This window comes from Rana temporaria, chromosome 5, assembly GCF_905171775.1.
Source record: "Rana temporaria chromosome 5, aRanTem1.1, whole genome shotgun sequence".
NCBI classification, from domain to species: domain Eukaryota; kingdom Metazoa; phylum Chordata; class Amphibia; order Anura; family Ranidae; genus Rana; species Rana temporaria.
In genome coordinates this window covers 254,832,357-254,904,445 of record NC_053493.1, presented here as the reverse complement: position 1 = coordinate 254,904,445, position 72,089 = coordinate 254,832,357, and the positions used below count along the sequence as shown (strand labels likewise).

The window sequence follows — 72,089 nt, the reverse complement described above, 5'->3', positions numbered from 1 at the left end:
ATTGCCTCCCAGGCCACTCTAACTTATGTTCAAAATGGCCGGCAGCCACTGCCCTCTACCATTTTCTTTTTTATTCTGCACTAGGAAGTCGGGTCGGGGGCAAGGCCACAGTGGCTGACCACTATCTGTTGCATTCCGTGAGTTGTAGAGAAGCGCAGAGGAAACTACAACTCCCTGGGACCGAAATCTTGGAAGCAGGCAGAGGAAGTGTGTGCCAGGGAGTCGGGATGCAGGGCTGGGCGCTGGCTGCCACTTGACCCCAGGACCAGGAGCATTACCCCCCTCAGGAGGCCGTGGCATGCAAGGACCTGCTGAGATCACTGAGGTGAGAGGCCCTGACACGCCTAGCTGAACCCCCACCCCCCCCCCATACACTCCATGTAACCTGCCCCAGTGATCAGGCTGCATTGTTGGGCACTGGAGTTGGCTGCACTGATGGGCACTGGTGAGGCTGCATTAAAAAAACAGGTTGGCCATGGATGGTGAGCTCATTCGGCGGTTCAATGGGCCACTTGACTGGACTTGCCCCCCAGGCCTAAGGCTGCCAGCCCTCCCCTGGGTATACCGTCCCTTCAAAGCGTATTTTCAGGTGACATCTCTGGCTGCATGAAGTGTGAATATCTCCTACCGTGCAGGTTTAGGAGATATTTATAGTAACTACAGGTAAGCCTAAATTGATGAAGAAATTTGTTTCTTTTTTACTTTTATATTGGAAATTTTTTATAGCAGAAAGTAAAAAATTCATTTTTCTTTCAAATGTGTTTTTTGGTTTATAGGGCAACAAATTAAAACAGAGAGGTGATCAAATACCACCAAAAGAAAGCTCTATTTGTGGGGGGGGAACATACATTTTATTTAGGTACAGCGCAGCATAACCACGCAATTGTCAAGTGGTTAAACAATTTGTGTGCCTTTTCAAAATATGGTCAAGTTAAAGGGATAAATTATTAGAAAGAACTCTAATACTATTTACAGCTGTCTCAATTTTCATTTCTGAGCTTTCTGCAGTAAACAAAGTAAGTCAAGCTATGTAATGCCATCTAGTGGAAGATGTCAACTATGCAGAGAAAGCTTCAAGAGAGTCTAAAAAAAAATGAAGGCCTAGCATGAGCACTGAGCAACCAATTGCTTAGAACAAATATTGCTGTTTCTCATATATTACATACACAAAGAAATTAAAGGCCGCAGGAAAGAGGTAAATGAAGAGACAATAAGGCCCAGAGGCTAACTTATTTTAAACTGACCCTACTGCTTCCAGGCACAGTAGGCCCCATTCACATGGGCGATTAGGACCAGTCTGTGAATTCCTGAGGCAATAATTAGTGGATTGTGTATAGAAATATGCTGCGCCGATCCATATATAAAAATAAAAACAGCTAAATCAAAATAGTGCTATATATAAGCATGTGTATAATTATGATCCAAATTCACCATATAAAAGTCTTTTATACAAATGTCAGTGAATACGACTGTGATACACTCCACCAATCATGATTAGGTCCATATAAACAGTTCAATTCAGTGAGAACAGATTGTGTGATAGCAGACACCTCCACCATTCCCCCTTTGCGCACACGCTCACCTTATGAATTTTCCCTCTATCTCTGGCACTTGATTCCATCTTGGTGTAACCTTTGGGAGCCCTGGTACGTGATGTGAACAGGGGCGTAGATAAGGGGGGTTGAAACACCCCCCCCCCCCCAGAGCATCAGTGCAGATTGCAGAAGTAGTTATGTGTGCTTGAATAGTGGCGCTGGCCACGCTGCCATGGCCGCACTAGACACTGACTCACGCACACGCTGTTGTGTGCTGCCTGAGCCTGGCCTGCTGTTACACTGCCCAACCCCTGGGGCCCGCTGGCTCGGGCTGTCGGGCTCTCTTGGCTTGAGCTGAGGGAGGCTCTGTCAGCAGAGAGCTCCACTGACACTCTGAGCCTGACCTGCCCCGCCCCATGTGCTTGGAAACTCGGAGCAGATTAACAGAGTAGAGCACCGACTGCTGAGAGCCCCGCCTGTCAGCCGTTGGGGAGCCCCGCCCCTGGATCACTGGGAGCCCCGCTGAGACCACTGAGAGCGGGAGATGAGGCCGGCTGGCCAGGTAGGTGTTTCTGACAATTTGCACTGCCTGAAGACTCCTGCTATGCTAAACCCTCCCTTACATTATTGTTTACCCCCCTGTATAGCGGTGCATTACTGAAAGGTATCATTTTAAAAATGGCTACTTGATCATCTCCTGTAGTATGTTGCATCCACAGTCTCTGGTTATTTCCGTCTGCAGTCTCTGGTTATTTCCTGTAGTCCAGCAGCAGTCCCTGGTTATCTCCTGTAGTCTGTCTGCAGTCTCTGGTTATCTCCTGTAATCAATCCTTAGTCTCTGGTTATCTTGTGTAGTTTCTCCGCAGTCACTGGTTATCTCCTGTAATCTATCTGCGGTCTCTGGTCATCTCCTGTAATCTATCCACAGTCTCTGCTTATCTCCTGTAATCTATCCGCAGTCTCTGGTTATTTCCTGTAGTCTGTCCGCAGTCTCTCTGGTTATCTTCCGTAATCTATCCACAGTCTCTCTGGTTATCTTCTGTAATCTATCCGCAGTCTCTGATTATTTCCTATAGTCTATCTTCAGTCTCTGGTTATTTCCTGTAGTCTGTCTGCAGTCTCTGGTTATTTCCTGTAATCTATCCACAGTCTTTCTGGTTATCTTCTGTAATCTATCCGCAGTCTCTGGTTATTTCCTGTAGTCTATCTGCAGTCTCTGGTTATTTCCTGTAATCTACCCGCAATCTCTGGTTATTTCCTGTAGTCTGTCTGCAGTCTCTGGTTATTTCCTGTAATCTACCCGCAATCTCTGGTTATTTCCTGTAGTCTGTCCGCAGTCTCTGGTTATCTCTTGTAATCCCTGGTCTCTGGTTATCCTTTTTCATGTGATCAACAAACATGTGTTTGTTTTTTTTGTTTTTTACACAAACATGATCATGTATCTTTATGCAAACATGTAAACCAGTAAAAACCGTTATCTTCAGCAACCGTGTGTTTCAGCAACTGTGTGCTCCAGCAACTGTTTGTTTCAGCCTCTGTGCGTCTTAGCAACTGTGCGTTTTAGAAACTGAGTGTTTCAGTATCTGTGCGTTTTTAGCAAATGTGTGTTTCAGCATTTGTGCATTTTAGCATCAAAATGCCTATTTTCGATGCATCTTTTCTATACTTTAAAGTCTATATTTTACTTTGTATATATAAACTGTTTTTATGGACTTCCTTACTCAAAATGGCTGCTAGTAGCACTCCCTCCCATCGAGACAAGAATGTAGCTGAAAGATGGCGTCTACCCCCTGATGCCCACGCACTGGAGGTATGAAGAAATACAGAAGAGGACAAGCCAGTGCTGTATTCTGGCCTAGGCCGACAAGGCCCAGGCCTAGGGCGGCACTTTGCGGGGGGTGGCCGGCTCAGACTACATTTCCCATGATGCCCCCAGAGATTTCTGATTGGCCCTCTGCTTTGGCCAATCATGGGGAGGGAAACAATGGGCAGAAAGCTGGGCAGCGGCGCGGCAAATTCAATTAGAGCCGCTCTCTCTCTTTTCTCCCTTCGGCTTACAGAAAGGGAGGGGGCGGCGGGGGAGATACAGACAGCCCGCAGCTCTCCTCTCCCTGTCACAGAGCCGCTGCCGAGTTCTCTGGCAAATAGAGCAGCGGAGATGAAGATGACAGGGTGGGTCTTAAAAAGGAAGGGGTGTGGCTTTGACAGGAAGGAGCGGGTCATATTTAAATTAGGGGGTGCGCAAGTTTAGTCAGGCCTAGGGCAGCACAAAACCTAAATACACCACTGCGACGAGCACAACCAAACTTCGGACATCAAGTTTCTACATTCTTATTATCTTATCTTATTTCAGCCAATTAGGATGTGCCTTTTAGACTATCACATTTGCATAGTAGTGACGTATACTCTATTGTTCTTTGTGGAAAGAGCTGAGCACTGGCTTGCAATAAACCAGAGATAAGGAAGTGGTTGAACTGAACAGACGTCCAGTGTGATTACTTCCGACATGCACGCATCTCCACACTTTACAATTAGAAGCAGCAGCAGATATTCAGCTTGAGTTCGATTGCAGCTCTGAACCATCACAGCTGGCTGTGCATTTTAGCAATTGTGCATTTCAGCATCTGTGCATTTTAGCAACTGTGCGTTTTAGCATCTGTGCATTTTAGCAATTGTGCGTTTTAGCAATTGTGTGTTTCAGCAACTGTGCGTTTTAGAAACTGTGTGTTTTTTAGCAACTGTGCGTTTTAGCAACTGTGTGTTTTTTAGCAACTGTGCGTTTTAGCAAGTTTTTAAGCAAGCACCTACTCAACTGCATTTGGTCCTATACTTTAGACCTATAGGATACCAAGCACATATGCACTATATTGGAGATACAACTCCCTAAAATGCACCCACGCTCATGTCCTTCAAACATGTACTTTAACCACTTAAGACCCGGACCAAAATGCAGGTAAAGGACCAGGCCCCTTTTTGCGATTCGGCAATGCGTCGCTTTAACTGACAATTGCGCGGTCGTGCGACTTGACTCACTAAACAAAATTAGCGTCCTTTTTTTCCCTCAAATAGAGCTTTCTTTTGGTGGTATTTGATCACCTCTGCGGTTTTTATTTTTTGCCCTATAAACAAAAATAGAGCAACAAATGCAATATTTTTTACTTTTTGCTATAATAAATATCCCCCAAAAATATATAAAAAAAAAAAATTCCTCAGTTTAGGCCGATACGTATCCTTCTACATATTTCTGGTTAAAAAAATCGCAATAAGCATTTATCGGTTGGTTTGCGCAAAATTTATAGCGTTTACAAAATAGGGGATAGTTGTATTGCATTTTTATAATTTTTTTTTTTTTTTACTACTAATGGCGGCGATCGGCGATTTTTTTCGTTACTGCAAAAAAAAATTTACACATTTTTTTGACACATTTTTGGGACCATTGTCATTTTCACAGCAAAAAATGCATTTAAAATGCATTGTTTATTGTGGAAATTACAGTTGCAGTTTGGGAGTTAACCACAGGGGGCGGTGAAGGGGTTATGTTTCACCTAGTGTGTGTTTACAACTGTAGGGGGGTGTGGCTGTAGGAGTGACGTCATCGATTGTGTCTCCCTATAAAGGGGATGACACGATCGATGCAGCCGCCACAGTGAAGCACGGGGAAGCCGTGTTTACACGCGGCTCTCCCCGTTCTTCAGATCCGGGGACCGATTGCGGGACCCCAGCGGCGATCGGGTCCGCGGGTGCCGCAGTCCCGGAGATTCGGACCGGGTCACGGGCGCGCACCGCGGGAGCGCGCCCGCGACCCACGGCTGGGTAGATGTACAGGACGTGCCGGTACGTCCATCTGCCCAGCCGTGCCATTCTGCCGACATATATTTACAGGTGGCGGTCCTTAAGTGGTTATAAACATGCAATTAAGCAATACATTTGCAGGCACGTATATTATGCTGTGCCCACAAGCAGATAATAACACTTTTAAAGTGAACTGCTAATCATCCAGGGGTGTATCTACTTACAGGAATAAAATATTCAGCATTTCTTTATCTGCACCCAGTTCCGCAAGCAAGTACTCATACACTCATGGGCCACCGTTCTGTCTCCAAGGCCTATCTGACCTGACACCACATGGCAATGGCCGCCCTTCCTCTTCCTGCCTAAATAAAAAAAAAATAGGGTAGACTTGGGGAAGAAACAGCAGCCCGCGTGAGTAAGAGCACATAGCATGATTAAACATCACAATGCTCCCAGTGGCTACCGGGAAAAACAGACAGTTAGATCTTTCTCTTTTTAAAAGAGAAACTGCAAACAAATGCAGACTCGCCATTCCTCACTGCAGGACTCTGTAGATAGCAGGAGTCCAATCTTCACTTATCATGGCGAGATTTGTCATGACAGACCTTCAGGGATTGGGTCCTCCGTGTATATGGAGTCCACTCCCCTGGACCTGTATAGCACCCTGCCAAAGCAACTCTTTGTTATACTTTTCACGTGACCAAGGTGCCGACTCAGAATCCAGCTCTCAAAAGAGAAGCATTACAGGCAGAAACCTCGCTCTTCTTACACGAGGCATGAATACCATCCATTTTGGCTCTTTCAGGCACTTTATATGGATCTGATTGCATAGCACCTTGATCCCGTCAGGGATTTCTTAGCAGAGCTCTTCTTAGCACTTCATTAATCGTGACCAACACCATAGACATTGGTGAAAAAACTAAGGTACTCCCTGGATGGGAGGGGGACTGTCTGTCTTTTGAGTGTACCAGTGTCCATTGACCTATAGGTGGCGTATAACCCACATAGTTATGACTATGGTGCTCTGTGTCCCGTGATGTATGAAAAATAAATAGAAATTACATACCAAAGTCTAAATGAACAATTGCTATGGCACTAACCTACCACTAGATGTCAGCAATAGATAGGAACATAAGTAACAGGATTGCAATTTATAGCAGTAGCAAAAAATAATCCAATAATTGGGATACAACAGAACCCTTGACTGAACACAGTGAAGATCTCATCCCCCCCCCCCCCCCCACTCTCCATCCTGGGAGAGAAATGGATGGGGGAGACAAGTGAGTCCTATACACATGATGGGGCGGAGCACACAGTTACTTTGCTATAAAATTGATGTCTATATAAAAAGCCAAAGTCAACCCAGGAAAAAACATGCTCTCAGCTGCTACTGCAAACTTAAAGGGTCACTAAAGGAAAAGAAAATTTTGATGAAATGACTGTTTACAGGGCAGAGAGACATAATAGTTAACTGATTTCTTTTAAAAATGATTAGAAATAGATAAAAACCAATCATATAATATACCTACAGTTTAGTTTCGTTTTTGCTGTTGTTTCCTGGTTCTCTGATGTACAGAGCCAGAAAGCCAATAGAGGGCAGTGATGCTTTGTCTAAAACCCCTCAGCACCAATCCAGTTTTGTTTTACAAACAGTAATCACACCTCCTTGATTAGTCACCACAGTGAGAAATCTCCCAGTACTGTGGTGATCAGGAAACAGACAACCAGGAAGTGTCCAGAACAGAGAGGAATTACAGCAACATCAAAGCAAAAACGAACAATGAGGACATGAAACCAGGACTGCAGTAAGGTAAAGGAAGCTATTTAGCTAAAAAAAAAATCCTTTAGTGACCCTTTAAATACATACTGATACTGCCGCACAGAAATACTTATGGCAACAGGAGTAATGGCTCAGGCAGTTGGGGGGGGGGTATTAAAAATGCCGGTTGAACTTCCTGCTTATATTTTCCTACCAGGCCTCTTGGCGTCCACTACTGGTAGCTGAGGCATCCAATGTAGTCTCACAATGTTGTCTCATTTGTGAAGTGATAATTAGAGTCCTGCTGTCTACTACTTTTGTTTTTCTCTTCTTTTTTTTGTGGTTTTTATATTTGTTGGTGGTGGCTCTCACTGTTGTACTTTAGAAATGTAAATAAAAATAGATTTTCTTGAAAAAAAAATGCCCGAGCTGCATTTTTGAACCCCCTCCCACCTAACCTCCCATTTAAGCCGCAAAGGCAGTGGATGAGGGTATACACATGCCACAGTTGCGATGCTTTGCTTTCCACTCACGGCAACAGCTAACGCTCCTTACGCATTTGTTGGGCTGTAAATCTGCAGAACGTGACCCATTCACATTGATTGATGCAATGGCCAGCGGTGTTCACGTGCCACAGTTGTGGTGCTTTGCTTTGCACTTGAGGCTCCTGTTTGCATCCAGCTGGAAATAACCCTGCCAAATATGACCCATTCACGCAAATTGTGAAAAGCTGGAAACCCACAGCAGCCATATATAATGGACAAAGGCAGTGGGAGGCAACAAATCACCTCCTCACTTCCTGTCACACGTCTTTGAAATGTGACCTGAATGTGAGTTGCTTTTCAGTGGTGTTTCAGTTGAGTCACAAGACTAAAGTTAGCCTGAAGGGTTAGGAGGTGAGCGAATCATTTGTGTGACCTTTTCTAGTATTAGACTGATCACTGTTCTCTGAACTCCATTTCCTCTAAAGCAGGGATCCGCAAACTACGACCCTCCAGCTGTTGTAGAACTACACATCTAATGAGGCAATGTAAAACTCTGACATTCACAGACTTGACTAGGCATGATGGGAATTGTAGTTCCTGAACAACTGGAGGGCCGTAGTTTGAAGACGCCTGCTCTAAAGCATCAATATAAGGAACCCAACATTTACGAAAGAAGAACAAGTCATGTGTTAATTATAACATTATGGAAACTGTCCGTAAAGGTCAGTTACAGACTGCATTCAAATATAAGAGGTGAAATGAAGTGCAAGCTGAACTGGTAACTGGATCAGGAGATTGAAGTAGCATCTAGTACATTATGTTATGTTACTAATAGAAGTGCAAAATGAGAGCATCTTCAGATAAGCTGAGCTAGTAACCAGATCAGGAAATCAGAGCAGTGTTAGGCAATCTGGGTCTGTAACCGTAGACAAAAAGCTAGCAATATACAAATGGATCTGTATTAGAAAAACATTAACAAAATCATAGCTCCCCACTGTCCCTGATTTGGAGGAAGGCCCTGTACACACGTCCGAGAAACTCGACGGGCAAAACACATCGTTTTGCTCGCCGAGTTCCTTGTGAAGCCGCCGGGGATCTCGGCAAGCCAAAGTTCCCCATTGACTAACGAGGAAATAGAGAACATGTTCTCCATTTGGCTCGACGAGATCCTCGTCTGGTTCCTCGGCAAAGTGTACACACGACCGGGTTTCTCGGCAGAATACGGCTCCCATCGAGTTTCTTGCTGAATTCTGCCGAGAAACTCGGACGTGTACGGTGCCGAACTGTCCCTCTTTTGGAACCCTCTGTTCCTATTTCCGGTTTGGTCTGATGGACGTATCCGTTTAGAAATGCACGATTTATCTATCAATAAGCATTTTACAGTTCTCATCCAATTTCTAAATTGTTGCATTTATAAATTTCAAAAGCCAGTATGAAAGAATAATGGTGGTAATAAAAAAAAGCACTTGGGCTTTACCTGATCATATTTTGTGTAAGGATTTTCAGTGTAACAGGGTGTGGCAGGGGTGTGTCCACAAAAGTGAGTACACCCCTCAAATTTTTGTAAACTTGTTTTATATCTTTTCATGTGACAACACTGAAGAAATTACACTTTGCTACAATGTAAAGTAGTGAGTGTACAGCTTGTATAACAGTGTAAATTTGCTGTCCCCTCAAAATAACTCAACACACAGCCATTAATGTCTAAACCGCTGGCAACAAAAGTGAGTACACTCCTAAAATAAAAATTGGTCCCAAAGTTTCAATATTTTTTGGGGCCACCATTATTTTCCAGCACTGACTTAACCCTCTTGGGCATGGCATTCACCAAAGCTTCACAGGTTGCTACTGGAGTCCTCTTCCACTCCTCCATGACGAAATAACGGAGCTGGTGGATGTTAGAGACTTTGCGCTCCTCCTCCTTCCATTTGGGGATGCCCGACAAATGCTCCATAGGTTTTAGGTCTGGAGACATGCTTGGCCAGTCCATCACCTTTACTCTCAGCTTCTTTAGCAAGGCAGTGGTCGTCTTGGAGGTGTGTTTGGGGTCGTTATCATGTTGGAATACTGCCCTGCAGCCCAGTCTCCAAAGGGAGGGGACCATGCTCTGCTTCAGTATGTCACAGTACATGTTGGCACCCTGCCTTAGGCCAATCATGGCTCTGACAGTACATTTGCGGTATGATTGGCCAAAGCATACAGGTCAGATGCTTGGCATGGTTTGGCCAATCAGCAGCCATCAATGCAATGCTATCTCGCAATCCATTGTGAGGTGCTTCGGCGATGTGCGAACGTCCCGCGAGCTCCACATCGACTAACAAACGAACACCCGATGTTAGAGTTGAACGTACATCAAGCCCATCCCTAATTGCAATAATTGATACAGGATGTTCCACTGACAGCCTAAGAATTCTACTCTTCCACTGCTGTCTAGGCACAGTACAACCCTTGCTCCTCTTATAAAAGGAGTGAATTACGGAAGGGCCTTGAACACTACTCCCAGCTAGATACGCCCATTCAGAAATGGGCGTATCGTCGTTTACGTAAGGCTTTTTTCGGCGTAAAGTTACCCCTGCTATATGAGACGTAGCCAATGTTAACTATGGACGTCGGGACAGCGTCGATTTTTCCGTCGTTTACTTCGTTTGCGTAAGTCGTACGCGAATAGGGCTGTGCGTAAGTTACGTTCACGTCGAAAGCATTGACTATTTGCGATGTGATTTCGAGCATGCGCACTGGGATACGTTCACAGACGGCGCATGCGCTGTTCGTTAGGAAAGTGAATTACGTGGGGTCAAGGCTCATTATAATACAACACGCCCACTGCCTGGGCAATTTGAATTAGGCGGGCTTACGCCGGCCCATTTACACTACGCCGTCGTAACTTAGGACGCAAGTTCGTTGTAAATACGGTACCTGTCTCACTAAGTTACGGCGGCGTAGTGTATCTGAGATACGCTACGCCCGCCTAAAGATAGGCAATTCTATCTGAATCTGGCCCAATATATACAATGTATACAGCATTGAATCTGATTAGCACAGATCAGATTCACACTGTGCCCCTATTAGAGACTAGTGTTGAGCAGAATACGCCATATTCGATTTAGCGATATATCTCGAATATATAGTCGAATATTCGAGATATATTCGCTAAATTCGAATATTCGTGACATTTTATCGAAATGAAATGATTGCGAATTTTCGCTATTGCAAATGCGAAAATAATTGCGAAATTTCGATAACTGCGGTAGGAGCACTCTGATTGGCTCAGAATATTCTTGATATTTTTTCGAAATTTCACAAAATGCGAATGCGATATTTACTGCGCAATTTCGACAAATGCTGTAGGAGCACTCTGATTGGCTCAGAATATTCGTGATATTTTACAATACAAAATAATTGCGAATATTCGGCAAATGCGGAAGGAGCACTCTGATTGGCTCAGAATATTCTTGATATTTTACAATACAAAATAATTGCGAATATTCGGCAAATGCGGAAGGAGCACTCTGATTGGCTCAGAATATTCTTGATATTTTACAATACAAAATAATTGCGAATATTCGGCAAATGCGGAAGGAGCCCTCTGATTGGCTCAGAATATTCTTGATATTTTACAATAGAAAATAAAAAGTGTTTTGCATTGGAGGTGATTCCTTACTCTATCCATCTGTCACAGCCGTTTGTCAATCAAACACCTTGAAGATTGAACACGTTCATGCTGCATGCTTTGGACTTTTTTTCACTTCACATATCAAAGACATTTTTATGAAAGATTATTTTTCTATTATTGGGACTATATTTCTTTATATATTTGTTTCACTGTGTATTTCACAAGTTATTTGCGCTTGCTTATTTTATAATTTGCCCACATGTCTTGTCACTAGACATATTTTTTATTCTTGTAGAGCGACTCCATTTTCTGTCTTGTATTAATTTATGTTGTATAACATTTTTGAGTTGCTGCTGTATTCTCCCCTTTTTTTAAGGTATGCGCAATTTTTTCCTTCTTACAAAAAAAAATAATATCAAACATACAAATATTCATAACAGAAACATACACAAAGCCCCCCCCTTTTGCATCAGAGACAATCAGAGTTCTCCTACCACAGTTATCGAAAATTCGCAATCATTTTCGCATTCGCATTAGCGAAAATTCGCAATTTTTTTTTTTTATATTCGGCAACATAAAAGGATCGCCTCAGCTTAGCTACTCGGCCCAGGGTCTCTAATCATACCAGCAATGCTTTTAGACGTCGATAGGATGTGATCTGTTTTAAAAATAAAATTGAAAAAATGCGAATATTCGGAATTGCGAATATTCACCGCGAAATTCGAAATATATCGCGAATACTCGAATATGCCATATTCGAGCCGAATATTCGCAATACGAATATTCGTGAGCAACACTATTAGAGACACAGGGTGATTTACACATAAGAGGCGTCGGGGAAGCTGGACAAGGAACCTCCAGAACTCTTCAGGGCAAGCTGAGCCGCACAAACCCCCAACCCAAAGTGACTCCTGTCACAATACTCCCAATAGGTGACGTGTCCTGTCAGCTGCAATAATGATGCATCCACCATCAGAGGAGACTGCAGCAGGATGACCTTTAGATTCTTTAGGGTATACAGCTTTGACAACCTGTTTATACAGGCCTTTTTCTCTAAACCTTTCATTTCTTCCTGGATTAACTCCAGTTGCTCACTAACGGGAAATTAGTACTTTCTAACCCCGTGGAGTTTTCTCCTCCTTACCCCAGGCAATTGCATCCTTAATTGCAAAATAATCTATTGGGCAATCGTCAAAGCCTGTGGCCCCTTTAATGCATTCTTCCTCCGACAAGCTTTCCAATTTGGACACCACCTATTGGCTCTGGTTGGAAGTAGGCAATTCAGCCACAGACTAGGGAGTACAGGCTTCGTGTATAGACTCTGATTGTTTAATTAAGGCTGCTACTTTGCAGCAACTATTGGAGCTGGTAACCGGTGATGTTTGTAAACAGGGAGCAATGATAATGAGAGGTGAGATGATAACCTTGAACAAAATTGCCTGGATGTCTGCTCTTAGATGGTGACTTGTCTTGACCTTTAGAGGGCTCCCCTCATCTTGAGGTCCTTACAGGGCTGTAGATATTGGCCATCTTTTTCTCATTCTTCACTACTTACCTAATCCCTACACCTTAAAAACAATGGGTGGTCTGACTGGGCAGCATTCCCCATAGAAATAAAGCAAAGCAGCAGACTGAAATGAAAAACAGCATGACATAGTGATCCCAAAGAAAGCATTGATAAGGATATAGGAAGAGCCAAGGTGAATGCCAAAAAGAGCACAGTGATACCAGAGCAACACTGAGGAGATAGGAAAATCCCAGGTGAATGCCATAAAAAGGGAAGACATACCTGCAAACAATGATCATAGGCATCCAGCATGCATGAGTAGAGAACTCCACCATGCCATAAAACCATTTAAAACTGTCACATTTTGTCGTTAGTGATAATATCAGTGCCGAAGCATGCTCAGATCTCCGTCTTGGAAAAGGGCTAGCCAGGAACTGGCAAAAGAGACCGCATCACTTCCTGCCTTTTATACTCAGAGTGTACTTGCACTGCTACAGCCATTTTGGAAATGTCTAACGCCCACAAAACAGAGAAAAGAAGTGAAAAGCATTTGGAAGCAAAGGGAAAACACTGTCACTTATGTCAAAGCTTGTTTAAAGCTTTCTTTGACAGCCTGCACCACCAGAATGGGGCTCCAACCATATAGCTTATGTAGAGGCTGTACAGTCTGTACAGGAAGGACTTCTACACAGGAGAGGCTGAACTATGCCCCCCAGACCAACAGAATGGGGCTACAATCATATAGCTCATTTAAAGGCTGTACAGGAAGGACTTCCACCCAGGGGAGGTTGAACATTTCCAGAGTAAAACCCTTTTCATCAGAGCAAAACTGATGAAGATGGTTCTTTTTTTTTTTTTTTTTTTTTATAAATCTTCTTTATTGATTTTTATTACATCATTACAAAACATAACAATTTTCATACCTATACATGAAAATGTACATACAATCCCCCTCCCTATTCTAACCAGTCTCAACATATTCTCTTTAACCATCATGAAATTTTTAGCATAAGAGATACCTCGGACTCCCGGGTTCTTAGTCTGCTCTATAGTATTGTCCTCTTGTCTAGATTTGGATTAAACAATATTGTTTCTCTACTGGGAGGTCATATCCTCCATAGTTACTGGAAAAGGCGAGAGAGAGGCCCGGGGAGACATAGAGAGGGAAAAGAGTAATTAAAAAATAATAATAAAAATAAAATAATAAATAATAAAAAATATATATATATATTCCCTCTCATATATACTTTATGGGTTTCCCATAGGACCGATCTGTCTATATTATCCTTATCATTTTCTTGACATGTCCTTCTCAATCTCATCAGCTATCCTGGTGTCCCTCAAGAGAGATTCGTCCATTCTCCAGACTCTCTGTCCCGGGGGGCGCCCCCCTCATGTCAAGGGACATCTCCACTGGAGCATGGTCCGAGAGTGTTATTGACTTGATTTCAATCTCTCTCAGGCCCTCCAGAAGCTGGTGATCAAGGAGAAAATGGTCTATTCTGGAATAGAACCCATGTACTGAAAAGAAGAATGAGAAATCTTTATCTCTCGGGTGAAATATTCTCCAGGCCTCCACCAGATGCATTTGGTGTAGCTTATGCTTAATTGCTCGTAAAAGTTTGCCCTCTGATCTTAATGATACCGGTTGGGTGTCTAGTGTCGGGTCGAAGACAAAGTTCAGGTCACCTGCCAAAACCCTGAACCCTTCTAATCTGTTCAAAATCTTCCTCATGTATCTGACTGGACGGGAGTTGGGACAACAAATGTTAACAAAAGTAAACTTCATATTAAATAGGGAGCCCTTAATAAAAATATATCTTCCATCCGGGTCTATCTCCATGGCATCCAGAGTAAACCGTGTGTTTTTGTCTAAACCTATCGCAGTTCCCTTTGATCTATTGTTTGAGGAGTAACTGTGGAACCACAAAGGGAAGTCCTTTGAATTCAGTCTTGACCTTGTTGTCTCTTTAAAATAGGTTTCTTGGAGGAATACTATATTGGCTGACATACTCTTCATCTCCTGTAGCACCTGGTATCGCTTATTGGGGCTATTAAGTCCCCGTACATTATAGGTTATTATATTTAATCTAGATATATTCTTTTAGAATTTTTGATCTTCGGGCCTATACCATACAATTTCATTAGACAATACCTAGGGGAGGAGGTCCACACTCTGCTTCTCCCCCCACACGACAATTCCTTTCTGCCAACTTCAGAACTCCCGCCTAAACATTCTTTATTACCGGTTGGAGTGATGAAGATGGTTTTGATGAAGAGGGTTTAGCCTCGAAACGTGAAAACCAGTTTGGATCCTGGGTGGTGTCCCTCTGGCGTTGGAACACTCTGGGTCAGATGAATCACTGTGTCATGAGTTAGAGGCTTGATATGCAATTAACTTGCATGGTTTGTGAGTATGTCATTTATTGATTTTTTGATAAAGTACCCATGGGATATTGCACTAGGCTGGTGCGGCCTTGTTTGTTTGTTTATGCAGCTGCTAGTTGGACCCCAGTCATTAGAGGGCAGCAAGGTCCAATTAATCCCTGAGTGGTGCATCAAAAGGAGTGTATGTGAGGAATAGTTCCTACTCCAACACACTAATGCGCAGGAGTTTTCAATTCTTTGTGTTTGCAAATTTTTTTTTACGCCAAGAGCAAAATGGTGACATGGGAGGGATCTCTAGCTTATTGACAGCCCTTGTTCTGTTCCAGTGTGCTGTGTGGAGGGGAGTGTCCCTTCCCTCCAATCAGCTCTCAAAGCTCTCCTCACTGAGCTATGCAGAGTGCAACTTCATCTGCCCCCTTTTTTCTTAACTCTCACACACGCTTTATAATTCAGCACTTTGAACAGATGTAGAGAATTGAGGGCTGCAGATAGACTGGTACAACTTATGTAGGAGGATTTGTTTAATCTTTGTACATCACCTGAGGCGTGTTGCCTTATGAGGGGTTTATGAGTAATCTCTGTTAGCAACTGGGAATATTTGTACATAGATGTGTATATATATATATATATATATATATATATATATATATATATATATATATATCTATGTACAAATACGTATATATATTTAGGATAAGAAATTTGTAGTGTGTATGAAATATTGTTTCTGTAAGGGTTAACTTGGCTGACAGGCTGGGCCTGAGAAAATCTATTTAACAGTTCCCTTTTGATATGCATGAATGCTGGGTTCATTAGCTAGATAAAGGCGTTTATATTCTCCCATGTTAACGAACCAATATTCATTTAAGGGGGAAAGTGCCACAGCTAGTTCCATGTATAGCTAAGTGCCCCATTCAAAGGAAGTTAACGACCTTCGGTTTAATTAATTTATCCTCAAATCTAATTATCACTAAACTCAAGTAGGGAGGGGGCTAGTGAGGGAAATTAAGATATTGCCCATATTTGGAAGAGATACGCCCAGAGGGAGGGGAGAGCTAACAGTTACCAATCATAGTGGCCCTGTTTTAGACAATGGGAGAGGAGCCCATATAAGGAGAGCCCCAATCAGTAGAGATCAGAGATGAGATGACCTAGGCCCAGGAGTCATTATTATAGGTAATTATCAGACCATCTCCGAGCACTTACAGTATACTTGCGTTGTCATATGTTTGTCTGTTTGATATTTGTAGTGTGATGTATATACTTTGTATTTGAAACTAATATTTACTCCCTTGCTTAACTACTTAACCCCCGGACCATATTGCTGGTCAAAGACCAGAGCACTTTTTGCGATTCGGGACTGCGACGCTTTAACTGACAATTGCGCGGTCGTGCGACGTGGCTCCCAAACAAAATTGGCGTCCTTTTTTTCCCACAAATAGAGCTTTCTTTTGGTGGTATTTGATCACCTCTGCGGTTTTTATTTTTTGCGCCATAAACAAAAATAGAGCGACAATTTTGAAAAAAAATAATATTTTTTACATTTTGCTGTAATAAATATCCCCCAAAAATATATAAAAAAAAAATTTTTTCCTTAGTTTAGGCCGATACGTATTCTTCTACATATTTTTCGTAAAAAAAAATCGCAATAAGCTTTTATTGATTGGTTTGCGCAAAAGTTATAGCGTTTACAAAATAGGGGGTATTTTTATGGCATTTTTATTAATATATTTTTTTTACTAGTAATGGCGGTGATCAGCGATTTTTTTTCGTTACTGCGACATTATGGCGGACACTTCGGACACTTTTGACAAATTTTTGGGACCATTGGCATTTTTATAGCGATCAGTGCTATAAAAATGCATTAGATTACTATAAAAATGCCACTGGCAGTGAAGGGGTTAACACTAGGGGGCGGGGAAGGGGTTAAGTATGTCCCTTGTGTGTTCTTACTGTGGGGGGGGGGGGGTGGCCGTACTAGGGGAAACACTGATCTTCTGTTCATACATTGTATGAACAGAAAATCAGCATTTCCCCTGCTGACAGGACCGGGAGCCGGTGGTATTTGATCACTTCTGCGGTTTTTATTTTTTGCGCTATAAACAAAAATAGAGCGACAATTTTGAAAAAAATATTTTTTACTTTTTGCTATAATAAATATCCCCCAAAAATATATAAAAACATTATTTTTTTACTCAGTTTAGGCCGATACGTATTCTTCTACCTATTTTTGGTAAAAAAAAAAATCGCAATAAGCGTTTATCGGTTGGTTTGCGCATAATTTATAGCGTTTACAAAATAGGGGAAAGTTTTATTGCATTTTTATAAAAAAAAATTTTACTACTAATGGCGGCGATCAGCGATTTTTTTCGTGACTGCCACATTATGGCGGACACTTCGGACAATTTTGACACATTTTTGGGACCATTGTCATTTTCACAGCAAAAAATGCATTTAAAATGCATTGTTTATTGTGAAAATGACAGTTGCAGTTTGGGAGTTAACCACAAGGGGGCGCTGATGGGGTTATGTGTTCCCTGAAGTGTGTTTACAACTGTAGGGGGGGTGTGGCTGTAGGTGTGACGTCATTGATTGTGTCCCCTATACAGGGCCGTCTTTACCACAGGGCAAATGGGGAAGCTGCCCAGGGCCCTGTCACTGTTGGGGGCCCAAAGCAACCCCCTTTTTTTTTTTTAGGGGTCCGGAGGTCCCCAGGGCCCCAGATGGCAACCCCCCTTTTTTTATTTATTTTTAAATATTTTTTTTTTTTTTTAATATATATATTTTTTTTATTAAAGGGACAATTTTTTTTAGGGGTCCCCAGGGGCCCGGAGGCCCCCAGGGCCCCAGATGGCAACCCCCCTTTTTTTATTTATTTTTAAATAAAAAAAATATTTTTTTTTTATTTTTTAATTTTTTTTATTAACCACTTCCATACTGGGCACTTACGCCCCTTCCTGCCCAAGCCAATTTTCAGCTTTCAGCACTGTCGCACTTTGAATGACAATTGCGCGGTCGTGCTACACTGTACCCAAACAATTTTTTTATCATTTTGTTCCCACAAATAGAGCTTTCTTTTGGTGGTATTTGATCACCTCTGCGGTTTTTATTTTTTGCGCTATAAACAAAAGAAGAGTGACAATTTAAAAAAAAAACACTATTTTTTACTTTTTTATTTAATAAATATCACAATTTTTTTAAAAAAAAACGTTTTTTTTCCTCAGTTTAGGCCGATATGTATTCTTCTACATATTTTTGGTAAAAAAAATCGCAATGATCATATATTGATTGGTTTGCGCAAAAGTTATAGCGTTTACAAAATAGCTGATAGATTTATGGCATTTTTATTTTATTAATTTTTTTACTAGTATTGGCGGCGATTTGCGATTTTTTTTACTGTCACCGTGACATTGCGGCGAACACATCGGACACTTTTGACACGTTTTTGGCGCCATTCACATTTATACAGCGATTAATGCGATAAATATGCACTAATTACTGTATAAATGTGACTGGCATTCAAGGGGTTAACACTAGGGGGTGAGGGAGGGGTTAATATGTATACCTAAATTGTGTTCTAACTGTGGGGAAAGGGGGGTGACTGGGGGAGGTGACCGATGCTGTGTCCCTATGTACAAGGGACACAGATCCGTCTCCTCTCTCCCTGACAGGACGTGGAGCTCTGTGTTTACACACAGAGCTCCACGTCTTGTCCCTGTAGCCGCCGATTCCGAGTGCCTGGCGGACATCACGACCGCCAGGCACGCGCATCGGCATCTCGGGGACGCGCCGGGCGTGCGCGCGCTGCCGCCGGCGCGCTCGCGCGCCCCCCAGTGGCCGCAAGAATACAGGACGTCAAATGACGTCCTGTTGAATTTTCAGAGTAACCGTGGAGCCGTCATTTGACGATGGCCCGGTACTCTAGTGGTTAAAGGGCCAATTTTTTTTTTAGAGGTCTGGGGGTCCCCAGGGGCCCGTAGTTCCCCAGGGCCCCGGATGATAACCCCCCTTTTTTTATAAAAAAATCTTTTTTTATATATATATTTATTTATTTCTTTTATTTTTTATATATATATATATATATATATATATATATATTATATATATATAATGAATTATTATTATTATTATTATTATTATTAAAGGACCCAGATGTCCCCAGGGCCCCAGATGGCAACCCCCCTTTTTTCATAAAAATGTTTTTTTCATATTATTTTATTTCTTTTTTTTCTTTTTATTTCTTTTTTTTATATATATATTTTTTTTTTATTAAAGGACTCAGAGGTCCCCAGAGCCCCATGTGGCAAACACCCTTTTTTATTATATATTTTTTTATTTTTATTAAAGGGCCCAGAGGTCCCCAGGGCCCTGGATGGCAACCCCCCCCCCTTTTTTTTATAAATGTTTCTTTTTTATATATATTTTTTTATTTTTTATTAAAGGGCCCAGAGGTCCCGGATGGCAACCCCCTTTTTTTTGTAATTTATTTTTATAAAAAAAAATATATATATATTAAAGGGCCCAGAGGTCCCCAGGGCCCCAGATGGCAACCCCTTTTTAAAAAAAAAATTCTAAATTCTTGGCAGCCCCCCCCCGCTTCTCAATTTCAGGCGGCAGCACCCCCCCCCCCCTGGTTCTCTGCTCCAGGGGGCCCATGCCTGAAGCTGTGTAAGTGGCCCCATGATTCCTGATGGCGGCCCTGCCGCCCGTTAAGCCCCTGTGCTGCCCACAAATCAGGCTGAAAATCATCAGCGGCACGTACGTATCAGTGACAGTACTGCTTCCCTTCCCAGTGTTTTAAAATGTACAGCACCCCTGGCTTCCCTTTAGACGTGCACTTCTCCCTTCCTGCCACTGGGTGCTGCTTGTATATAAAAGTGAATTAGAATGTGATTTTATAACATCCCCAGTTTGCTCTTCCCGAGGCTGACTTCTTCATGTCCTGCTCCTCAAGGTATATCACTGTTTGCTAATCTATATTGTAAATAGAAGTTTTCTGTAGAGTGTGCCCAAAGTCTTTATATTATTTGATGATTCACTGCAGGTCTGGTCAGTGTTTTAAAAAGTTCCTCTATTTTACACATGGCATGACATGGGGTCACAGCACCGTCTGTCCATTCTGCTTTAGCACCATGGGACCCCATGCCATGCCATGTGTAAAATAGAGGAACTCTTTAAATCACAGACCAGACCTGCAGTCCAGGCTGAGTAAGGCCTCAGAGCACATGGCATTACTGTCTGTATTTAACTGCTTGATGGGCTTATTTTGGGCCTGGCTGGTTCACATGTATGTGTTTTGGCGGCCCACATTTGTGCAGGCACAGCAGCCCATTCATTTGAATGGGCCGCCATGCCTGCGTTTCCTGCAAAGAAAAGCGCATGCCTCATGTAATCGGCTGCGCACACGGCACGCCTATGCCCATCAAGCACTGAAATACAGCACTGTCTGTCCATTCTGCTGTCTGCTGTGACTTATCTGCAGTTCTCGCACTGTCAAACTTGCTGCATTTTTAGACGTTTAGGTCACGCTTTTAAAAACACAGTGCGTTTGTGTGTGCAAGAACTGCAGGTAAGTAGCATGGTGCAAAAGCAGAATGGATTTCAAGGCAACTGTATTTTTAAATGCTGAATGCACCTTTTTTTCTGCAGGAAACGAAGGCATGGCAGCCCATTCAAATCAATGGGCTGCTGTACCTGCACAAATGAGGACCGCCAAAACATACATGTGAACCAGCCAGGCCCAAAATAAGCTGGAGGGGGGCCCAAAAATGTTTGCCCAGGGCCCAAACCATATTAAAGATGGCCCTGCCCCTATAAAAGGGATGACACGATCGATGCAGCCGCCACAGTGAAGAACGGGGAAGCCGTGTTTACACACGGCTCTCCCCATTCTTCAGCTCCGGGGACCGATCGCGGGTCTCCAGCGGCAATCAGGTCCGCTGGTCCCGTGGTCCCTTCGGACCGGGTCGCGGGAGGACGTACCTGTACGTACATGTGCCCAGCCGTGCCATTCTGCCGACATATATGTGCAGGAGGCGGTCCTTAAGTGGTTAAGGATCCTTTCACACGGGGCGGATCAGTAATGATCTGCCCCGTGAACCTCCGCTTGCTCAGCGGGGATCGCTCCGTTGATCCCCGCTGAGCCGGCGGATGACAGGGCGGTCCCCGCACACTGTGCAGGGACCGCCCTGTCTTTTCTCTGCTCTCCCCTGTGGGGGGATCGGATGAACACGGACCGCCTGTCCGTGTTCACCCGATCTGATCCGCCAAACGGATGGAAAAGTAGGTTTTTCCTCCTTCACACTTTGGCGGATCGGAGCGGGTCGGATGGCAGCGGGCATGTCACCGCTGACATCCGTGGCCCCATAGAGGATCACGGAGCGCCCGTTCAGGTCCGCCAAAAAAACTGGCGGGTGGACCGTTTAGGAAAGAGTATGAAAGAGCCCTAAGTGTCACTGACTAGGACTGTGTAGTAGACATCTCAAGACTGGAAATGCTTAGGATATGGCCCCATAGTGGGTTGATGAGGACCCGCTATGGCTGTAAGACACAGGTTATTACTGTATGCATGTGGTGTGGGATTAGGCTGGATTCTTTAGAGCAGGGGTCTCCAAAATTTCTAAGCAAAGGGCCAGTTTACTGTCCTTCAGGGTTTAGGGGGGCCAGTGGAAGTAGAAAATGCCCCAGGCTTGGTGGTCAGTGGGAGTAAAAAAAATTACACAGCACACGTGTGGTTAGGAGGAGGAGGACTAGTGCCCCATCATTGGTATAAGAGGAATAGTGTCCCATTGTTGGTGTCAAAGAAATAAATAGTGCCCCATCGTTGATGTCAGTGGAAGGAATAGTGCCCAATTGTGGGTGTAAATGGGAGGAATAGTGCCCCATCCCTGGCTTCAGTGGGAGAAATAGTGCCCCAACTTTGGTGTCAGTGGAATGAATAATTGCCTATCATTGGTGTCAGAGGAGGAATTTTTGCTTCAACATTGGTGTCAATGGGAGGAATAATACCCCATTGTTGGTGTCAGAGGGAGGAATAGTGCCTCGTATCTGTGGGAGAAATAGTGTCCCAACTCCCAAGGGCTGGGTAAAGGTAGGCAATGGGCCACATCTGGCCCTTGGGCCGCAATTAAGAGACCACTGCTTTAGAGGTTAGGCAGAAAGGATAATTTTACATTAATTTGCATTTGTCCTCTAAAACAATATTCTACATTTAATTACAGCAGACTAATTCTAGTTCTCCAAATTTTAGTCTCCTTTTTTAATTAGTTTTCCAGAAGACATGGAAAACATATTTTGTATTTCTGAATTTAGAGACTGGAGCATAAGAATTCCTCCAGAGCTAAGAGTGTAAGATAAAGAGCTTACAAAGGCCTTGTCATTTCACACAGGGTTAGGACCTCCTTTCATAATCCCTCGGATTACTTCTCAGCACTCTTCTTGTTAATGTTTGTTTCGGTGGTGAATTCAGGAACGCTTCTCCTACAATTTATTTTTCTGTGTTTTATGGGTGAACATTTACTAAACCATACTCTTCAATGGATTAAAGAGTGAATTTGCATTTCTTCAAATGCTAAACTTAAGTGCTGAAGATCAAGAACAACATGTAGCTTGATAGACTGCAGAGATCTTAACTTTGGAGGCTTCTCGGGGAAAAAGAAGCCCAAATGCCTATCCAAAATAACAAGGTAGGCAATGAAGCATGCATAAACTCCCAGAAAGTCAGAGAAGAATGCTCCGCAGTGGTGGAAGGACTGAATAAGGTACATATTCTTAACTGATTTACCAATACTAGGGTCAAATTTACCATAAGCAATGTGTTGTGGATAGCTGAATTTTTGCAAGCCATATTAAATACAGCTAATAAGGTAAATATCAGTGCATTTTTGTTTGTTTTTTAATTATTTTATTTTTCTTCTTATTCATATCTAAAATCACCTCTATAAATCATTCTGTTTAATGCTGATATATTTGTAGAATACTGTGCAGCCATTTTGCATTCTATTAATTGTGCTTCCCTTACTGCTGAAAGTCATTGCAAGGATATGTACTGCATACTGATGGGGATTCATGGAAGTGGAGAGTGTAGTAGGATAAGAATAGCTATAGTAGGATTATGTGTGTAGGTGTAAGACTGCAGGGAGCATCAGTTTCACTGCATGAAGTTTAAGAATATATTGCAAGCACAGACAAATATTTGCTCTTTTTTGCTTTGATTTTACTGAATGGCAAAATCAATATATCATTATATTATGTGACTGTTGCTATATAAATACATCTATGACTGTGTCATCAACACGTGCTTCATTGTGTTTAATAAAGGGTTGACTTATCTAGCTATACAAGAAAAGAGATGCCAACTTTCCAAAAGTAGCTGTGACAGTGCCACGTTTCGGACCTCAGATCTTGTGTTCCTGGACTATGTCCCGGATCACAGGGGGTTGATTTACTAAAACTGGAGAGTGCAAAATCTGGTGCAGCTCTGCATAGAAACCAATCAACTTCCAGATTTTTTGTCAAAGATTTCCTGAACAAGCTGAAGTTAGAAGCTGATCGGCTACCATGCACAGCTGCACCAGATTTTCCACTCTCCAGTTTTAGTAAATCAACCCCAGTGTCACCCTTTTTTAAAGTGGAACTATACTCACCACTATTCTCTCGTACACTGCTGCGTTCTGGAGCTCTGTGCCAGTCACTGACATCTTCAGCCAGTCGGCTCCTGAGTACCATTCTTTGCCCATTTTCATTGGCTGGTCCGAAATCATGTCACCCCCTCGCATGTGCCTGTGCAGTTTAGTAAAGAAGGTGTACAGGCAGGTAAAGATAGCATGTCTCTTCTGCATTCTAAGTCCTGTCTGTTTACAATTTTTTTTTGTTCACTAAAGTTCCACTTTAAGTTACTGCACATGTGCAGTATCTCAATTGAGCATTCATTATGGTGATTGGGGACTGTAAGGGGGAAGTCCCTGCATAACTAGAGACACGTTTTGGACAGGCCTTTTCAGTAAGTGAACTATACACTTATGCCGCGTACACACGATTGTAAATTCCAACAAGAAAACCATGGATTTTTATCGGACTGAATTTTGGTGTTGCATACACACGATCACACAAATGTTGTCTGAAATTCTGACCGCCAAGAACGCAGTGACGTTCAACACTACAACGAGCCGAGAAAAATTAAGTTCAATGATTCCAAACATGCGTCAAATTGATTTTGAGCATGCATGTTGGATTTGCATACAGACGATCGGAATTTCTGACAAGAACTTTTCCCGTCTGAAAATTTGAGAACCAGCTCTCAGATTTTTGCGGTCGGAAATTCCGACAGAAAATGTCCGATGGAGCCTACACACGGTCGGAATTTCCAATCAAAAGCTCACATAGAACTTTTCTTGTCGGAAATTCCGATCGTGTGTATGCGGAATTAGTATGAAGTATGCAATAAACACTTGATCTGTGCTTTAAAAAGACTTATTTATGAACTCAAGGGATATTCTATTTTTAAAATTTAGATTGGGTCAGCTTGGTTAATTGTAATTGTCAATATATCACACCCGAAGGGCTTCAGGTGAGTCTCAAAATCAGTAGTAGTCTGTGAGGCCTCGTACACACCATCGAACATGTCCGTTGAAAACGGTCCGCGGACCGTTTTCATCGGACATGTCCGCTCGGAGATTTCGGTCTGATGGCTGTACACACCATCAAACCGAAATCCCAGCGGACAGACAGCGCGGTGACGTGGCGGTGACGTTGACGCCGCCACGTCACCAAACCAGGAAGTAAAATACTTCCACGCATGCGTCGAATCCATTCGACGCATGCGGGAAATATCTGTCCGCTGGTTAGGTGTACTAACCAGCGGACATGTCGGACGGACGGGTTTCCAGCCGACAAGTTTTAAAGCATGCTTTAAAACTTGTCTGCAGGAAAAACCTGTCTGCTAGGCTGTGCACACGGTCGGATCGGTCCGCTGAAACTGGTCCGCGGACCAGTTTCAGCAGACATGTTCGATCGTGTGTACAGGGCCTGAAACATACAAGGAAGTGCTTTCCTGTTCCAGCAGTGCTGGAGTGACTTCCCCTCTGGTACAGTGAAGACAAAGAGAAAATGTTATATATTTTTAAATTATTATAAGGCATTCTTTGATTGGACAAGGTGGACAGAGGGGGCCAATGACATTACGATCTATCCTTGTCCAATCACAAAAACACTTTGTATTAATTGAAAAGAATACAAAACGTTTTTAGAATGGAGGAGGTGCCATGCCAAGTGACTCTTCGCCTTGGCTGTACCAGACGGGAAGTGCTCCAAAACCACCAGAGCAGGAAAATGCAACCTTTGGATGTAACATATTGAGAAATAAAGATAACCAAACCGGCCCAATGTATATTTGAAAAAATTATTATTCAAAAAATTCTTCTGTCGGGCTGCCATTGACAATAAAGGACAGGCGGTCATGCAAACCTGATCCAATCCAATCAAGGCGAGCAATGGCCGTCAGGCCTCTATAGATAAACAGTTACACAATGTCACCGTACATCTATAGTCTGTAGAGGAAGAAGAGGAAAGTGTGCTGTAGATACCTCCTGCATTTGCTTATTGTTGGTAAACAAAGATGATCGAGTAAGGTTTTCTAACGCTTTCAGTCACTTCTACCCCTGTAAAGCCTTGGTGCCCATGGTGACCACTGAATAGACATTATTTTGTGAGTCTGGCAAAAAATGGCACAACAAACCAAAAGGTACAAAATGCCAACAGTCTTTTTTGTAGAACAGTGCGAATTTTCTTTGGAACAAATAGTGACTATTGAGAACAGACATTTTCAATAAAATATTGGAGAGGCTGAGCAGGTATATGGCTTAAACTGCCCCTTAGCTTTCATTATTTCATGGCATTTAACAGTAGTTGTTTTAAATTGGTTTATCGCTGTTGTTTTTGCAGCATATTAAAGTGGTTCCAAAGTCTGTTTTCTACCTTAATGCATTCACTGCATTAAAGTAAAAAATGCCTCACTAAATGTCCACCACCCCCTAAACACTTACCTGACTCCTCTCATTGATCCTGCACTGTCCCGACTACAGCAACATTCTTCTCTCTTCCTGGTTTCACAGGAGACACTGAGGGCAGTGGAGTCATAGGCTCCTTTTACTGTCAGGGAAACTCCTGTAAGGTGGAAGTGGGGGGGGGCGTGGCTTACTGGTGCTGTGTGTCTATGGAGTGTCAGGAGTGCACCCTCAAGGGTGCCCTCATAGCACATGGCCTGCTACAGGGGCACCTGCAGGAAGAAGGACAGAATAGCACTGGCAGGGGAATGCCAAATAATTATTAAGGTACCGCTCTGTGTAATATCATTGCACAGAACAGGTAAGTTTAACCTCTTTTTTTTTTTTTTTTTTTTTTAATGGCCTTTAATATAAATGCCTGGAAATGCGTTATACATCATGTAACAGGTGATTTTTTTTTTTTGTTTCATATTTTTTTACCCTTTTATAATCCATGATGGTTTACTGAACTTACATCCAGGAATTGCCTGATTTGTTCATAAGACTGATGACTTATGGTAATTTTGTACTCAGTAAATGCTTTATTTTGCCCTTTTAAAATAAAGTGGCAGAGCATATTTGAACCACTCACCCTTCATGCTGTTCAATTGCATAAGGTTGTCACAGAGTTTAAACCAACTTCGGTAATAGTACCTCGAAGATGGACAGTAGTTTACTAGGAGGTGGCAGGGAGCAGGGTCTTTGCTAAGATATTTTTTCTACAAATTACAAGTTTTTGAAAATGTTACTGTTGATTGACTGTTATTTTCTGCAAGTATAAAAGCTATCATTTTATATTCTCTTTGTTTTTGTGTATGTATTGATGGGAAGGTGGTGGCATGCTACAGACACTTGGCAGTCTCTGTTGGAGGCTCCTCCGACAGTAAACGTCTTCGTGATGAATTGAGACGCACCCGAGAAAGGGCCCAAGAGCTGGCACTAAGCAACAGGAACACAATTACAGCTGCCCTTCGGGATAAACAACTGAGCAAAGAAGACCGCATGGAGTTAGAGAGCCTGTGGGTCCAGTTTTCCAGTTGCTTGGAGCATTTCCACACTGACATGTGTAAGGTGTATGAGCTAGGCCTGTCTGTTCCCCTCTCTGCAAACAATCAGCCAGCGATACAGACTGGTGCTACAGGTAAGAAGAAATGTATAGTGTTAATATATAGAAGGATAAAAATTAAATGTTCTTTAGGGCTAGTTTACACTTGCTTCTAAACATGGCTTTGGACACGCTTTGTTAAAACTCTCTGAACGCCAGTTAAAGCTCCTGTCACTAAATAAAATGGTTAGCTTACAGTCCTGTTTACAACTTGCTTTTGCTTGGTGCTTCGATTAAGATTTGATGGGGCTTTGATGAGCCTTTGGTGGAGCTTTGGTGTGGCTTCATGGGGCTTAATGCGAGCTTTGCCATAGACTTTTATGGAGGCTTTGAAGATGTTTTGAAGCACCACTAAAGTTACATGGGGTATAATTTTTGAAGCGAAGCCGAAGCAAAGCTAAGCAAAAGCAAGGTGTAAACAGGACTGTACGCTAACCATTTTATTTAGTGACAGGAGCTTTGACTGGTGTTCAGAGAGCTGAGAGATAACAAGAAAGGCAGTGAAATAGATATAGCAACAATGGACACCTAGTGACAATAGATCCACCCCAGCAACAATGAACTCCCAACAACCAGCATCAGTAGACCCTCCAGCAGACAGCAACATAAGATCCCTCTCTCAACAGTAGATCCCTCCCAAAAACTATTGACTCCCTGCAACATACGACTCACCCCAAGCAGCAATAGATTCCCCACTAACAACAATAAACCTTCCCAGCAACAATAGACTCCCCTGCAAAAATAGATCCTTTCCAGCAACAATAGATTCCACACCAGCCAGCATCAATAGACCCTCCAGCAGCCACCAAGAAAGACCCCTCCCTCAACAGTAGATCCCTACTAGCAACGATTGACCCCCCCCCAGCAACATAAGACCTACTCCCAACAATAATAGATCCCCCACGAGCAACAGACGACCTCCACAGCAACAACAGAAACCCTTCCTATGAAAAAATAGATCCTGTCCCTCAGAAGTTTGCCCCCCCCCCTCCTCCTTCCTCCACCTCCGGGCCAATTAGGAAGCGCAGTATTTGTAGCTGATCACTTAACAAAAATTTCATAGGGGCCTAGAACTCCTCTTTAACCATTTGCTGGGAAATTACTGTGGCAGGCGCAACACTATAAAGTGCCTCATGCGCTGTGGCATTAGAAGAATGGTGATATCTCTGACTTTTCAGTCCAACAAGACTGTCTATTACTCTGAAAATTCCTCTATTTCCGTTCTATGGAAGCAGTAGGTTTAAAGAGCACACCAAATGCTTAAAAATAACTTCTTTATTAACTTCACTTTTCTTCATAGATAACACTGCTGCTTTGCAGCAGACAGTCCATGTACAAACACGTGTTGAATAAGTATCACAAAATGGTGGTTCAAATATTCAATCTTGTCATTCAATATAAAATGGTGGATATATTTCTTTCTTCAGTATTTATACTCTCTCTCTCTCTCTCTCTCTCTCTCTCTCTCTCTCTCTCTCTCTCTCTCTCTCTCTCTCTCTCTCTCTCTCTCTCTCTAAGTTATCAAAGCATTCTTGGATTTCTCTGAAAGTTATAACTGTGGTTTGCAACTTGGTTTGCAGTGTTGCTTTAGTTCGGTTACCTTGTTAAAGTGGATGGATGGATGTGACTTAGTTCGTTCTAGTGCAGTTAGGGCGGTTAGATGACTTTGTTTGATGGCTTAGTTTGGATGACTTAATGTGGCTGAGTTTGGTGGAACTACAAATGAACACACAACTAGATCAGTATTCAGTTTTGATCACACTATGTACAATAAGAACATATATAACTGTGTAACATACCTATTTAGGCCCTTGCTTCCATAAAACTGAACTCTGTATGTCTGCTCTGCTCTCTTTCTCCATGTGGAATGAATGCAGCACATGTACAGTACTAGGAACCTCCCAGACAGAATGGATGCAAAGGTGTCTGTGATAGGTCAATACTCTGCTCAATGTGAGATTAGCTGTGATTGACCAAGGCTACTGATGAGTCACAAGAGCTTAACTCTATGCTCTCTGGCATGGAATCTACTGTGTAATTTGAGCTTACCTTCACTGTCACACAAATAAACGATTCTAAGGCCGAGTACTCACGAGCAAACATGTCCGTTCGAAATGTCCGACGGGCTGTTTCCGGCGTACAAGGCTGTTTTTTCATTTGGCCCGCTGGCTTGTACACACCAGCGGACGATATTTCCCTGCGGACCTGAACGCGTGCACGTAATCCACGTTTGACGTCACTATAAAGGGAAAGGCCAAAGTCAATGGCGACGCCCTCTGTTCCGCTTTTGCTAGTTACGGCTTTGCTCGTGTTAGTGAAGGTTTGGTTAGAGCTGATTCGCGCTTCTCGGTCTCCAGGCTTTAGCAGGTAGTATTTTCTCGTTCAGTGCGTGTGCTTGTGGGTACGTAGTTGGCATTCGGGTACAGGCGTGCAGTTCGTTCTGCTTAGCAGATTCGTACTGTGCGTTCGTATCTGTGTGTCGTGCGTTCTTTGCAGGTACCGCTGGATTTGATTGTGCTTTCTGTTGGAGTGTGTTCTTGACTGACCAGCCGGCCGGTTTGAAGCCATGATGGAGCAGCAGCGTCAATTTTCGCGAGTTGGTGCTGTTTATGGGATGGCTGCTGGATATGTTCATTATTCCAGTACTTTGGCCAGAAACAGGGGGCGGAGGCGTTTCTGGACCAAGAATTGGTTGCGCCAGCGTGACCAGTTCTCACATATGCCTCTGCTTAGGGAACTCCAGGAGAATAATCCTAATGACTATAGGAATTTTCTCCGCATGACGGACCCCGTATTCAACAGTCTGCTGGAACTTCTGTCCCCCTATATCACGAGGCAGGACACTGTGATGCGCCAAGCCATCACGGCCGAGCAGAGGCTTATTGCCACGTTGCGGTACCTGGCGACTGGGAGGAGCCTGCAGGACCTCAAGTTCTCAACAGGCATCTCTCCGCAGGCGCTTGGGGTCATCATACCGGACACATGTGCTGCCATCATTAAAGTTATGCACGAGGAGTATATGAAGGTAAGTTTCCTCATTTTAACCTCACAATGTGTCTTTAATAATGTGGCAAACTAACTTTTTATTTTATTTCCCAGATATGCTGTGTGTTTAACTAACGTTCCCTTTTCTCCCTATGCATGTTGATATCAGCTTTTACATGTTCTTTTTATTTTGGCCTACCTGCATATTTGGATCTTACCCAATATTAACCTGTCCAGCATGCTATCTTCGGGCCAACCCCCACCTTGCCACTATTTTTTTTTTTTTTTTGTTTTCTAAAAACAGTTTAAACACCCCCCACCCCCCCTTCAAAGTGTTTTTGTCCCCATCAGAGGGCTGGGGAGTCTCTTATTAATTAAGTGGGCCTATATATTTGTGCCCCGAAATTCTCCCTTCATAATTTGAAAATGCTATTTTAAAAATGTAAAGTTGCACAAGGATGCTTGTAGGATTATGTTTGCAATGTTTATGTGCCAAAGTACTAAATCTCTTTTTTTGTTTGTCCCCACAGCTACCCTCCACACCACAGGAATGGCAGTCTGTGGCTTCCCAATTTGCCGAGCGGTGGGATTTTCCTAACTGCGGTGGAGCAATAGATGGGAAACACGTCCGCATTGTGCCCCCACCCCACTCGGGGTCCTACTATTATAATTACAAGGGTTATCATAGTATCGTGTTGATGGCGGTGGTGTCGGCACAGTATGAGTTTCTATATGTGGACGTGGGGAAGAACGGCCGGATGTCAGATGGGGGAGTGTTCGCACGGACTGATTTCTATGATCGTCTCCAAACTGGTGGTCTGGCATTGCCACCAGATGAAGATAATGTGGAAGGACTTCCGTTTGTGTTCCTAGCGGACGAGGCTTTCGGCCTTGGACCTCACCTAATGCGGCCTTTTCCCCAGAGGACCCTCACCTCAGAGAGGAGTGTGTTCAATTTTCGGTTGTCCAGGGCTCGGAGGGTAGTCGAGAATGCCTTTGGGATCCTCAGCAACCGGTTCCGCCTGTTCCTGACATCGATACATTTGGCGGAATATAAATTGAACACCATTATATTTGCCTGCTGCATTTTGCACAATTTTCTACGCAGGCACTCCCAGACGTACCTAGCCTCCATGGGCTCTGAGGCAGGACTACCCTCAGAGAACATTCCTGGCCTGGACACTGGTCGCGCTGGCTTGGCCCCCCAATCTGCTCGTGAGGTACGCGACAAATATGTTGAGTACTTCATGGGTCGGGGGGCCATTGCTATGCCAGATCATATTTCTTTCTAATTCGGCCCCCAAAGAAAGGAATAATCTCACAACTAATAAATAATTAGACCATTGGACTTTATACAGTTGTTTGTCATTACTGCTTTTTCTCTATTTTTCTGTCTTCCAGGTTATCTCCAAAAATAGTGCACTTCTAGTGCCAAATTTACTTACTCAGATGTATTAACTAACCACATTTGCACATTATTCACTCATCTACTAACTGGGTATTCAGTCTAGAAATAAGAAGCCACTCATTTTTCTGCTTTTGATGTCTCATTATTTTTTTTTTATTTTAGTCATTTTTTAACAAGAAATGTTTATTTTTAGGCAGAAAACATTTCCTGCAAATTCTTGAGACAAAATATTGGCTTTTAATTATTTATTTTTTTGTCTTTATTGACAGTGATTAGCAATAATAATGATCGAAACACAATGTAAGAATAATTTCACTGAAACTATACGCAAAAATTTTTTGGCTTTGTATTTGTTTGTGTCTAATTTTTTCAACAAGATTTTAACACAACACAATAATTTTTAGTTTTTTTACTAAAATTAGTAAACTTCTTTCTTTAGGTGAGATTTCTTGTTCGTTTTGTGATCTGAAACTGGAAACATTTACAAACCAAAAAAGATCAACACCAAACAAAAATTAAAAAAAAGAACAGCAGTCAGTCATATGGATGGTGTGCTTTCACACTGGAACACGCCAAAATTTCTAAATGCACACATTCAGTGAAAACTCGCCAAATGTCATTGGTTAAACAGACAAATGGCCACATGTGCTATCTGACATCATGGGTGATCAATGTCTGTGTTTTGTGGGAGCAAACCCTTCCTCTCAACTACTTGAGGATCGAGGAGGGGTTTGTACCCACAAAGCACAGACAATAGATAGTCTGTGATGGCAGATAGCACATATTGGCACACTGTGTGTGCATTTAGAAATTTTGGCGTATTATAAAGTACAAAAATTAAAAAGGGTTTTGTGGGCGGGGGATGGGCGGGGGATGGGCTTCTGTGGTTCAGTCTTTGACACGGCCCATCATGTCAATGATATTTTTGTAATTTTGTTCGATGACTAGCATCCTTTGTCGCATGTTCTCCATTTCCGTGCTACACTCTGAAATGACATTTCGCACATTCTGCTCCATGACTAGCATCCTTTCCCGCATAATGTCCATTTCCGTGCTGCACTCCATTAGTTGCTGTACAATTATAGAAGCACTTGCACGTGAAAAATGGGCTACTCCATCTTCATCCCCTAAAAAGAAACAAATTGGCATTCAAAATATGTAAATAATTTCCAGCCTATCTGCATATGTTTGGCCCTATTAATATAGGGGTGACACTGACCTGATGGCCTGATAATTTCCACATCCCCAATTTCTTCATCTTCTATCACTCCTCCTTCTTCCACCACCTCCCCATCATCTTCTATCACTCCTCCTTCTTCCACCACCTCCCCATCATCTTCGACTCCTCCTTCATCCATCAATCCACCTTCTTGCAATTCGCCAAATTGTTCTTCCGCCACTTGCCCTTCATCTGATATAAATTCTAAGTCCAAAATAACTTCTTCCTCCTCTCTTCCTTCCTCCTTTCTTCCTTCCTCTTCTCCTTCCACATCCTCTTCTCCTTCCACATCCTCCTCTCTTCCTTCCCCAGCCTCCTCTCTTCCTTCCCCAGCCTCCTCCTGCTCAACATGTGGAGGTGTTTGATTTTCCGGGTGTCTGGCCCTCTCTGCCTCCTCCAATTGCTGGCGTCTTCTTTCCCCTATAAGAAATAATAAAAAACAAAAGGTATACTCATCAGCACACAGATATTGTATATCATAAATCGCACACATTGCATAGACGATACATTTATGATGATTTTTGGTTGTTTATTCTTTCAGAAATCCTCCATTTTTGGCGTAGTTCTAGGCCAAGCTCTGATCCTGCCCCTTTTTTGCAAAGAAGTGACACAAATGGATGTCCCCCCAAAACATTAATTCTCGTCGACCCTCCAAATAAATATACTTTGATTATTGAGACACAGGTGCTTTGCATTTCCAGATGTTAAAACATCAGCTTTATTTGCATTTTGGAGAATGAATCTTGTTTGCCTGTCACATTCACTCAATTTAATTTCTGTGATTTTGCTATTCAACAATGTTGGAAAACCAAGTTTGGGGCCAGTCAGCCATGTCCAGGTGTGTTGTTCCTGGAGTAACGTCACATTTTTGCTAAACAATGTCATATTACGCGTGTTTACTATTTCTCTAAATTTGTTTAAGGTTGTTATTTGACATAAACACAATACAGTATCTACACGTGTTCAAAAGTACAAGCAGGCCAAGGAGGCAGATGTGAAAAAATACATGTCAACACATTATTGCAGACATTCCCCCCCCCCTTAAATAATATGGACTTACTTTTACGCAGAATTTTGAGTATCTTCTTCATGTGATGTGGCTCCCTCAATTTTAAATCGGACCAACGCTTCCGTAGTTGCTCCTTTGACCTGGTGACACCAAACATTCTCCTCATTCTCCTTGCCACCTTGTCCATTATGTGTGACTTCCTACGGTTCGGTGTTTTGTAGGGCCCACATTCACCATCATAATCCTTCCTCCTCATGATGTAAACCAACTCCACCATTTCTTCGAACGCCATATTAGTGGCTTTATATCTTTTAGGCCTGGATCGGGACGGTCCTGCCTCTGTCCCTTCACTTGCGCCATGAGAGCTCCGTGCCCGCTCGTGTGACATCGCCATCTTTCCTTCCCACAGAGATTAGGGGCGTGGAAACGAGGAAATGTCCCGTCAGGGGCGGAGATGAGGGCGGGGATTATTGCATATGCGGAGTGTCGCGAATGCCAACAACGTATTGACGTAGGTTACGCGGAGAATATTTGCGCGATTCCAGAACCTACACAGTTAACGCCATATTTACTTTTTCAATTGATTAGGGGCATGGCAAAGGTGACGAGGGCGGCGTTTCATACATACGCGGAGTGGATAAAAGGCGCTTGACGTGATTACGTAGGTTACGTGTTAATTCAGCGAGCGGAAGAAACGAGGATTGTGAGAGAGGCAGGTAAGAAATTTAAACATGGGATCAGCAGCGGGCTCTAAAATGTAGAGCAATGGGATGGGGGTTTGGTCTGTTGGTTGCACAGTTTTATTAAGCTATTATGTCTCTTGGATACCAGAATGTGATTTTCGTACCCAAATGCTTTTGTAGACATCACAAAATAGAGAGGTCAAAAATGCTGTGACTCATTATCAATTATGTAGGGTGTATTCAGATCAGGCCAAGTATTGTTCTGTGTTGGTTGGACAGAGGTCATTAGGAAGTTTCTTTCATGTAATCAATGCTGAGGGGCAGGATATCTACACATGCAATAGTGCCTTGATGAATGCTGTCATTTGTAATAATTGTGTATGGTTGTAGATTTATATTATTTCCTGCAATGTAACCAAAGGGGCGGCATGTATAAAAAAAATGTTAGCTAAAACCAACCAATGGGGCAGAGCTGGCCAGCATTTTCTAAACAAGAGACACTGTGTTTGTATTTCTATATAGGTACTACTTTTTAAACAACATATTCTATCAATGTAAATGCTGAGGCTTTTTTTAATTGTGTTTTTGGTTTCTTTTCATTTTTTCAATCTAGAATAAAAAAAAGTAAATCATAACTTCACAATGGATCTCCTGCAGAGCCAAGACATTATCCAGCATTTGCTGGATAAATTTAGGGAAATGCCCATCCTGTGGGATTCAAAGCAGGACCATTACCACAATAAGGACGTACGAGCGGCAGCACTTGAACAGCTAGCAGCATACATGAGAACATGGGTGCCAGAATGCAGTGCCAACATGGTGAAGGATAAACTTGCCAACCTCAGGGGCACATATAGGAGAGCGTACAAAGCTCACCAAAAGCAGCTAAGATCTGGAGCAGCAGCAAGACCACCAAAGGAACCCAAGCTGTGGTATTACAACCAAATGTCATTTTTGCGGGATCAACTGGAAGGCAGGCCATCAATGTCAAGTCTGAATCCCAACCTTCCCTCCACGCTACCTCCCAGCGGGACTTCCCCAGATCACCACAGCCCTGCAGAGTCGGATGAAGAGGGCCTGGCTGACAGAGAGGCAGATCTGCGCCTCTACGATGATGAGGTATAGTAGTTTCATAACTATTTATGTAATAATCTTAATTATTGTTTGATTCTTGACTTGATATTGGTTAATAAAATACAAGCTGGGAAGTAAAAATCTAAAATTGTGGGCAAACAAATAGGTGTCAGGGATGACAACTGCAGGGGTCAGAGGGTGAGTCTGTTTTCAAGTTTAAATTCAAGGCAAAAAATAAGATTCAAGCATGAAAATGTGAGTGAGTATATTCCTAAATATATTACAACATGTCCCTTTTTTTTACACAGGAAGAAGAGACCAGCCAGGAGGTGGCAGATCCTCTCCTCACTGTCAGCCAGGACGAAGGGGTCAGTGGCAGCCAGGAGGAGGCCGGGCCCAGTGGCGTTCAGCAGCTCCCCAGGACAAGCACCACCAGCCAGGCTCCTCCCCTTTATATTAGGCCACCAGGCCGTAAGAAGAAATTGGGGGCAGTGGAGGAAGCCAGCCTGAAAATGATTCAGGAGGCGAGTGCCATCATGAGGGCCCCCCTCAACCCCACTGAGGCCTACAGTGCCTCCGTGGCACATGACCTGAATCAAGGCACGGAGGAGCAGAGGCAACTGGCAAAGGGCGTGATCAACCAGGCCCTTTGGTGGATGCAGAGGGAGCTGCTGACCCCAGACACTGGGCTATGTGACCCGGCCCGGCTTGCTGAACACCATTCTCCTGCTGCCACATCATCCCCACCTGCAAGGGCCCAGGGAAGACCCGCTGGAAGGCAGCCTGGAAGGAAGGTTGCAAGGAAGAGGAGACGTTGATGCCCTGCCTTCCATTTGATCCCCCACAAATGGCATCTTGTTTGGACTACCACAGCTTGGGTTCCTTTGGTTATGTGCTGCTGCTTCAGATTTTATTTTGTGTGCTTCCTGAGGTTGGCTAGTTTATCCTTCACCATGTTTCAAATGCAAGTTTGCATGTATGTTGCTAGCTGTTCAAGTGCTGCCATTCTGTTTTTGTTCCTTTTTATCATTTGCTAAAATAAAAGCCTTTTTGTTGATTTGAAAAACGTGCCTATTGTTTGTAATACTGTGGGTATTATTTTAGGCATCAAACATTACAAACAAATAAAATGTTTAATCTAAAATATTCACTAACTCATGTGGGGGGGGGGGGGGTCATTTTGTGTGCCAACATGGTAGACAATTTAAACAACCTTCAAAAAAATCCTGTTAAATATACAAACAAAAGCTAAATCAAAACTATTTCCTATTAAAATATTCTAAATGGTGACATAACTATAAACACCTAAAGAAAGTGGGAAAGATAACCATTAAACATTAAAAGCAAAAAATTTGAAATGTGGAGGACCACTAAAAATATGATACGTCGGGCCAATAAAAGTTTGCAAAAATCTTACTACATCACAGCTAACAAATGTCACTTTTCAGTATGGAACAACTCAGTTGAAATAACATGAGCTAAATAACTGATTAGTTATAGCAAGAGAAGAATGAATAAAACGACGGCATCAAGCGTTGGTTATTGTGTGTTTTGCTTCAGTGTTCTATTGCTAGAATTAATCTTTCTATTGACGAATGTGCCATATCCCAAACAAACGTGAGTTTTACCTGAACGAGCGCTCCCGTGGCCTCATTTAGTCTGAGCATGCGCGGGGTTTTTGTACGTTGGTTTTGTGTACTCACCACCAAACATGTACGTTCGGACAGGATTTGAGCGGACGGTTTTAAAACAAGTTTGGAAATAAATGTCTGCTGAAAAACGGCCCGGCGGGCAAATGTACGGTGAAATTCTGTACGCTCGTAACTACACACGACCAAACATGTATGCTGAAACTGGTCCGCGGGCCAGTTTCAGCAAACATGTTTGGTCGTGAGTATGGGGCCTTAAAGGCATATTTTTTCTTTTGCCTCTGTGAACACAACATAGAACTACTATATGACATTCAAGCATAAAATCACAGTGAATAACTTTGCTTTGTCTCTCACATATAAACATGTGCACTACATTTAGGTTCTTAGCAGGTTTTGCTGTATATACATGTAGGTTCTATTAGCTACCTAGGACAGGTTCTAGCTGGCCAGCTACAATTACATATCTGTATGTCATTCTGCTTCAAGTGGTTGTATCAGGGTGATGCCCGCAGCTTCAAGCATCACCCGGTACAGTTTTTTAGAGCCAACAGTCAGATTTCTTGTGATAACTGATGCAGCTAATGAGCTCAATCATTATCCCAAGCAGAGGGAGGAAAAGTCACCCCCCCCCCCCCATCACCTTCCGCTGCTCTGCCTGGGCCCTCCCACCCACTGGAGGCCCAAACAAAGCTGAAAGGTCTCAGGTATATGTAGAAACCCGGTAGCGATGTTGCAACGCCACTTCCTGTTTACTGGAGCCTTAAGCCCCCATTCACACCTAGGCGTTTTGTCGCCTGTAGTGAGACGCCGCAGCAGCCCCGAGACGCTGGAGGGATGAAAACACATTGCCCTCTATGGAGATGGTTCACATCTCCGTGCCGAACGCCGAACGCCGTACGCCTGCCGCCTGAAAAAAAGTCCCGGACCTTTTTTTCAGGCGGCTTTCGGCGTTCGGCATAGGAGATGTGAACCATCTCCATAGAGGGGTGAGTCTGCATTCACAATCGCGGTATTTTGTCGCCGCAAATCGCGGTACAAAATGCTGCAATTTGTCACCGCAATTCGCGGGACAAAACGCCGCGATTTTGTACGCCTAGGTGTGAATGCAGCCTTTAGGCATTAATTTAAAATAAATGTCAGCATTCTAGCACTAGACCTCCTCTGTAACTGTAAACTGGTGAAATGTTTAAAGCGAGTATTTTAAATGATTCTTACTCTAAATTCCTATGCTCTTCCCACTTTGCACCCGAGCAGTCTGGGCCTCTCCTGAGAGCAGACTGATCCTCCTGCAGGACTTCCCCCCCCACCCGGCTTCTTTCCTTTTTTCCCCTTTCTTTCTATCCTGACCCTTATTTCCTTATCTCTTTCCTCCTTTTTGCAACCAGGGATCATGCCTATGGCTGCCCTTGGTCTCCCTTGCTTTAGGGTGACACTGGTCCCCGGATTTAGGGCTACCACCTATTGACAAGCGGTCATCCACGCAACATCAAATTTTTCTGTATGTCTCTACCAAATGTTCACCCCGACCTGTACCGGGGGTATCCAATGGACCTATTCTTCAGGGTCTCTGCTAAAATATATATATATAATGTTTGGGGGTTCTAGGTCATTTTCTAGCAAAAAATACTGATTTAACTTGTAAGCAACAAGTGTCAGAAAAAGTCTTGGTCCTTAAGTGGTTAAACAATACAACTTTAAAAATTATATTTTTCAGGACAGGTAAACATAAAATGTTCCAGATAATATTATTTATTTTTTTCTTTCAATAAGTTTTTATTGAGATTTTCAATAAGGTTACAGCAATTTCATAGCAATAAGCACAACGTATGCATCTAGAGGAAGTTAATAACATTTGGCAGTAATAGCAGAAATTAATAAGAAGATCATAAAAACCGATCCCGGGGGGGGGGGGGGGGGAATCAGGGAATGGAACAGTCTGAAAAGCAGATTAATATGAGAATATATGAGAACCGTCAGACTGATAATGTCAAAATCCTTAAATAAAGGGACCAGTCCCTAGTCTGGTCTGGGACTCTAACCCTCAACACCCCTCTTGGGAACCTGCTGCGCTAAGCGCTAGGTCCCAGACCCCTCCCACCCACCGCCCCCAGCCCACACTTCTCACACCAGTGTGGGCAGGGTGAGTTAAACCACTCATGGGTAATAAAATGAGTTCCCCCAAGAAAGAACATAAAAAATAAAAAACAAATAAAAAGTAATGATATCTTAGAACCATAACCCGACAAAATATGCATAAGTAGGTAATAAGTAAGATTAACATCAACAGGGATAGCTAAAGAGGTAAAGGAGGAAGGACAGAAGAAAAGAAAGAAGTGGGAAAGGGGGTAAGGTGAGGAGGGGGAGTATACTGCTTAACAAGAAACAATCGACCACATAAGTCTATGCAGGTCCAGGGGTAAGGGGAATGCCAACATAGTCAGCCCAAGGAGCCCAAGTCTCACAAAACACTACTGAGGAGTCATTTAGTATACTGGATAATTTTTCTTGGACCATAATCCAGGAGACTTTCTGTTTGACTACCGAAACAAGCGGCCTGGGCTGTTTCCAAGATTTGGCAATTGCGATCTTGGTGCCCAGTAAAATAAAATGTATTAGCTTTTGTGTAGATCTAGAGAGATTTGGAATATGAGCGTTCAGGAGGGCGATTTTGGGGGTTCTAGGGATCCGGCATCCAGTCACTTTGAAAATCATATTAACAATAGATCTCCAAAATGGGCGAATTCTAGGACATTCCCACCATATGTGGGCCATGGTGCCCCGCAGCTGACACCCCCGAAAACAGAGGGGATCCGCATTAGGGAACATGGCGGCCAGTCTGGATGGGGTAAGGTACCATCTGGTGATGACTTTAACACTTGCCTCCATTAAGGAGACTCCTTGAATGCCCCGAAATGATCTGAAGAAAGTTTTGTGCCAAGTCTCCAAGCTAATGTTACATTGAAAGTCAGATTCCCAAGCTAACATATATGATGTTTTATCAGTAGGGTGAGTGAGGGCCGAGTAGATCACCGAGATGCCTCCCCTCCGCCCATCGGCCTGTCCGCACCAAATTTCATAAGCAGTGAAGTCAGGCGGAAGGGGTCTGGACTTCCAGATGCTATGCAAGAACTCCGAAATTTGCCTAAAGTGTTCCCTCTCCGAATCAGGAAGCTTTAGGGTATGAATGCAGTAGTCCTGAGAGATGGGACCACTAGAAGTAAAGTATTGTCCTATCCGATATAGTCCCTTATCCATCCACCACTTAAACTCTGAGGGACGTAGACCAGGTGGAAAATCAGTGTTATTAAATATATGAGCTAAAGGACGGGTAGAAGATGTTAGACAGGTGTTGTGCCTTAGGCGATCCCATAAGGCAAAAGACTGGGACAATATTGGGGAAAGAATAGATGGACGGGATCTGACAGGGGACCAAAGGAGATAATCCAGGGAAGCAGAGGGAATAGCTAGCTGTTCTATATGGACCCAATCCGGTACATTAAGTCTGGAGTATAAGGTGGAAAATTGTGCCATTCTGGCCGAAAGAAAGTATTTATGAAGGTCGGGCAGGCCCAGACCCCCTTTACTTCTATGGCGATACAGTGTGTCCTGTGGTATTCGATGGCCCGAAGGACCCCATACAAACCTAAGTAATTTACTTTGGAAAGATTTTAGGTGATTTCTTATTATTGGGACAGGAAGAGAGCGGAAGAAATAGAGAATTCTAGGGAGCAGGGTCATTTTAATAGAGTTGATTCTTCCTAGCCATGAGAGGTTAAACTTAGACCACCTAGTGAGATCAGCCTCTAATTTTTTAAATAAGGGGGGATAATTAAGGTTGTAAAGAGCCTCCGTCTTAGCTGCAAGGGCAACTCCCAGGTACTGAATTGAGGAATCGCTCCAACTGAAATTAAAAGATTGTTTAAGGTTCTCTACTAATTCAGAGGATAAAGATATATTAAGTGCCTGTGATTTGGAAAAATTAACCGAAAGGCCCGATAATTTGGAAAATTTGTCTAGAATACGGCATAAGTTAGGAAGGGTGGAAATAGGGGAGGTCAAAAACAGCAAAATGTCATCCGCAAAAAGGGCGCATTTGTGAGTTTGATCTCCACATTGGACTCCTAAGATATTGGGATCCTGACGTACAGCAATTGCCAGAGTTTCAATAGCAATGGCGAAAATTAGGGGAGACAGGGGACAGCCCTGTCTAGTGCCCCTACCAATTCTAATGGGTGCGGAGTAATGGCCTTTAATCCTAACCAGCGCTCTAGGGTTCGCATAAAGGGCCCGAATAATTCCCATGAATCGTGTCCCAAAACCCCAAGATTCAAGTATTCTGAAGATATAGGGCCAGGAAACAGAGTCAAAGGCCTTCTGTAGGTCCAGTGACAACAAAAATCCCCTCTGGGGAATCCCTCCCGTCCAATTGGTCCGTAATATCGATACCAGATCTATTGCTCGTCTAATTTGGTCTGGACCTTGTCTGCCGGGTATAAACCCCACTTGGTCCTTGTGGATATACTGCCCAATGAACCCTGCTAATCTATTGGCTAAAACTTTAGTGAGAACCTTGAGATCATTATTAATCAGGGAGATCGGACGATAGTTAGTGATGTCTTCTGGGTTTTTGTCCGGTTTGGGAATTACTGTTATAAAGGCTGTGTTGATCTGGGAATCAAAAGGGTCTCCCCTGGCTTTTGAGTTAAAAAACCTGGTCATGTGCGGTGCCAGAATGTCCGAAAAAGCTTTGTAGTAGGGAATAGATAGGCCATCCGGCCCCGGGGCTGACCCAGTGCGGAGACCCTTGATTACCACCAACACCTCCTCAGTAGTTATAGGAGAGTCCATCAGGTCTCTGTGAGCTGTAGACAGGGTGGGTATAGGGAGTCCTTCCAAGAATTGTGATGTTAAATCGGTAGAAGAGAGGGTGTGGGGTTCGTAAAGACGTGAATAGAAGCCATGGAAAGCATCTAATATCTTGGTTGGGTTGGTAGATGAAGTGTGTCCTCCTATGTTAATTTTAGGCATGGGAAGAAGTTTGGATTTAGGGGTAAGTTTGGACGCAAGAAGGGGGCCAATTCTGTCTGCCTGGGTGTAGAATTTGTGTTTACTCCACCGGATTGATTTTTCAGCCTGGGTTGTAAGAGCGAGATTAAGGGCTAATCTAGCGTTGTCTATCATAGATGAGGGAACTCCGGAGGGGTTCTGTTTGTGCCTGGCCTTAATAGAGAAATATTCAATTTCCAATTTTGCTATTTCAGCAGCCCTGTCCCGTTTTAGTCGCGTGGAGATCTGAATGAGCCTCCCCTGATAAAAGCTTTGTGGGCTGCCCAAAGCGTTTCTTCAGAAACTTCCCCTGTGTCATTAAGGTGAAAGTATTCCACAAGAGCTTCGCCTATTTCAGTGATTCTAGCTGGGTCAGACAGCAAGGACTCATTCAGCCTCCAGAACGTGCGCGAACCCTCCTGGACCCCTAACTTGAGAGATATGATTACCAAGGAGTGGTCAGATAAAACAGAATCCCTGATGGAGGCAGACAGAACGGCCGGGAGAGTGGTAGAGGGAGTAAGGATATGGTCTATACGGGCATATGTGAGATGTGGATGAGAAAAATGAGTGTAATCTCTTTTAGATGGGTTGAGTTCTCTCCAAGTATCGGCTAAGCCATGGTCATGTAAAACTTTAGCAAATTTAAGACTTTCTCTTGTCGGGTGTGTTAGTCCAGACCCAGGCGGTTTAGTTTTGTCTAGCCCCTGATCCAGAGCTGTATTGGAGTCTCCTCCAAAAACTATGGTTCCCTCCAATTCAGGGGATAGAGTGTCGAGCATTGTTTTTAAAAATTTAGCCTGTCCTCTATTAGGGGTATAATAAGATACAAAAGAGAATAATTGAGCCCCTATCTTGCCTTTCACCAACAGAAATCTCCCGTCTGGATCAGTGATATCAGATAATTTGACAAAGGCGCATTTCTTTGAAAATAAAATTGCCACCCCCTTGGTTTTGTTTTCGGCGCTAGCTAAACAGAACTGAGGGAAATGTGTATGAAGAAAAGTAGGACTATATCGGATAGGAAAATGAGTCTCTTGCAGCATGACAATATCAAGATGCAATGATTTGTAGTGGTCCATCACCTTTCTCCGTTTGATCGGAGAGTTTATGCCCTGAACATTATGGGAGGCAATGCGGAGGTTCAAATCTAACGTGCTAGCCATGAAGCAAGTAGTCAGCATCTCGGCTAAGGCGACCCCCACTCACCCTTAGCATTCTCGGGTCCCGGAAGAATCTGGTTCGAAAAGTTATCACAGTCCCAAGGGCTGTACCCCTAAGGGTAGTTCGAAGGAATGAAGAACCTGTAAGCATAACAAATATTAGGCACATTTGTGGATAAATAAGGATTATAGGGAAAGATGAGGGAGGACAGGAAAGGATAGAAGTAATAAGATCTCCCTGAAGTGAAAAACAAAGCGCCGGGGGGGAGAAACCCCGATCGCCGAGAATATCAAAACCATTGTCAGCTCCTCCGAAATCGGAGCGAGCCGTCCACCCCTCGGAAACCATAAGGTGTCCAAAGGCTGGCTGGAGGCGCATAAGGTCCAGGCCGGGACCGGGCGCCCAGAGAAAAAAGTATTGACCTGAAAGATAATTGAACGGTACACGTCAATAAAAAAGACCACTTTTTAGAAAAGAGGTGTTCCCAAGCAGCCACCCCGAGCACCCACCACCCCAAAAGCAGGGCGAGGGGAACCCGTGCCGACCACCAGAGGACACCAATGTCGGAACAGCATCAGTCCACTATAAGCATATAATGACCTAAATGGATAAAATAGAAAAAAGGCAACTTGAGGAACCCGATTGAAAAAAGAAGGGTGAGCCTAGCTGTGTCGCTGAAGTTTAAGGTAGTTGAAAAAGGTAAAAATATAAAAAAATAAAAAAAAGCAACCGGACCATAAGATTTTAGGATAAAACAGAAAAAAGGTTGCAAAAATATCCAAAAAGAAAATCCAATCGGCCTGCTCAGCCTAGCCAATGCCCAACGATGAGGCATACAGGAACAGACAGTTTTAACCGGAAAATCACCAGTTCAGGTAGCTCCATTGTCCCTTGCTTTTTTGTTCTTGTTCTTCTGTCACAGGGGAGATGGAGGGCTGGTAGGGATAGCGCGTTTGCGAGAACTTTGGCCAACATTGGAAGTGTCCATTTCAGCCCCCTGAGTGATTATCTTCAGGAGAAGAAGTAAATTCTCCCCTTCTGGAACGGTGGAAAAGGCATAAGGTTTGCTATTGATTGAAAACTTTACTGCAAACGGGAAAGCCCACTTATATTTGATTGATTTTTGAGTTAAAGCCAGAAGTAAGGGCTTCAGTGACCTTCGTCTCTGAATAGTGGAGGGAGACAGATCAGTATAAAGGTGTACCTGATGTCCCTGGCACATGATGACCTGAGCCGATCTAACCTGCCTCATGACTTCCTCTTTGACTGAATAGTGATGGGGTTTGGCTATGACGTCCCGTGGAGTGCCATCCTTCCTGGGGGGACCTAAAGCCCTATGAGCTCTATCCAGCTCCAATCGCTGAGGGGAGATGTTAGGGAGGAGATTTTTAATCAGGTCCTGCACTGCTTCAGGGACATTGAGGATGGTCTCGGGAAGTCCGCGAATTCTAATATTCGACCTTCTCGATCTGTTTTCAAGGTCGTCTATGCGAATCATTGCCACATCTAATTGGTCTTGAAGTGTTTGTATGTGGCCGTAATTCTGGGATGTAGCAGAAATTGTGTCCTCCATTTTGCATTCAATAGCCTCAATTCTGGAACCCAGAGAGTGAAAGTCAGCCTTTAAGTCACTGGTAATCTTAGCTGCAGTCTGAGAAAGTCCTTTGTCCAATAAAGATGAGAACTTATGAAATAGCTCCTCCATTAGGTCAGGCCGACCCAGAGAAAGTGCGTCATGACTGAGGGGATTCTGCTGCATAGACGCCATAATGCCCTGAGAAGCAGGAGACAAATCCGCCATTATGGGTTTACTTAAACTGCCATTGCAGTCCGGGCCCAGCTGTGAGTAAATCCCCAGTGCTTCAGGGGAGGTTTGTTGGGGGGAGCAGGGTAACACTGACCTGTGTGTCCCCTGATCAATTTGGTTGTGTGATGGGGCCTGAGGCAGTCGCATGGCGGCCATCTTGGATTTACCTCACGATCTCCCAGCGTCCAAAAACGGCCAGAGAGCGCCGATTTTCAGCGGAGCGGAGGGTATCAGCTTGTGCCCGCTAGTCTTCGGAGTCTGTCCGTGGTCTCTGCTAGACCCGTAGGTAGCTGTGTACCGAGCTACAGGCGCCGCGGTGCTAGCCTGGTGCGGAGCTCACGGCTCAGTCAGCCATCGCCGTCGCCCGCGCATGCGCACCTCCTCTGTGAGGTGTTTTATGTGATTATTTATTTTTTATACAGCCAGCAGGTGGAGTGTTAGGCCGCGTACACACGGTCGATCCATCCGATGAGAATAGTCCGACGGACCGTTTTCATCAGTTCACCGCTGAAGCAGACTGATGGCCTGATGTGCGTACACACCATCGTTCCAAAAACCGATCGGGTCAGAACGCGGTCGACTTGATTCTGAGCATGCGCGGGTTTAGAACCGATGCTTTTGCGTAGTAACCATCGGTTTTGACCGATCCGAAGGCGTCCATCGGTCCGATTTTAAAGCAAGTTCTATCATTTTTGTCCGAAGGACAACAGACCGATGGGCCGTACACACGGTCGGTTTGGACCGATGAAACTGGACTTCAGGTTGTTTTCATCAGTTTGGACCGACCGTGTGTACCCGGCCTTAGTCTTTTTTTCACTTATTTTTCATCTTCTTACCCCCTGTTGTAAAAATCCTGTTTACAAACGCAAAATAGCTCAATCTGAAATGTACTTGCAAGCGAATGGATTGTAAGGCCTCATGCACAGCTTTCTGCTGATCTGGGCATCAGGCATTTTGTTCTACAGACAGTAAACTCCTCAGCATGTTATGTTAGGAGTTTTTCAGTTGTAAAATGCTCTAATGCTGAAAAATGTTTCAAAAGGTAGCCTTTGAGCATTTTTGGGCTTCAAGCTTTTGTGGGAGTAGAGTTTTTAAAAAAAATGCTATAATATGTAAAAGCAGCTGAACGCTAAAATACACTAATGCAAAAATGCGGCAAAAATGCGGCAAAATGCGGCAAAACATTTGCTTGTCTAAGCCGCTAACTAAACACATTGAGGAAACCTACATTGTAATGGCTCTCATACACCAGTGCTCCCAATCTTTTACTGACAAAATAGTTACAACTTAAAGGAGTTGTAAAGGATTTTTTTTTCACCTTAATGCATTCTATGCATTAAGGTGAAAAAACATCAGATGATGAAATTCCTTTACAACTCCTTTAACCACTTAAGCCCCGGACCATATTGCTGGTCAAAGACCAGAGCACTTTTTGCGATTCGGCACTGCGTCGCTTTAACTGACAATTGTGCAGTCGTGCAACGTGGCTCCCAAACAAAACTGGCGTCCTTTTTTCGCACAAATAGAGCTTTCTTTTGGTGGTGTTTAAACACCTCTGCAGTTTTTAGTTTTTGCGCTATAAACAAAAATAGATCGTCAATCTTGGAAAAAAATAATATTTTTTACTTTTTACCATAATAAATATCCCCCAAAAATAAGTAAAAAAAACTTTTTTTTCCCTCAGTTTAGGCTGATACGTATTCTTCTACATATTTTACTAAAAAAAAAATCGCAATAAGTGTTTATTGATTGGTTTGCGCAAAAGTTATAGCGTTTACAAAATAGGTGGTAGTTTTACGGTATTTTTATTAATATTTTTTTTACTAGTAATGGCAGCAATCAGCGATTTTTTTTCGGTACTGCGACATTATGGCGGACATTTCAGACACTTTTGACACATGGTCCCAAAGACCATTGGCATTTAAAGAGCGATCAGTGCTATAAAAATGCATTGATTACTATAAAAATGCCACTGGCAGTGAAGGGGTTAACACTAGGGGGCGAGGAAGGGGTTAATTATGTTCCCTGTGTGTGTTCTAACTGTAGGGGGGTGGACTTGCTAGGGGAAATGACTGATCGCTGTGAACAGACGGTCATTTCTCCCCTGACAGGACCGGGAGCTGTTTGTTTACACACACAGCTCCGGGTTCTCGCTCTGTAACGAGCGATCGCGGGTGCCCGGCGGCGATCGCGCCGAGCAGCCAATAGACTTCCAAGTCACTTCCAATTCACTTCCAATTCACTTCCCAGTCACTTCCCAGTCACTTCCAAGTCACTTCCCAATTCACTTCCAAATCACTTCCAAGTCACTTCCCAGTCACTTTCCAGTCACTTTCAAGTCACATTCAAGTCACTTTCAAGTCACTTCCCAGTCACTTCCAAGTCACTTCCAAGTCACTTCCAAGTCACTTCCAAGTCACTTTCAAGTTACTTTCAAGTCACTTCTAAGTCACTTCCCAGTCACTTCCAAGTCACTTTCAAGTTACTTTCAAGTCACTTTCAAGTTACTTCCGAGTCACTTCTAAGTCACTTCCCAAGTCACTTCTAAGTCACTTCCCAAGTCACTTCCAAGTCACTTCCAAGTCACTTTCAAGTCACTTACCAGTCACTTCTAAGTCACTTCCAAGTCACTTTCAAGTTACTTTCAAGTCACTTCTAAGTCACTTCCCAGTCACTTCCAAGTCACTTTCAAGTTACTTTCAAGTCACTTTCAAGTTACTTCCGAGTCACTTCTAAGTCACTTCCCAAGTCACTTCCAAGTCACTTCCAAGTCACTTCTAAGTCACTTCCAAGTCACTTTCAAGTCACTTACCAGTCACTTACCAGTCACTTCCAAGTCACTTTCAAGTTACTTTCAAGTCACTTTCAAGTTACTTCCGAGTCACTTCTAAGTCACTTCCCAAGTCACTTCCAAGTCACTTCCAAGTCACTTCCAAGTCACTTCTAAGTCACTTCCCAAGTCACTTCCAAGTCACTTCCAAGTCACTTTCAAGTCACTTACCAGTCACTTCCAAGTCACTTACCAGTCACTTCCAAGTCACTTCCAAGTCACTTCCCAGTCACTTTCAAGTCACTTCCCAGTCTCTTCCCAGTCACTTCTAAGTCACTTCCCAAGTCACTTCTAAGTCACTTCCAAGTCACTTTTAAGTCACTTCCAAGTCACTTTCCAGTCACTTTCAAGTCACTTCCCAGTCATTTCCAAGTCACTTCCCAGTCACTTCCAAGTCACTTCCCAGTCACTTCCCAGTCACTTTCAAGTCACTTCCCAGTCATTTCCAAGTCACTTCCCAGTCACTTTCAAGTCACTTCACAGTCTCTTCCCAGTCACTTCTAAGTCACTTCCCAAGTCACTTCTAAGTCACTTTCCAAGTCACTTCCCAAGTCACTTTCAAGTCACTTCCCAGTCACTTCCAAGTCACTTCCCAGTCACTTCCAATTCACTTCCCAGTCACTTCTAAGTCACTTCCAAGTCACTTCCAAGTCACTTCCCAGTCACTTCTAAGTCACTTCCAAAGTCACTTCCAAGTCACTTCCCAGTCACTTCCCAGTCACTTCCAAGTCACTTCCAAGTCACTTCCCAGCCACTTCTAAGTCACTTCCAAAGTCACTTCCAAGTCACTTCCCAGTCACTTCTAAGTCACTTCCCAAGTCACTTTCAAGTCACTTCCAAGTCACTTCCCAGTCACTTCCGAGTCACTTCCGAGTCACTTCCCAGTCACTTCCGAGTCACTTCCCAGTCACTTCCGAGTCACTTCCGAGTCACTTCCAGGTCACTTTCAAGTCACTTCCAAGTCACTTCCCAGTCACTTTCAAGTCACTTCTAAGTCACTTCCAAGTCACTTCCCAGTCACTTCTAAGTCACTTCCAAAGTCACTTCCAAGTCACTTCCCAGTCACTTCCAAGTCACTTCCAAGTCACTTCCCAGTCACTTCTAAGTCACTTCCAAAGTCACTTCCAAGTCACTTCCCAGTCACTTCTAAGTCACTTCCCAAGTCACTTTCAAGTCACTTCCAAGTCACTTCCCAGTCACTTCCGAGTCACTTCCGAGTCACTTCCGAGTCACTTCCGAGTCACTTCCGAGTCACTTCCCAGTCACTTCCGAGTCACTTCCGAGTCACTTCCAGGTCACTTTCAAGTCACTTCCAAGTCACTTCCCAGTCACTTTCAAGTCACTTCTAAGTCACTTCCAAGTCACTTCCAAATCACTTCCAAATCACTTCTAAGTCACTTCCAAGTCACTTCCAAGTCACTTCCGAGTCACTTCCGAGTCACTTCCAAGTCACTTCCCAGTCACTTTCAAGTCACTTCCCAGTCACTTTCAAGTCACTTCCCAGTCACTTTCAAGTCACTTCCCAGTCACTTCCCAGTCACTTCCCAGTCACTTTCAAGTCACTTCTAAGTCACTTCTAAGTCACTTCCCAGTCACTTCCAAGTCACTTCCAAGTCACTTCCCAGTCACTTTCAAGTCACTTCCCAGTCACTTCCAAGTCACTTCCGAGTCACTTCCAAGTCACTTCCCAGTCACTTTCAAGTCACTTTCACGTCACTTCCCAGTCACTTTCAAGTCACTTTCAAGTCACTTTCCAAGTCACTTCCAAGTCACTTCTAAGTCACTTCCAAGTCACTTCCAAGTCACTTCCCAGTCACTTCTAAGTCACTTCCAAAGTCACTTCCAAGTCACTTCCCAGTCACTTCCCAGTCACTTCCAAGTCACTTCCAAGTCACTTCCCAGTCACTTCTAAGTCACTTCCAAAGTCACTTCCAAGTCACTTCCCAGTCACTTCTAAGTCACTTCCCAAGTCACTTTCAAGTCACTTCCAAGTCACTTCCCAGTCACTTCCGAGTCACTTCCGAGTCACTTCCCAGTCACTTCCGAGTCACTTCCCAGTCACTTCCGAGTCACTTCCGAGTCACTTCCAGGTCACTTTCAAGTCACTTCCAAGTCACTTCCCAGTCACTTTCAAGTCACTTCTAAGTCACTTCCAAGTCACTTCCCAGTCACTTCTAAGTCACTTCCAAAGTCACTTCCAAGTCACTTCCCAGTCACTTCCAAGTCACTTCCAAGTCACTTCCCAGTCACTTCTAAGTCACTTCCAAAGTCACTTCCAAGTCACTTCCCAGTCACTTCTAAGTCACTTCCCAAGTCACTTTCAAGTCACTTCCAAGTCACTTCCCAGTCACTTCCGAGTCACTTCCGAGTCACTTCCGAGTCACTTCCGAGTCACTTCCGAGTCACTTCCCAGTCACTTCCGAGTCACTTCCGAGTCACTTCCAGGTCACTTTCAAGTCACTTCCAAGTCACTTCCCAGTCACTTTCAAGTCACTTCTAAGTCACTTCCAAGTCACTTCCAAATCACTTCTAAGTCACTTCCAAGTCACTTCCAAGTCACTTCCGAGTCACTTCCGAGTCACTTCCAAGTCACTTCCCAGTCACTTTCAAGTCACTTCCCAGTCACTTTCAAGTCACTTCCCAGTCACTTTCAAGTCACTTCCCAGTCACTTCCCAGTCACTTCCCAGTCACTTTCAAGTCACTTCTAAGTCACTTCTAAGTCACTTCCCAGTCACTTCCAAGTCACTTCCAAGTCACTTCCCAGTCACTTTCAAGTCACTTCCCAGTCACTTCCAAGTCACTTCCGAGTCACTTCCAAGTCACTTCCCAGTCACTTTCAAGTCACTTTCACGTCACTTCCCAGTCACTTTCAAGTCACTTTCAAGTCACTTTCCAAGTCACTTCCAAGTCACTTCCCAGTCACTTCCGAGTCACTTCCCAGTCACTTTCGAGTCACTTCTAAGTCACTTCCCAGTCACTTTCAAGTCACTTCCCAGTCACTTTCAAGTCACTTCTAAGTCACTTACATTGTAAGTGCATTTCTCCCCTGACAGTTTACACACACAGCTCCCGGTTCTCGCTCTGTAACAAGCGATCGCGGGTGCCCAGTGGCGATCACGCCGAGCAGCCAATAGACAATAGACCTGAGAGCCGCGCTGTGGACGTCTTTCGTCTATAGCGCGGATCTCAAGTGGTTAAGCACAAATTTGTGATAATTTTATGGAGAGGACTAAGAAGATATAACCATGCCAATGCTGCAGCAGAAAACATATAGCACAGTGGGGAAGGTTTGTGGTCCAGGATGATAGGACAGTCAAAATTAAAAGCACGCTAACAGTGTAGCGCAAGCCGGCTGGGACTCTTTCCATGCTGCCCCCCTGCAAAGTGCTGCCCTAGGCCTGGGCCTTGTTGGCCTAGGCCAGGATACAGCATTGCCGTACACACGGTTGGAATTTCCGACAAGAAAAGTCCAATGTGAGCTTTTGGTTGGAAATTCCGACCGTGTGTAGGCTCCATCGGACTTTTCCTGTCGGGATTTCCGCCAACAAAAATTTGAGAGCTGGTTCTCAAATTTTCAGACCAAGAAAATGTCAATAGGAATCCCGACACGCAGTGCAAAGTGGATTTGCCTTTTCGTAAATAACCCCAAATGTGTTTTTGGATAACATGTGAATCTAGGCTTTTTGTAACGCATCAAATTCGCAAACAAAATCGCATCAGTGTGAACTGGCACTGAGTGGTGAATTAGTTCCACTCCAGACCAGCTCGATTCTCAATAGTTTAAAGTGTTACTAAACCCACAACAGTAAAATCAGTCTGTATATGCAGTAAAGCATGCTTGTTATACTCAATGTGGAACCTAAGGGGTTAATCCTCTGCATTGTGTAAAAAGGCTGTTTGATCCTGTCTTATCTGATCCTCCCCTTCTTTTACTGTGCCCAATCCATCTTCTGATAGAACAGAGCCTTGGAGGCACTCTGCACATGCTCAGTTTGGTGTATATTGCTCGAGAGACATATGTTTTGGGGATGGTGCATATGATTAGCACATGGCCAATCAGCACTGTCCAGACAGAAGGTTAGGGGTCATGCAGCCTCATAGGACAGTCAGAGGAAAATGAAAACTCCTCCTACAAGCTTTAACCAGTGCTCAGCCGGACACTGATAGAAGTCACAAGACTGCTATCTATTGCTGATGTGAAAATGTATTTAGCAGTTTATATTTAGTAAAATAATTGCATTTCCATGTTCTGCGTACTGTGGGAGACAAGATATAGTGAATGCAGGGTCCTGGGATTAGTAGCACTTTAACCCCTTCCCGACCCCCGCATGTATATATATGTCGGCAGAATGGCACGTACAGGCACATTGGCGTACCTGTACGTCCCTGCTTTCTAGCGGGTGGGGGGTCCGATCGGGACCCCCCCGCTACATGCGGCGATCGGAATCCCTCGGAGAGCGATCCGGGACGACGGCGCGGCTATTCGTTTATAGCCGCTCCGTCGCGATCGCTCCCCGGAGCTGAAGAACAGGGAGAGCTGTATGTAAACACGGCTTCCCCGTGCTTCACTGTGGCGCTGCATCGATCGAGTGATCCCTTATATAGGGAGACTCGATCGATGACGTCATTCCTACAGCCACACCCCCCTACAGTTGTAAACACACACTAGGTGAACACTAAATCCTACAGCGCCCCCTGTGGTTAACTCCCAAACTGCAACTGTCATTTTCACAATAAACAATGCAATTTAAATGCATTTTTTGCTGTGAAAATGACAATGGTCCCAAAAATGTGTCAAAATTGTCCGAAGTGTCCGCCATAATGTCGCAGTCACGAAAAAAATCACTGATCGCCGCCATTAGTAGTAAAAAAAAAAAAATTTATAAAAATGCAATAAAACTATCCCCTATTTTGTAAACACTATAAAAACGCAAACCAATCGATAAACACTTATTGCGTTTTTTTTTTTACCAAAAATAGGTAGAAGAATACGTATCGGCCTAAACTGAGGGAAAAAAAATTTATATATGTTTTTGGGGGATATTTATTATAGCAAAAAGTAAAAAATATTGAATTTTTTTCAAAATTGTCACTCTATTTTTGTTTATAGCGCAAAAAATAAAAACCGCAGAGGTGATCAAATACCACCAAAAGAAAGCTCTATTTGTGGGGAAAAAAGGACGCCAATTTTGTTTGGGAGCCACGTCGCACGACCGCGCAATTGTCTGTTAAAGCGACGCAGTGCCGAATTGTAAAAACCCCTTGGGTCATGTAGCAGCATATTGGTCCGGTCCTTAAGTGGTTAAATATAGAAGGTAATTTGTGACTCAACTCATCAGTCTTCAGCAAAGCAGAGACTCCAAGGCTATGATAAGGGTACAGCCAGGGAATCTGAGGTGGGTCATTTTCCCACCAGGATTCCTTAGAAATATAAGAAGCCAGCACGTCTTTAAATGTAGCAGCATCCCCCATAAACAGAATGTATCAGTTTTCGGTAGATTTATTCTATCTTATATATATATGCAAAGTTCTCTGTTTAAAAAAAATGTGGCCTAAGGTATAAACTTTTGTTTTATCTGCAGGCACATACAGAACCCTTTAGGCTGGGTTCACATTTATGCGATGCGGGAATCACAGCGATTCCTGTGCGGGTTCCATTCCATCTAACTCGCACTGCTCTCTGCGAACTGCTGCGGGTGTCAATGTAAAGTTAATGACACCCCCAAATTGTTTCGCAGAACACAGTGCAAACTGTGAAATCAGATGGGAATTGGATCGCATGGGTCTGAATAACCATGCGATCCGATTCCAGGGTCCTGCGCCATTTTTGTCTGAATGCGATGCAATTTCAGCCATGGCTGAATTTGCATCACAGAGACATCGCATGCAATGTGCACAGGAAAGCGGTGCAAACCACATGTGATGTCTGGCATTGCATTAGCGTGAACCCAGCCTTACTACATACAAACTCACTGAACATAGCAGGCTATTTATCTTACAAAGTATTTATGTCTAATCTCCTTTCACCTTCATAGTGACCCTGTAAACATGCGCAACTTAACCCTGATAGTTATCCGCTTTCATAATGTTGTACTAACCAAGTCATTGAAGAAAGATTTGAAAGCTTTATCCTCAAGCATGGATCATACACAAATTAAATGGAAACCATGACAAAAGTTACTAGTTTGTACCAGACTGAGACGTGAGAAATGCCAACAATTGAAAACTTTGATAAACTTTAACAAAACACATACTCAGATTACCATTTAAGGTATGCAAAGTTATTATTTTCTGTAAAAAGGTCACAAAAACATTCAAGTTTTAAATATACTTTTATAACACTAAGTAAAAACAAATTACTAATTACCGGTACTAATTAGTAATAGCTTCCTAAATTATATACAGTATATAAAATAGTTATTTTTATCTAATGTAAAAGGTAGAACAAAAAATGCATTGCATTGTCCTAACCTCATAAACAGCAGAGTTGCTGTCCTATCCGGAAACATTTATAATATTAATTGTGCCTAAGCAGTATGCTGAAAGATTTAACCACTTCAGCCCCGGGAGGGATTTGCCCCCCTAATGACCAGGCCATTTTTTTGCGATACAACACTACGTTACTTTAATTGACAAGTGCGCGGTCGTGCAACATTGCACCCAAACAAAATGTATGTCCTTTTTTTTGCACAAATAGAGCTTTATTTTGGTAGTATTTGATCACCTCTGCGGTTTTTATTTTTTGCGCTATAAACAAAAAAAATAGTGACAATTTTGAAAAAGAGAGAGAGAGCTGTGCATGATGTTATATGCCTAGGTTTTTTACCAGACAAGAAACAGGAAGTGGGCTATATAAGGTATTTACTGGCAGAAAAAAATAAAAATTTACTGTCCAAAGTTTAAAACAAGGGCAGAGCATTTAATAGATGGAAAGATGAAAAAATTACTGAAGTTACACTTTAAGTCAGTCAGTAGGGCAGAGGGCAATGTCAGTCAGTAGGACAGATGACGGCGTTTATCAGTAGGGCAGAGGGCTGCGTCAGTCAGTAGAGCAGAGGGCTGCGTCAGTCAGTAGGGCAGAGGGCAACATCAGTCAGTAGTGCAGAGAACTGCGTCAGTCAGTAGGGCAGAGAACGGTGGCAGTCAGTAGGGCAGAGTACGGTGTCCATCAGTAGGGCAGAAGGCAATCTCAGTCAGTAGGGCAGAGGGCAACTTCAGCCAGTAGGGCAGAGGGCAACGTCAGTCAGTATGGCAGAGGGCAACATCAGTCAGTAGGGCAGAGGGCAACATCAGTCAGTAAGGCAGAGGATAACGTCAGTCATTAGGGCAGAGGGCAAAGTCAGTCAGTAGGGTAGAGGGCAACGTCAGTCAGTAGGGCAGAGAGCAGCATCAGTCAGTAGGGCAGAGGGCGGCGTCAATCAGTAGGGCAGAGGGTGGCGTCAATCAGTAGGGCAGAGGGTGGCGTCAATCAGTAGGGCAGAGGATGGCGTCAATCAGTAGGGCAGCAGTCAAGGGTATATACATGCAGCAGCAGGAATTATACCCCCTGTTGCTTTCTGTGGGCAATACCACCCACCAATTGCGACCCATTCACAAAAATACGGCCACTCTGCAATTGCTCCGCAAATGCGTGTTTGTGGGAAAGAGGTTATTGCTGGTGATGAGGAGGCGATAAAATGCCTCCTCACTGCCTGCTTTAACCCCTTGGTCACTGTACTACACAAGATTGTAGAGCACTTGCATTGTTGCCTTCTTCACTTGAATGGGTCAAGCTTGGTGGCTTCTACACCTGACAAGCATGGCAAGGCATATAGGCCCAGATTCACGTAGAGCGGCGCATATTTAGATTGGCGTAACGCATGTCATTTAAGTTACGGCGGCTGAATTTTGTGGCGTAAGTGCCGCATCCACAGAGTATTTGCGCCCAAATTTGCGCCAGCGTAACGTAAATTCAGAGGCGTAAGGCGGGGTAATTGCAAGTGGGAAGGAAGTGGGCGTGCTCCATTAAAATGAGCCGTGACCCCATGCAAATGAAGGGCCGGCCGTACAGCGCATGCGCGCACGAATCTGCACCTCACTGGGCATGCTCAGAACTCGGCCCGGCGCAATCAGTGAGATAGGAACTAGTCCCGGCGTACTTAGTGAGATACGCCCTGTGTATAAATAGCCCCACACAAACGCCCTTCCATTGCAAAAGTACATCCCCGTGTTCCCTTTCCCAAAGCAAGGTGCTTTTGTTCTGTTGTTTGTTGGTGTTTGTTGGTTAGTGTAGTATTGTTAGATTAAAGATTTATTGTAGTAGGAGGTTGTAGTAGCTGTGTGTTTTTTCTGAGTGTTTTTTGTGATTGTTTTTTCTGAGTGTTTTTCTATTTGTTTTTTCTGCGTTTGTTTTTGATTTTGTATTAGCTGTCTGCTTGTGTTGTTTGATTTTGGTGTCTGGTTTTTGCTGTTTGATTTTTGGTTGTGTTTGTTCTGTGTCTTTTTGTGTCTGTTTGTTCTGTGTGTATTTGTGTTTGTTTGTTCTGTTTGTTTTTTGTGTGTGTTTGGTGCTGAGTGTTGGGTGAGATGGCACCAAAGAGAAGAAAGTTGAACTTTTCGGTGCGTGAAAAGCAAATACTTGCAAGGGCCATCAACCCGATTTGGGCGATATTTACATGGCCCTGAGAGCCGGGACACCCCCCCGGCCAGGAAGAAGGCGATCATCCAACAGATTACGGATGAGATCAATGCGGAGGGGGGAGGGGAAACGAGGACCCCCAGTGGGATCTGTAAGAAGATCAATGATCTGAGGAGTTTGGTCCATGACAAGCTGGCCAAGATAAATGCCCATGCCAGGGGCACTGGAGGAGGCCCATCCTGCCCCCTAAGGTGGACTGAGGAGGAGCGTGTGGTGGCCCAGTGCTTCCATAGCCAGCAGGTGGTTGGCCTGCCTGGCTTTGACTCTGATGAGGCCGTGAGGACAGGTACGTTTTTTTTTTTCTATCTGGTGAGTAGCATGTGTGGGTGGGGGAAGGGAATATGTGCCAAGTGTGTGGATCCTCCAACCTGTGAATGTTTTGTGTCATCCACAGATGGCCAGGAGGTTGCTGGGCCATGAGGCCAGTCTGCATCATCCCCCGGACTTCAGGCTGCAGAAGAGCCCCAATAAGGGCAGGAGTCCCCAGGGCAGGGGAGTGGCCACACCTCACCTCAGGAGGAGGCTGAGGGGGAGGAGGATGAGGGGGGAGAGGTTGTGGATGATCGGATATACATTGCCAGGGAAATCTTTGTGTGTTTGCAGGAGGATCCCCTTGTGGCTGCCCCTGAGGCTGGCAGCAGTCAGGCCTCCATCAGGGGTAGCCCTTCCCACTCCTCCCCCAACAGGGCTCCTGCCCCAAGGGTCTCTCTCTCCCCTCCTCCCAGGCCACAAGCCTCAGCTGCAGGCAGGAAGGCCACCCATAAGACCAGGGGGTGGCCGAGTTCCTGCCTGCAAATCTGCAGAGGGACCAGGCCCGACAGACACACCATCTGGGTCAGGTCACCCAGACTTTGGCCCAGATGGAGGACAGCCTGGGCACCATTAAGGAGTCGTTCAGTGATGTGGCCACAAACTCATTGGCAGTAATAACCTGCTTTTGTGAGCTGCAGACCGCCACAGCAGGCGTGGCCCTGGAGGTGAGTGCCCTGACCCAGGCTGTCAACGCAAATACCCAGGCTGTCCAGGCCAATACGGCAGCCCTCACTCTGGGCCTGAACAGGATCGCCGTGGCCTTGGAGGGCAGGCCAGCAGGAGGACAGTCACCAGGGGAGGCTCCTCCTACCCCTGCTCCCCCCCCATGAGTCTCCCCTGGTTGGCCGTGGCCGTGCCCGTGGCCGGCCCAGGCGTAGCTCACGCCGGCATTGATCAGTTGGGATGTTCTTTTGTTTTTTTTGTTTTTTTATGATTTTCTACTGTGATTATGATTTGTTTTATGTGTGTAAATGATGTATGAATGTGGGGGTGACATTCCTGATGAAAAAAGGGTGTCACCCTCAGTTTTGGTGGAGTAGGGATCCCCAGGACCAGGGAGAAGTGATCCCAGGTCCGTGTGAAAGGTGTATGAATGCACAGTGACATAATTGGAGCCGTGGTGTGGCGTTGCTGCTCCCTAGTACCGTGGGGGGTACTTGGATCTAATCCAATTCGATGTGGATGTGATGTGTCTGTGCTAGGAACCACAGTGGGTGTGCATGCGTGCATTCTCATTGTGCCATGTTTAATGTGTGTGTTTACTGTGCAAATATGCCTTCTGCGAGGCGTCTCCTGACTGCTGTTCCCTCAGCAGACCGGGTAGAGTTGGTTAGGGGGGGAATGTCGGGTTCGGGGGTCAGATCATCACGTATGTCAATCTCCAGGCCCCTTCTCACTGCGAAGTTGTGCAGCATGCAACATGCACCGATGATCTGGCACACAAAGTTTGGGGAATACAACAGGGTACCCCCAGACTTATTCAGGCATCAGAAACGGGACTTCAGGAGGCCAAAGGTGCGTTCCACCACTCCACGGGTACGTGCGTGTGCTTCATTGTATCTTTGCTCTCCTGAGGTTTGGGGATCCCGGAATGGAGTCATGAGATGGGGTCCCAGTGCATATGCAGAGTCACCTGGAAGGGAAAAGACAGGAGGATGTTAGTCATGCATGTGCCCCTCGTGATGTCTGCATCATGGGGGGGGACAGTCATACCTGACACCCATGTTACTCACCAACCAGCCAGCTGTCCCCATACACGTTTTGTTCAAATTCTCTTGGGATGTTGCTTTGACGGTATATGTAGCTGTCATGGCTGGACCCTAGGTGTTTGGCACGGACATGCCATATGAGGCATTGGGCATCAGCTATCACCTGTACATTGATTGAATGCCAATGCTTCCGATTGCGGTACATGTGCTCTGTCTCATGGGGGGGCTGTAGTGCCACATGTGTGCAATCAATGGCCCCCACGGTGCGTGGGAATCTGGCAATTTTGTAGAAATCTGTCATTGTCTTCATCCGCTGGACCTCCTGGGTGGGTTTGATGATTTGGTTGGCCATGCGTCTCAGGATTGCAGGGACAACCTGGTGCACACATCTGCTAATGGAGGATTGTGACATCCCAGCCACCACTCCACTTGTACGCTGAAAAGAGCCAGTGGCCAGGAAATGCAGTGTTGCCAGGACCTTGACCAGTGGCTGCACTGCATGTGAGCGGTGTGTTGGGCTGGTGATGTCATCCTGCAGGGTTGTGGTTATTTCCATGATGGCTTCACGGTTGAATCTGAAGTTGCGATACACCTCAGAAGCAGCCATGCCAAACACATCTAGGCATCTGCGGTATATCCTCTCCTGTGCCCTCCTCTTCCTCCGTTCCCTCCTCCTTCTGCGCGCCTCTAAAGTCACTAGTATAGCTATGACAATGGATGCCCCTGGCATGTTGGCATACAGATTGTTGTCCTGCAAGTGTGTGTGCTCAGCTCTTCCTTAATGGTGTTGCTTTAGCTGACCTTTACACGGCTGGTGCAAAGTTAGGGCAGCTTTTATAAGCTGTAACTTTCCGCCGGCAAACTAGCAGATGCGCACAGGGCGTAGCCTACGCCGCACAAACTTAATTTTGTGGATCGCCGTATCTCCCTCATTTGCATCTTTGCCTAGCAAAACAATGGTGTGTCTAGCGTATTTTGCGCTCAAAGATGCGCCAGTGTAATCGTTTTACATCGGACGAAAAAAAATGGATTTCAGGCGTAAATCGTTTTGAGGATACGGCGCAAAGATACGCGCGGCACATTTTTCAATTACGCCGCGCATCTCTAGATACGTCGGCGTAAGTGCTTTGTGAATCTGGGCCATAATACCTGCTGCAGACATGTGTACAACCTTACTGCCCCGAGCCCCCTAAAATAGTAACACAGAGTTCACATAGTTTTAGATGCTGTTCTAGCCATTTCAGTATTGTGTAAAGCCTCGTACACACGACCGAGAAACTCAACAGAATCCATCAAGAAACTTGGTGGGAGAGCTTTTTTGCTGAGGAAAACGGTCGTGTGTATGTTTTTCATCGAGGAAACTGTCGAGGAACTCGACGAGAAAAAAAGAGAACAAGTTCTCTTTTTCCTCGACGGGAGTCTCAATTTCCTCATCGTGTTCCTCATCGGGCTGGTTTTCGACGAGAAACTCGAGCGTGTGTATGCTAAGAAACCCGCGCATGCTCAGAATAAAGTATCAGACGGGAGTAAAAGTAGCATTTGAAATGGAGATAACACATTTTTCCCGCTGTAACAGACTAAAAAAGTGCGAATCGTCTCTTAACAAACTTTTACTTAACACGCAGTAACATGAGATTAGCAAAAGCAGCCCCCAGAGTTGTGCCAGTGGAATCGAACTTCCCCTGCAATTGTGTTGTACGTCACCGCGTTTGAGAACGAGGAGATTTTGTCTTGACCGTGTGTACGCAAAGCAAGCTTGTCGAGTTCCTCGACAAGCCTGACAAGGAACTCGTCGAGGAAAACGATACCGATACCGATAACGATAAACCACCGGGGATCAAGGTAGCCGGACACCGAGGGATTGATCACCTGTCGGTCGGTACCTGAGCGGCAAGTTGAAGAAGATCCAGACGTAACTTAATTAAGGAGGCATATCTCCAATGATTCAACCCAGAGGGGACCTGTGGCAGAGGTATCTTCTGAGGCTCTTGAGAGGGGTCTGTGGCAGAGACTTTCTCCCAAGTTCAAGTTCACCAAGAAGGGTCTGTGGCAAAGACTTTATCCTACAATTGTCCGAGTGATACTCCGGCTGCCAGGTCAGTGAGAGAGGCCTGTCCGGGTACACTAAACCCACTCTGGCGGGAGTGGTGAAAAGGAGTGTTACGTTTGGGAGCAGGACTGTTTCCTATCATTACGCCTAAATCTGCTATTCTCCTATCTTCTTCAGATTTACTTTCCTCACCACAAGTTTGACTGTTTTTACCCGGCTGGGTAATAAAGAGCACAGCAAAGAGCACTTGTCTGGACATTCCTTTACTTCTACTACATGCAATACGCATCATTCACCTCTAGGAATTTCGGAGGAGCCACGAGGTAACACGCCGCCCAAAAATCCAGCAGCTCCACTGGGGGTAATGCTACACATGTATTTCATGATGGGACTTTATGTCCCTTTTAAGGAATTGCAAACTTATTTTCGTCCTCCCCCGCACAATGTACTTTTACTTTCTTTAATTGCACCATGCAGTGTGGGCCCAGAGTGATGGTACAGTGTGGCAACAGTCCCCAACCCCTCTATTAAATGTAATGCAAAGTTTTGCTCTTGTAAAAGCCATTACTAAAGCTCTAATTCAAGCCCGTAGACTGATTCTTAAATATTGGAAATCTCAGGATCCCCCTACACAAGCTGAATGGGTTAATTTACAGGCAATATGTTCTGGCTTGAACACTACATATACCAGCACAGGGGATGCCCAGGGAAATTAAAAAAGATCTGGGGCTCGTGGCTGGATACCCGGGGCCTTATTATATTCTTATTCTAGATAGAATATTGTAAGATATATATCAGAATCTATCCGAAGATAAAACTGATCCAAGCGCTCTATGGATATAGTGTGAGATATATGAGATATGTATAATGGTGGTTTTGGCAGAAAAGCAGCTATTATAAAGTGATACTATGAGTGGGGAAAGGTGTCTCTAGGTAGAAACACTAACAGCGCTACGGTAAATGATTATAAAATAAATCTAAAACTACCCCTCTGCTTGAGGTGATGATTAATCACAATAAGTGAGAACAAGTGTCAATCTGAATCAATCATATGACATGAGTGAAAAAGAAGATAACTAAACCTCACTGCAATGATAATGGTTAAAATAGATAGAATATTATTGTGAGGTTTTGTGTCCTAAATTTTCCTTATTGTTGTCCTTTTCCTATTGCCATTGTTCTGATTGTGACTTTGCGTCTGGACTTGTGTAACAATTGTTTTGGATTGATGTCGCTGTTTTCTTAAACATACTTTTTTTTTTTAAATAAAATGTATATTTTTCCGAGAAAAAAAGAAATAAAACATCTTGGCTTACACAAGTATAAGTGACTTATGTTGCAAATATTTTTTTAACATCGCTAAATTTAAAAAGATTAGGGTAGGTATATGAATCCCTATCAATAGTCCAAATTGTCGCAATTGTGGTCATACGCATGTTTTATAGACATGCAAATGTCTGACCAGTTTTTGGAACTCTGTATCTTCATTTATTTCTCAGGAACAGGCATAATCACTAAACCTGCACCACATTTAGCTTCCATAAGCCTTTCCATACACGACTTTCTAAAATAATTTAGAACTATATTTCCACACATTTTATTTGCAGCACGGTTAAAGTGGTTCTAAATGCAAAATGTTTTTTTATCTTAATGCATTATGCATTAGGATAAAAAAACCTCCTGTGTACAGCAGCCCCCCTCATACTTACCTGAGCCCTATCTTAATCCAGCGATGTTGCTGTCCGGGACTCTCCTGCCTGATTAGCTGAGACACACAGCGGGTGCCATTGGCTCCTGCTGCTGTCAATCAAAGTCAGTGAGCCAATGAGAAGAGAGTGGGGACAGGGCGGGCCCTTGCCACGGCTCCATGTCTGAATGGACACACAGAGCAGTGGGTCGGCTCAGGTGCCCCCATAGCAAGCTGCTTGCTGTGGAGGCACTCTGCATTAGGGAGGGGCCAGGAGCACTGGCGAGGGACCAGAGAAGAGGAGGATCTGGGCTGCTCGGTAAGTATAACATGTTTGTTATTTTTACACAAAAAAAAAACAAGACTTTAGTATCACTTTAACTATTACTAACAAATGGTGGCAAACGCTAGCTTCAAATATTTCAGAAGTGATTCAAAAGGGGGTTAACATACCATGCTCCCGTGAACGGGCTTTCTTCTTTAACTATTGGAAGACATCAGATTTCTACCTTTTTTAAAAACTTGGTTGCACTCATATGGTATCTCCTAATTATGAGTATTGATATCTTTCCCTATTTATGACCATTACCAGTTTTGCTTCTAATTGCTACCAGGTCATTGTTGTATGTCTCTGGCGAGATGTTCTGGTTATTTCTCTTTTGTTTTATTTTCCTATATTTTTTTTGTTCCTGGGGTTTTGTATAACATATAGGGCCAGATTCACAAACGGGATACGACGGCGTTTCTCCTGATACGCCGTCGTATGCCTGTTTCTATCTATGCGACTGATTCATAGAATCAGTTACGCATAGATATCCCTAAGATCCGACAGGTGTAATAGTTTTACACTGTCGGATCTTAGGATGCAGTAACGCGGCCGCCGCTGGGGAGACTTTGCGTCGTAAACCAGCGTCGGGTATGCAAATTAGGAGTTACGGCGATCCACAAAGCTTTTTCCCGTCGTTACGTCGCCGCGAGTGTTAGTTTGCCGCCGCAAAGATAGGGCACCTTTTACAAAGTGGAAAATTACTCCACCATGTAAAAGTATACCCGTCTTTCCCGCGTCGCTTTTGAATTTTTTTTTAATTTTTTCTTTTTCCCGGCGCAAGTCTTTTTTTCACGTCGCGATTCACAAAACATTGGCGCGTCGTAATTTCGCGTAAAGCACGTCAGGAAATTGCCGTCGGGAGCATGCGCAGTACGTCCGGCGCGGGAGCGCGCCTAATTTAAATGGTACCCGCCCCATTTGAATTGGCCCGCCTTGCGCCGGACGGATTTACGATACACCGCCGCAAATTTCCAGGTAAGTGCTTTGTGGATCGGGCACTTAGAAAATTTGCGGCGGTGTAACTTAAATCGGTTACGTTACGCTGCGCCCAGGCTACGTGAATCTGGCCCATAGGCCCTATATATAGGGGATGATGTCTTGCTTTGCAACGTATTACACCTTATTTTGTAATTATTGTTATGCTGTGATTTGTCCATGCATCTTTCTTGTGTTATCTGACAACAGTTACAAAAAATGATATGAATTGAAAAAGGTTAAGGTATCTGTAGTTTGCAGTCTATATTTACTATTAGTTAAGAAATCCACGCTAGATCTATTGTACTTTAAAAACAACCTTCTTGTTCTAAAGTGCTTTTTGTATTTCCAGGCAATACTTCCGCTATTGCCTCAAGGGCACTGAGTGTCCAGAACATTACCTACGAGTCACCTTCAGCAAATAACAAAGGGAAGCTGGAACATGCAGAGCTAGAAAATGAAATATTCAAGGTGGACCAGATGATCACTGACATGGAGCTAAAAGTTAATGTCCTAAGATGGACTGTAGAGGCAACAGTAAATATGAATGATGAGCTTGACAACAATGATGTCTCCTCCACAGCTTTGCTCTCAATGGATGAAAAAGAAAGTCGCAACTGCTGTAATGGGTGCACTTTACTGTGTCTTTGATTTTGTTTACTGCAGCAATAGTAGTTGTCACATGTTCTTCTGTGCTGTAAATGTGATATAAAATTCCTAGATAGTGTTGCTGTGTTTTGGTTTACTACTATTTATATGATTACAATTACAGCATGGATTTAATTACATTTATGTGTATGAAATTTGAGGAACAGAATATGTATTTAAAAAATGCTACCAAGTTAGTCAGTGACTACATTACAGGTGTCTAGACAGCAATACGGGAGCCCAGCTGTAATAAAGAGAAATAAATTAAGAAAATAAAAAGTCGTTATCCCACGGCAACAAAGTTATTCCATATTTTATTTTATAAAGAAGCAGGCAAAGCTAGACTTCTTCAAATATATAAATATTTGTTCCCAGATTATTATACCTGTGTGAACCTAAAGTGTAAATTCACCATCAGGAAAACTTTCCATAAAACCCCCTCCTAATCAATACTATAGGGTTGAATTACTAAAACTAGAGAGTGCAGAATCGGGTGCAACGCTGCATAGAACCCAATCAGCTTCCAAGTTTTTTTTTGTCAAGCTTAATTGATTAAGCTGAAGTTAGAAGCTGATTGGCTACCATACAAAGCTGCACCAGATTTTGCACTCTCCAGTTTTAGTAAATCAACCCCTATGTCCTCAGAATAGTACATGCCATTTCTCCTCCTGTTGTAAATGGTGCTACTATTACAGATGCAGCTGTTGGTGGCCTCTCTAAAAAAAATTGCTAGCCAGTTGCAGGACAGGCTGACCATTATAGTAATACGCCCCCTAGCAACCAGTCCTGGCAGTTCAAACTTTGTGTCTCTCCACTCCGGGCTGTTCAAACCTTGCACATGCTCAATGCGCGTTCTCCGTCTCTAATCAAGGAGCTAGGGAGCATTAATGTGCAAACCCTTCTGTAAATGGCAGGACAGAGGGGAATGAGGGGCCAGTGTTTTTTGTAGAGAGAATACCCCCCCCCCCCAAAAAAAAAAAGCTGCATGTAATGGGAGGATGCGCACAATTTACTATAGCAGTGGTCCCCAACTTTTTTGGCACCGGGGACCGGCATTGTGGATGAAAATTTGGGTGAAGATGCGGTTTTTCGCATCCAATTTGTCAGGAAATGGAAATTTGTCTTCAATTATCACAACACCATGGTTAATATGGCGTCAGGATGATTAAAGCGCAATTATTTGTATTATTATATTGTAATATAAAATTAAAGGGGTTGTAAAGGTTTTTTTTTTTTTGTTGTTGTAAAAGTTTTTATTAAGCGAAAAACAGTTACATAAAACAATGCAGATAAATATGACAGAAAAGTCAGCGCAAATATCTGCAAACATAGAGAAATGATCATTTTATTTTCAAATAACCCATACATTGAGATTGGGCAAGAAAAAACAATATAGTCGTTGTTTAAGACTGTATGTCACAGAGCGATCATAAATAAATTAAAAATAAGCACACATCACTGACAATTAGTAGATGAAGAATAACAGTCAATAGATAATGTAAATAAAATAAATAAGCCAAGATAATAATAGTTAATTACTCAAGTAGAGATAAAAGTGTAACCAATTAAGGCGGAGTTGTCCGCAAAACAAAAAAATAAATAAAAATAATGACACATTATATTTAGGATTTTTAAATAAGTAAAATAAGTAAGAGAGGACAGCAATTCTGTCTTTCTGGACCTTCGCTCATTGTTTACGTATGGACAAGTGAGTAAGAGTTAAAAAAAATAAAAATTGGAACAAGGTTATTTTTTAACATAAGGGAGGTAAATAACAAACAAAATTATAAAAATCATGAAAATAGAAGGGAAGCCTGCCGCAGCTCAAACGTTCATTAGATTCCAATTGGAATCTAAGGTTTGTTTTTTATTTTCTAAATAGGTTCCTTTAAAGGAGTTGTAAATTAAAAAAAACAATTTATGCTGAAATGACTGTTTACAGGGTATAGAGACATAATAGTTAACTGATTCCTTTTAAAAATGATAAAAAATGTATAAAAAACAATCATATAATGTACCTGTAGTTTCTAGTTTCGTTTTTGCATGTTGTTTCCTGCCTCTCTGCTGTACAGAGCCACAGAGCCAATACAGGGCAGTGATGGTTTGGAAAACAAAACTGATTGGTGCTGAGGCGTTTTAGACACACAATAATCACACCTCCTTGAAGTTAGTGACCACAGAGAGAAAGCTCCCAGTACTGTGGTTATCAGGAAACAGACAACAAGGAAGTGTGGAGATCAGAGAAGAATTACAGCAACTTGAGAGCAAAAACGAACAATGAGGACATGAAAACAGCACTGGATTAAGGTAAAGGAAGCTATTAAGATAAAAAAAAATCCTTTACAAATCCTTTAAGCTAGTGCATTGTTGGTTCACTTACCTTTTTCTTCGATTTCCCTTCTAAATGTTTTTTTTCTTTGTCTGAATTTCTCACTCCCTGTTTCTCCTCAGTAAGCTTGCCACCATCATCCGAGTGGGGGTTAGTCAGCCAGAACAGCTTACTGAGGAGGAACAGGAAGTGAAAAATTTAGACAAAGAAAACAAACATTTAGAAGGGAAATGGAAGAAAAAGGTAAGTGAACCAACAATGCACTAGCTTAAAGGAACCTATTTAGAAAATAAAAAATAAACCTTTACAACCCCTTTAAATAGTTAAACTCACCATAATGCCGAATCTGCCACCAGATTGCCACATGCCACCAGATGCAGATTGCCACATGCCACCAGATGCAGATTGCCAGCAGATGCAGATTGCCACAGTCACTTTCCACATGTCACAAGATGCAGATTTCCACAGTCACTTGCCAGATGCCACCAGATGCAGATTACCACATGCCACCAGATGCAGATTACCACATGCCACCAGATGCAGATTGCCACATGCCACCAGATGCAGATTGCCACATTCCACTGTTTCCTGCCTCTTAGATGCAAATTGTCACTAAACACAGTGAGTTCCGCATGAGAGAGAACAGTAGTGATGTGGGGCGGGCAGTGGGAGATGATGTCATCTCTCTGCTCGCCTGCTTCACCCCTAACAGTGTAGCGACAGGGCTGTGTGGGCGGAAGTGCGGCGGGACTGTGTGGGCGAAAGTGCAGCAGAGCTGTGTGGGCGGAAGTGCGGCGGGGTTGTGTGGGGGGAAGTGCGGCAGGCCTGTGTGGGCGGAAGTACGGTGATGGCAGCAATCTCTCTGCTCGCCCGCCGCCACCGCACCTCAGATAGCGCAGACTTCGCGGCCCACCAGTAAACAGGCTGCGGCTCGGTAGTGGGCCGGGGCCCGGGGGTTGGAGACCCCTGTTCTATAGGATACAGAATTGCATAGGGTATTTTTGGAAAATCTTCCTGAAGGTAAACTTACACTTGGTGCACACAGTTATAAGTGATTGTAAATGATCACCTTGTAAAATACTCCATTCTGTTTAAAATAGAAATTAAAGGGGAAACAGTAATGTATAGATGTAAAACAAAAACATTATAAATACCCTTTTTCATAAGTGATCACATTTCCTATAATCTCAGCTGCATAAGAGCTGGGGGTGGGGAGCAGCAGCACACTGCTCTTCCCAGTGAACAGCTGTGCAGCGGAGGTGTGTCAGGACAAGTCTGTTCATTGGAGCAGAAGACACTGAAGCCCGGATTCAGAAAGGAGATACGACGGTGTATCTCCGGATACGCCCTTGTATCTCTGAGTGCGGGCCGTCGTATCTATGCGACTGATTCAGAGAATCAGTTACTCATAGATTTCCCTAAGATCCGACCGGTGTAAGTGTCTTACACCGTTGTAACTTAGGCTGCATATTTACGCTGGCCGCTAGGTGGCGCTTAGTTACGCGAGGAATATGCTAATTAGGTATTTACGCCGATTCAGAAACGTACGTCCGGCCGGCGCATTTTTTTACGTCGTTTACGTTAGGCTTTTTCCGGCGTAAAGTTACCCCTGCTATATGAGGCGTAGCTAATGTTAAGTATGGACGTCGTTCCCGCGCCGAGTTTTGAAAATTTTACGTCGTTTGCGTAAGTCGTTCGCGAATAGGGCTGTACGTAAGTTACGTTCACGTCTAAAGCAATGACAACTTGCGGCGTAATTTCGAGCATGCGCACTGGGATTTTTTCACGAACGACGCATGCGCCGTTCGTAAAATACGTCAAATACGTGGGGTCACAGTGAATTTACATAAAACACGCCCACATCATCCCCATTTGATTTAGGCGGGCTTACGCTGACACACATACGGTACGCCGCCGTAACTAAGGGTGCAAGTTCTTTCTGCATACGGAACTTGCACCCTAAGTTACGGCGGCGTACCGTATCTGACATACGTTACGCCGCGCCAAAAGATACTGCAATGTATCTGAATCCGGCCCTGAGTTCCCAGTATTGGAGCTCAGCTGGAGATCTGACAACACTGCTTAAAGGGGTATTCCAGCCTTTTTTTATGTTTATTAAAAGTCAGCAGCTACAAAAAGTGTAGCTGCTGGCTTTTAATAAACAGACACTTACCTGCTCCACGGTTCCGGCGTCTTCATTCCAAGTGTGACAGCTTTCGGCTTCACGGCCGGGCACCCACTGCGCATGTGCGAGCGTCACTGCGCATGCGTGAGCGGCGCTGCGCCATCCGATTGGACAGGCGATCGCCTGCAGGGAGGGGCTGCAGTAAGGCGATTAAACTTTCGCCTTACCAGCCCCTCGGCAGAAGGAGGAAGTGGGACAGGAAGTTCCACTCCTGAAGCCCCTACTCCCCCCCCCCCAAAAAAAAATGACATGCCAAATGTGGCATGTAAGGGGGCAAGGAGTGGGTTAAGCGGAAGTTCAATTTTTGGGTGGAACTCCGCTTTAATGTGGTCAGTTTTTAATAGGAAAGCAAGGGGACTAGCAGGAACACCAGGGATTTCACATAAAGGAAGCAACAGAAAGAGAAAAGGATAATTTCTCATACAAGTACATGGTACAGCAGGAATTTGAAGTGTTGGGGTAACAAACGCTTTAAGCTGGCCATAGATGGATCGAAATGTGGCTGGTTCAGCAGGGACTGGCTGAATTTCGATCCATCTATGGTAGTTCCTGTTTGAACAGGAATGTTGGAAATCTTTTGTTGATCAACAGCTGCAGCCACTGGTCAGTGGATTCTGACAGCAGAGAAGTCCCACTGTCAAAATACATTGTCCCTGTATGGATGAATCCTCTACCATGTTGCTTGTGTGGATGGAGGAATCTGTTCCCCTTTTTTTGATCAGCCGATTGAAAAAAAAAAAAAAAGTCATCTGTGGCCACTTTTAAACTTTAACCATGTAAAGTTTCCCTCTTATTTAACTTTGATTACCTAGTCTGACTTATCAGTTACTTTTACATACAGTTTGGTAAATGATATTTGCAATTTGCTCATCAGCGTGATTGCCCGCTCCTAGTAACCAGGATGTCTTAGTCCCAGTTCACATTAAGGCGACCTGTCAGGTGACTTAACCGCCTGACAAGTCGCACTTCATGCAGTGCAATGCAACCGTTCTAAACAGAGCGTCTCGAGTCACTCCAATTTAGATTTCAGATCGGCTTGCATTGACTTCTAATAAAGAATTTGTTTGCAAGCCACGCTGAAGTCGCAATGTGCGGGGCGGCTTCAGAGTCGGCTTTGAAGCCGCCCCAGTGTGAACCGGCACTTAGTGTCTTTAGGCCCCTTTCACACTGGAATCAGGAGGTGCGGTGGTGGTATAGCGGCGCGATTTTTAGAGCTGCTATACTGTCGTATTTACCGCGACATTCGGCCGCTAGCGGTGCCTTTTTTAACCCCCGCTAGCGTCCGAAAAAGGGTTAATACCGCCGGCAATGCGCCTCTGCAGAGGCACATTGTCGGCGGTATTACCACGGTTTCCCATTGATTTCAATCGGAAGGAGCGGTAAACACCCTGCTCCTATACCGCTCCAAAGATGCAGCTAGCAGGACTTTTGGAGTGGTCCTGCTAGCGCACCACTTCAGTGTGAAAACCTTCAGGCTTTCACACTGAAGACTGCAGGGCACGATTTTTTCAGGCGTTATAGTAGCGCTATTTTTAGCGCTAAACCACCTGAAAAATGTGTCAGTGTGAAAGGAGCCTAAGGCCTTGTACACACGAGAGGATATCCGCTGAAAACGGTCCGCCGGACCGTTTCCAGCGGATAAATCCTCTGGCGGATTTCGATCTGATGGCTGTACACACCATCAGATCAAAATCCCCGCGGAATACATCCGCGGTGACGTGGCCGCGCCGTCGCCATGACGATGACGCGGCAACGTGCGCGACCCTGGAAGGTAAATACTTCCACGCATGCGTCGAATCATTACGACGCATGCGAGGGATGGGATCGGACAGACTTATCCGGTGAGTCTGTACAGACGACCGGATAAGTCCGCTGGACAGGTTTCAAGCGGATAGATTTCTTAGCATGCTAAGACATTTTTATCCGCTTGAAAACCGTCGGCTGGACAAATGTCCGCCTGAAAATGTCCGCTAGGCCGTACACACGAGCGGATCTATCTGCTGGAACTGATCCGCGGATCAATCCCAGCGGATAGATCCGGTCGTGTGTACGGGGCCTAAGTGTTTATCATAGCTGAGAGCAGTGTTATCTAAATGACAAAATCTAGCTCACGACAGCAAAACTCCATTCTATAATTAAAGTTTAGTTTAGTCATATCAAATAAAAACAACATGAGCTTGCCATCCAACCACAAGAACAGCAGTCAATATGAATGACATTCTATAGGGAAAGTGTTTAAAAATGTAGCGGATAATTACACTTTGTTTCTGAATTAGCAGCATGTAGCCCTATACACAAGCTAAGGCCTCGTACACACGACCGAGTTTCTCGGCAAAAACCAGCAAGAAACTTACTGGGAGATATTTTTTTGGCGAGGAAACCGGTCGTGTGTACATTTTCATCAAGGAAACTGTCGAGAAACTCGACGAGCCAAAAAGAGAGCATGTCTCTATTTCCTGGACGGGAATGGAGAAACTTGCCTTGTCGAGTTCCTCGACAGCTTAACAAGGCACTTGACGAGGAAAACGATGTGTTGCGCCCGTCGAGTTCCTCGGTCGTGTGTACGAGGCTTTAGATTGCATCAAGAATAATCAAGTGATTTTCCAAATATGAAACTTTATAAGACTAGCTATAACCATCCCAGATGCACTAACATGGAATATGGCGTCATGTAGGTTTAGGAATAACTAAACTCAGAACATAAATGTAACATATTGCAGCTTTTCAGTCTCTAGTTGTGGTCTCTGCATACGTTTTCATCTACAGGCTCGGGACGTTTTTAGCAAGTACAGAAAGTACAAAAATTCAGTGTCCTTGTCCCCTCCCGTGGATGGAACTGGAAGATTTACCTTCTTTCTTCTTCCATCCCCATGCAACATGTAATAGAGATTAACATAAGCAGATACAGTTGTGTTCAAAAGTATTCAACCCCCCAATGCTGTAAAGGGTTTTAGGGAATTTAGTGTACATTTGTAATTGTATTCAGAATGAAATCCTGCAAGGACTTCTTAAAGAACCATATGCAACTAAAATTACATCAATTGGTTTTGTAATACAGTAGTAAATGTTTATTTTGTGAATTCTT

The 72,089-nt window shown here is 43.9% G+C and overlaps 1 protein-coding gene across 1 annotated transcript; it reads left to right on the top strand.

The window, feature by feature from the left end:
* Nucleotides 1-22,652: 22,652 nt before the first annotated feature.
* On the top strand, nucleotides 22,653-65,353 carry LOC120940733 (regulator of G-protein signaling 9-binding protein B-like). The gene is made up of 3 exons (XM_040353749.1): nucleotides 22,653-22,839; nucleotides 26,953-27,262; nucleotides 64,195-65,353. Exons 1-3 carry the CDS (start codon nucleotides 22,744-22,746, stop codon nucleotides 64,491-64,493), a joined length of 705 nt encoding a protein of 234 aa, XP_040209683.1. The 5' UTR covers nucleotides 22,653-22,743; the 3' UTR covers nucleotides 64,494-65,353.
* Nucleotides 65,354-72,089: the final 6,736 nt, after the last annotated feature.

Bases quoted from the DNA above. Each gene is read 5' to 3' on its own strand.
- LOC120940733 (XM_040353749.1), top strand. From the start codon at position 22,744: ATGCCTATCCAAAATAACAAGGTAGGCAATGAAGCATGCATAAACTCC. The intron at 22,840-26,952 runs GTACATATTCTT...ATTGATGGGAAG, and splicing joins TGGTGGAAGGACTGAATAAG to GTGGTGGCATGCTACAGACA. The intron at 27,263-64,194 runs GTAAGAAGAAAT...TTGTATTTCCAG, and splicing joins GATACAGACTGGTGCTACAG to GCAATACTTCCGCTATTGCC.